The sequence below is a fragment of the Mauremys mutica genome, chromosome 15, assembly GCF_020497125.1.
Source record: "Mauremys mutica isolate MM-2020 ecotype Southern chromosome 15, ASM2049712v1, whole genome shotgun sequence".
NCBI lineage: Eukaryota > Metazoa > Chordata > Testudines > Geoemydidae > Mauremys > Mauremys mutica.
In genome coordinates this window covers 30233293-30303719 of record NC_059086.1, presented here as the reverse complement: position 1 = coordinate 30303719, position 70427 = coordinate 30233293, and the positions used below count along the sequence as shown (strand labels likewise).

General features: G+C 50.5%; 1 protein-coding gene across 3 annotated transcripts; it reads left to right on the top strand.

The window, feature by feature from the left end:
* Positions 1-14097: 14097 nt before the first annotated feature.
* Positions 14098-68232, top strand: TRIM28 (tripartite motif containing 28). Of its 3 annotated transcripts, none has more exons than XM_044989334.1 (18): positions 14098-14721; positions 46824-46936; positions 49322-49454; positions 50222-50357; positions 51670-51786; positions 52384-52498; positions 53044-53190; positions 55002-55116; positions 55947-56074; positions 56456-56602; positions 63557-63593; positions 64052-64085; positions 64277-64490; positions 64672-64973; positions 65228-65348; positions 65669-65743; positions 66056-66190; positions 67029-68232. In XM_044989334.1, exons 1-18 carry the CDS (start codon positions 14499-14501, stop codon positions 67248-67250), a joined length of 2514 nt encoding a protein of 837 aa, XP_044845269.1. In that variant the 5' UTR covers positions 14098-14498; the 3' UTR covers positions 67251-68232. The 3 variants fall into 3 exon arrangements, with proteins under 3 accessions (XP_044845269.1, XP_044845268.1, XP_044845270.1); XM_044989333.1 differs by having other exon boundaries at positions 64049-64085; XM_044989335.1 differs by lacking the exon at positions 14098-14721 and adding an exon at positions 36505-36544 and having other exon boundaries at positions 64049-64085.
* The last annotated feature ends 2195 nt before the right edge of the window (positions 68233-70427 follow it).

The following is a 70427-nucleotide window of genomic DNA, read 5'->3' as shown; positions in this document are numbered from 1 at the left end:
GAAAGGCTGCAACAAAAAAAATGGAGAAAAGTTAGCCTCTCTTGCCACAGAGGACAGGACAAGAGGCAGTGGGTTCAAACTAGAGCACAGCAGATTTAGATTAAATCTCAGGAAAAACCTCCCTAACCATAAGAACAGTAGGACAATGGAACAGATGGCCTAGGAAGGTCGTGAAAGCTCCTTCACTGGAGGTTTTCCAAAGGAGGCTGGAGCCATCTGTCTTGGATGCATTAGACCCAACAAATCCTGCTTCTTGGCGGGGGTTAGACTAGATGACCCTTGCGGTCCCTTCTCAGTCCATGGTCCTATGAATCTAAGATGGGGACAATTCCACCCCTAAGCATACTGTGTTCATAACTTCTCACTGAGTTCTGGAGATCTTGGCTGTCCCTGCTCAAAAGCCCCACAGCCCTGGCATGTTTACAGGGGACAGGTAATAAAAGCCACTTTCTCCCCTTATAAAATAGTGTGGGCCTGTCTCCTCTTTATGTCTGCTCCTCCCCGTGGAGTTCAGGGGTCGTCCTGTGAAAGGTGCTTGTTGAAAAGACAAGCCAGGCCCAGCCCTGGCTTTGTGCAAACGCTGGGACGGGGATGGGTGGTGTGCGAACTTGTGTATCCCAGGCTGTGCAGGAGCAGAACTGATCTGGGTGTGATAGCTTATTTCTGCTGGGCCCGGCTCAGCGGAGACCTTCCCCCGCCCCTTGTGACCCCTCTTTTATAGAGCTGAAGCTGCTCTCCTGCTCAAATTTCTGCCGAGAGATGGATCACCCTGGGGCCTGGTGTCCCTCTGTCCCTAGCACTCACGAGACGGAGCCATGTCCCCAAAGCTCGACGCAGCCTTCAGCTCTGGTCTTAGTGTAGACGGGGAATCGGACAGCAGCTCTCCTGAACCCCACGTTCGACAAGGGGCCTGAATCCCAGGGGCTTCACCCTGGGCAGCACCTGGATTACTAGCCTCCACCAGGAATGGCTTTCCGTGTGCCCACCTCACTGCACGCCAGCTGGGCTCAAGCACATCAGGGCCAGGACAGAATTCTCCCAGCTGGGTGTTTCCTGGCCGGCTCCTGCATGAATGCACCCGTCACTTGCTGGATAAACTGAACTCTTGTTACCAGACTGCTGCATAGAGGGAGATGGCTCCACTTGGGGGTTTCTTCCCCACCTCTCTGTGAGCATGGAGGCATGCAGCCCACTCCATGCAGTCCGACTTGCCCCAAACAAGCCGTGCTTCACAGGAGCTGCGCGTTGTGCTCCCAACGGAGGCTCCTCTGTCTGTCTCTTTGGGATGGGGTGTCCACCCCACACAAGGCCGAGCGGGTTAAGTTAGGTCAGTTAACCCTGTAGGCTGCACTGGGGGGAGAGCCAGGGCTCTGTAAAGCCTAATGGAAGATGACAATAGATAATGGGTTACATCAGTGCTGTAACGAGGGCAAGGCGAGTGAGGCACTTGCCTCGAGTGAGGAAGGTGAAGGGCACAGAAAGTCTCTCATTCGGCGGCAATTCAGCGGCAAGTCCTTCCCTCCGAGAGGGACTGAGGGACCTGCCATCAAATTGCCACTGGTTGTTGGGGAGAGGGGAGGAATGTCCAGCTCTTTGGCGGAAATTCAGCAGCGGGTCCCTCAGTCCCTCTCGGACGGAAGGACCTGCCGCCGAATTGCTGCCGAAGAATGGCGGGTTCTGAGAGGAACCCGCCACTGAAGAGCCGGATGTGCCACCCTTGTCCCTTGCCTCAGGCACAAAAATCCCTAGTTATGGCTCTGGGTTGTGCAGGGTGGCCTTTTAGTCCAGGTCTGCGGGTTATCCAGATCCTGGTCAGGGATTCATAGTCGGCAGGATGCTGGAGGGTCTGGCCCAAGCTGCCAGGACAGGAAGCCAGTGACTTTGCAGGTCCGCAGGCAATTAGCCAAGTTCTTCCTCAGCTCTGCCATTTGTCAGGGTGAAGCTGCACTCTTCAAGGCAGCCTTTCTCTGGGCTTTCTTCTGGGTCAGTGAGCTGGTGCCTTTAGCCCCGGCGGGCTCTTTGGGGCAGGCTCTCGAACTACAGGACATGCTCCACTCCGGTGAGATGGGCCTGTGTCCTGAATGGGCACTGTGGGCGTACATGAGCATCCCCTGCCCGGCGACTGTTCCTTCCTAACCAAATTCCAGTTTCTGGCAGTGCTTAGGAAGGGGCTGTCACTCGGGCTAGCCACGGGAGAACATGGCTCCTGCTCACAGCCACCCAGCTGGCCTGGGGACGTCAGAGGTCCAGGTGACAGGACGCAGGCTATCCAGGGCCTCGTGGTACGTGGAGCCACCTGAGGGGAGGCGTCGCAGGTGGTGGGCCTTAAGCACTGCAGGTTTTAACCATGTCTGCTTCTATCTCCATGTCTATACGGAATGCATCAGAGCATGCCCGCGGCTGGGGATGTGGATTTGCAGGCTCAGCATCGAGCACTGGGCTTGCAAGACAGTGTCTATTTCAGCCGGGGGCTTGCAGCTGGGCCTGGGGCAGGGTGTGATTTTGCCTTGGCATTGCAGATGGGGCAGGCACTGGGGGCAGCTCATGCACTGCTTTTGCCCGGGCTGGCGCCCCGAGAGCGCACACTGGGCCGGGTTTTATCCACCTAGCGGGAGAACGACCTGGGGACACACGCCAGGCTCCAGCTGATTTGGAAGGCTGAACTTTATCAAGAGGACGGAGTGCAGCTCTCTGATCTAGGTGCCGCTTTGGTCCTGGAGGATCTCGGTAGGGGGCTGGCCGAACTCCTAGATAGCCCATGCAGGGTGTGTTGGAGGCAGCTGGGCTGATGGCAATTTGGCGGCGGTGGGTCCTTCCGCTCTGGGACCCGCCGCCGAAGTGCCCCGAAGACCCGCGGCGGGGCGGGTCCTTCCACCCCAGGACCTGACGCCAAAGTGCCCCGAAGACCCGCAGTGGGGGGGGGGGTGTCCTTCCGCCCCAGGACCCACCACCGAAGTGCCAGGTCTTCGGTGGCAGGGAAGACCCCAGGCCCCCCGAATCCTCTGGGCGGCCCTGAAATGGGGCAGGACAGTATCACAGAGGTAGAGCCCTGCACGGATACAAAATTTATACTGTGTACAAGTGACTTGCACGGTCCTGGACAGAAGATGCATAGTGCTTCATGGAAGGGACTCCTGTCTGGGAGGGTGAGAGCTGCTTGCACACAGTAGTGCAACCAGGGACAGCTGCTGGTGAGCCCGGAGGGGAGGGTGGTGGTGGTACAGCCATGCTGGAGGAGCTGCCTGCGGGGGCACTGGCATCCTTGTGGCAGATGCCTAGAGCAGGATCTCACTGATTTAGGCTCCAGACCCAAAAAAGGTAACGTAGCTGGGCTTCCCCTTAAGAGATGGGGCATCATGTCTAGCCCCCCTGGAGGCAAATGGGGCAGGGCCACCCGGGGGGGGCAAGTGGGGCAATTTGCCCCAGGCCCCCACAGGGGCCCCCATGACAGTTTTTTGGAGCCCCTGGAGCGGGGTCCTTCACTCGCTCTGGGGGCCCCGGAAAACTCTCACGGGGCCTGAGCCCCCGGAGCATCTTCCGTGGCAATTTGGCGGCGGTGGGTCCTTCCGCTCTGGGACCCGCCGCCGAAGTGCCCCGAAGACCCGCGGCGGGGCGGGTCCTTCTGCCCCAGGACCCGACGCCAAAGTGCCCCGAAGACCCGCAGTGGGGGGGGTCCTTCCGCCCCGGGACCCACCACCGAAGTGCCAGGTCTTCGGCGGCAATTCGCCGGCGGGGGAAGACCCCAGGCCCCCCGAATCCTCTGGGCGGCCCTGAAATGGGGCAGGACAGTATCACAGAGGTAGAGCCCTGCACGGATACAAAATTTATACTGTGTACAAGTGACTTGCACGGTCCTGGACAGAAGATGCATAGTGCTTCATGGAAGGGACTCCTGTCTGGGAGGGTGAGAGCTGCTTGCACACAGTAGTGCAACCAGGGACAGCTGCTGGTGAGCCCGGAGGGGAGGGTGGTGGTGGTACAGCCATGCTGGAGGAGCTGCCTGCGGGGGCACTGGCTCCTGCAAGTGATGGCCTGCTGCCTTTGCAGCTGGAGCTCCCAGTAGAGCCCTGCGGCTCCATGGATATCCGCTTTCTATCTGCAGAGATCTGCATCCGTGGATATCAGTTTTGTATCCATGGAGGGCTCTATCCAGGGGGACTGCTCTGCCAATGCATCTGATAGCAGTGCTGGCTGGGGGTCAAGGCCCGCTCTCACCTCATCCCCTGGAAGGCAGGTGGGCAGAGGTGCCTGGAGAACCTCCCAATGTGATGATTGGCTCCCCCCTGCTGTGGGAGCCCCCCAAGAACAGGCAAAGGATCAGAGGGGTGCGAGTGATTGCATTGGGCTGTCCCGCGACGCGGCCCTGGGATGTCCTTTGAGTAATAAAATCACGGCCTGGTTAAAACCCATCCCATGGGTCCTTGCCTTCTTCCATGCAGTGAGCACAGCCAGTGGCTGAGCTGGGGCAGAGAGTTGCCAGCAGCAGAGAGGTCCTGGGTCACGGGGAGAGCTGCAGGAAGCAGGGTCACTCCAGGGCTCGTGGCCTGTAGCAGGGGGCTCTGTAGAGAACAGAAGACTCCAGGTTGAGGGGAAGAGGGGTTGACACACTGATTTTGTGCCAGGTGGAGGAAATAAAGCTGAAGCCCCGCGAAAAAAGGTACGACCCAACCTCAAGATGAGGTGTCAGACTTGCCTGATCTGAAGGGACAGTCCGCTTACAGCTGCAGCTCAGCGGAGCTGGGTAACAGGCTCAATTCCTGCCACTGACTAAGAGGCTGCCTTTCCCTGTGCCTCAGTTTCCCCATCTGACCCCCGCTTTGGAAAGTGCTTTGGGATCTACCAAGGAAAAGTTCTACCTGGTGTTATTAATAGAGGGAAGATGTTTGACTCCAGTTACTCAAGGACTCAGTCAAAGCAATGCTTCGCGTTTGTATGGGGGTAGGTTGCCTTGCAAACTGGTACAGCACAACAAGGGCTGGGCAGAGTTTGTAGTTTCAATTTGGGGTCGCTGGATGGGGTTCTCACTACATAGCCTGCTGTGTTATAAGCAATCCCGACAGTCCAGGGGCCTAGTGGGATTCTCTTGAACGTTGGCATGCCACAAGAGGCGTCAGGGGAGACTTCTCGGGGCTATCATGAAGTTAGTTGGTCAAGGGCTCCTCAGATCCTGCTACGGAGCTGATTTTAATTTTCAAATTGCTCTAAACCCCAGAGTCTCAGGGAGACTGTCATGAAATCTAGTGGGCTGCCCCGAGGTGTGGGGTAGAGACTAGGGGAGGAGAGCACCCACAGAGAGGAATGGAGCAGTTCACACCCCTCCAAGCTCTTGTGTCAGGCTGTATATGGGGTGTCCAGCTGAAAACTCCACATTGAGCTGAATGGGCCACTTCAGACCTCTGCCTTCCTTTTGTGAAGCAGCGCCCCTCCCCTTATGCTATTTCTGCCTTCCAGATGTGCTGCTCACAGCCCTTTGGTTCTAGCAATGTTGCCTCATGGATAGAGGATCAGCCCAACCTCTGGGCAAGGAGAACCGATGAGGAGGGCACAGATGGTAGCTTAGTGGTGATGAGATATTCCCAGGAACCCTCCTTGCGCCTCCCCCCACTGCCAACCGCTTCCTCCAAAACCAATGGAAATTCACTGCCCCAAAACTTTGTTAATGCAGTTAATTGCTAGCAGCAGGGGCCCTGTGTCCTTCCAGAATGGCGAGTGCACCTCGATTCCTGGGCTTAATATAGGGGTATCTGGGGTCAAGTTTAATGGCCTGTGAGGTGCTGGAGCTCAGACTAGATCATCATATAGTCCCTTCTGGCCTTAAACTCTATGGCCCAGATACTCAGAGGCTGAAATCAATGGAAATTAGCAGCCTACAATACCATTGAGGGTCTGGGGCTGTGAAACCACGGAGTCCAGGACAGGCAGAGCTACAGTAAAACACGTTGAAGGCTAAGAAATGCACAGCTAAGACGTCTGCCGGCCCTGCCCCACAGCCTGATCTCTGCTCTCTTTGAATGGTATTCCAGCCTGCCCTCTACAGACATCACAACTCTCTACCCCCATTCCCGGTGACATGGGAAGCTGTGTGTGTGGGGGATACAGCACATGGGATGTGACACTGGGTGGTCCCCTGAGAGTCCTTTCCAACCTCAGTAACTGATCACACCCACTCCACACCCTGCTTTATATTTACAGTCTGTAGCCAGTTTCCCAGCCCAGCTGGCCTCTGGGGAAGGCTGCAGCAAGCCCCGCCTGCAGCTGCCCTCCTTCTGGCTCCCTACTCTTCCCCCACCCCCTCCCCCAGCACTTCCTTCCTGTTTGCTTACACAATCCTAGCAGCTGGCGATAACCCCCCGCTGTATCTCCCCTCCGTTAACTGGCCTCCTCTGCCAACTGCCTGATGAATGTGGTCCCAGTGAATAGATACTGGTGGAGAAGGTGCTGACTTAGCCCGACAGGAGACGATGTCAGACCATGGTGTCACTAAAATGCAGTGGCTTCTAGAATTGGCTTAGGGAACCCCAGCTGGCTACGCCTGGTCTACACTTGATCCACCTCACCATCAAGTTGACCGATGTTCCTACCTTTACCCTAAAGCTTCCCAGTAGTGCACCCTGGTGTGCTGTCACGGCTGCAGATCCCTGCAGCAAGAATAGAGTGCTGACCAGAGAAGTGTTGCCTAGTGAATAGAGGACCAGACTCAGGAGGCTGGAGTTGTCATCCTGGATCTGCTGCTGTGTGACCTTGGGCGAGTCCAGGAGCGCCGGCAGCCTTTTTGGCGCCCTAGGTGGCGGACGGTCCTGCCCCAAAATGGCACTCCCAATGGAGGCGGCGGAAGGTCCCGCCCCTGAAATACCGCCGACGACCGCGGCGGCCGAACATCTGGCCACCGCGGTCGCCGTCCCCCAAATGTTAGCGCCCTAGGCGACTGCCTATGTTGCCTATTGGTTTGCACTGGCCCTGGGTGAGTCCGATCCCTTCTGTGCGCCTCAGTTTCTCCAGCTGTGCAATGGCGATCATGAGACTGAGCTGCCTCGTGATGCGCTTTGAGATCTACAGATGATGAGAGCTGGGAGTTATTATTTGCAGTGTGTTGCTGTAGCTGTGTCAGTCCCAGGGTACGAGAGAGACAAGGCAGGTGAGGTAATATAATTTTATTGGACCAACTTGTGGGTGAGAGAGACAAGCTTTCAAGCTTACACAGAACTTGTCTTCAAGTCCGGGAAAGGTTCTCAGAGTGTCAGCTTCTCTCCTTCACCCATAGAAGCTGGTCCAACAAAAGGGATTGTTGCATCAGTTTAAATTCACCCTCAGGTTATACCAAAAAACACTTTCCCATGTAGGGCAGGCCTGAATGGGAGCTGAGCCGTTTGGAAAATGAGATCCATGGAGTCTGGTTTTCAACTCCTCAGCACCCTTGAGGCTGGATGCTCCATGAAGTCAACTAGGCATTTTGCTGTTGCTAGCGATTATTACATGGGAGATGCTCAGATGTTACAGTGATGAGTGGGAGGAGATGATGCTAAGGTAAGGAGGTAAACAGATGTGTGTGGGGATGGGGGCATGGATGGAGGGGTGCAGAGGTGGTAGGTAGGTAAGCGGGGATGGGTAAATGGAAGGAGTGGTGTGTGCGGAGAAGGATGTCTGAATGGATGTCTGGTGGATAGATATGTGTGGAAGTGGATGACAGCTAGAAAGATATGCGTGGAGATTGAGAGGGTGGATGGAGGGGATGGAGATAAGAGAGTGGATGAAGCAGGGTGGAGATAGAGGGAGGAAGGGAGGGGGCGGGGGCAGGCAGAGGAAGGGACGGGAACTGGGGATGGATGGACAGGCTGGGGGTGGATATGGGAGGGAATGGACAGAGACTCCGAGATGGATAGTCTAGATTGTTCTGCACTCGGCATTGTGGGCCACTTGCACAAATCTGTCCCCTCGGCAGGTGCTAAGCCCTTTGGAACATTCCAGCCAGGATGTTGGGGGCTGCAGCACGCACATAAAAATGGCCACACTGGGTCAGATCAATGGTCCATCTAGATCAGTATCCTGTTTTCTGACAGTGAACAGTGCCAGGTGCTTCAGAGGGAATTAACAGAACAGGGCATTTATCCAGTGATCCATCCCCTGTTGTCCAGTCCTGGCTTCTGGCCATCAGAACTTTAGGGACACGCAGAACATGGGGTTGTACCCTGTCCATCTTGGCTAATAGCTATTAATGGAGCGCCATGAACCTATCTAATTCTTTTGTGAAGCCCATTGCTCTCCATTATGGTTTTGGCCTTCAAAACATCCCCTGCCAATGAGTCCCACAGGTTGACTGTGCGTTGTGTGAAGAAGTATTTCCTTTTGTTTATTTTAAACCTGCTGTCTATTAATTTCATTGGGTGACCCCTGGTTCTTGTGTTATGTGAAGGAGTAAATAACACTTCCTTATTCACTTTCTCCACACCAGTCATGATTTTATAGACCTCCATCATATGCCCCCTTATTCATCTCTTTTCCAAGATGAAAAGTCCCAGTCTGATTATCAATCTCTCCTTATAAACATGTTGTTCCATACCCCTAATAATCTTTCCTGCCCTTCTCTGTACCTTTTCCAATTCTAATATATCTTTTTTGAGATGGAGCAACCAGATCTTCACTCAGTATTCACAATGTGAGCATACCATAGATTAATATAGTGGCATTATGATATTTTCTGTTATATTATCTATCCCTTTCCTAATGGTTCCTAACATTTTGTTAGCTTTTTTGACTGTCACTGCAGATTGAATGGATGTTTTCAGAGAACTATCCACAATGATTCCAAGATCTCCTTCTTGTCTGGTAACAGCTAATTTAGGCCCCATCATTTTGTATGTATAGTTGGGATTATGTTTTCCAATGTGCCGTGCTTTGCATTTATCAACATTGAATTTCATCGGCTATTTTGTTGCCCAGTCACCCAGATTTGTGAGATCCCTTTGTAACTCTTTGCAGTCTGCTTTGGACTTAGCTGTCTTGACACTAATTCTGTATTATCTGGAAACTTTGCCATCTCACTATTTACCCCTTCCCCCAGATCGTGGATGAATATGTTGAACTGCACTGGTCCCCCCAGTACAGATCCCTGGGGGACTCTGCTATTTACCCCTCTCCCCTGTGAAAAATGACCATTTATTCATACCCTTTGCTTCCTGTCTTTTAACCAGTTACTGATCCATGAAAGGACCTTCCCTCTTATCTCTGTCTGTTTATAATGGCAAATACCACTTCTGATTGCTCCCCTCCCTTCCTCAGAGGAGAGTTTACACAGGCTAGAGAAGACAGGCGGCCAGGGAGGGGTGCAGGAGCAGAGGGATGCCAGGCCAGGGACCCTGGGGCCATGACGCAGTGGAGAGGGAAGGGGGGTTGGGGTGGAGACAGATGAATGCCTTTGTCTGGGATTGCTCCACTTAACTGCGTTAGCATCCAAATGGGCTGTGCCCTTAGCATTTCTCTCAGCTGGATGGGGCCCATTGTTCCCTATAGGGCTGAGATGATCCAACCCCATCCCAGAAGTCAATGGGAGTCTGGGAATCAATGGGGAAACTCCCATTGACTTTAATGAGTTTTGGATGTACTGCGCCTTGAGTTGGCAAGGCCAAGGGCTAGGAAGCCAGGGGAGTCACATACACCAGGAGGCACATGCTTCATAGCTTGTGCAGGCCAAGCTCCTTGCAGTCCCAGTGGCTTCTTGCATCCTTCCATCCTCCACCCACCCCCACACCAGACCTTGGGTGCCACCCCCCCCAGCTCCCGGGATTTCAGGGACTCTCTGCATCCCCCTTACCCCTTGCCAGTAGCTCTGTATGCCCCCCATTCCCACCTTTCTCTCATCACCCCAGGGCTCTATGTGCCGCCTCATTCCTCCCATACCAGGGTCCCCCATTCTCCCCCAATGGCAGGGGCCATGTGTGCCCCCTAGTCCCCACATACCAGCATCCCCCATTGTTCCTACCCATCAGGAGCTCTGTGTGCCCCCCATTTCCCTTATCTGCAGCAGTCTCCCCCATTCTCCCATGGCAGGGGTTGCGTTTGCTCCCTTATTCCCCTCTTCTCCCATACCAGCGTCCCCCATTCTCCCCACCCTCCAATGGCTATGTATGTCCCCCATTTCCCTTGTCTCCCCTACCAGGGTCGCCCATACTTCCCCCATGGCAATAGCTGTGTGTGCCCCTCATTCTCCCATTACCAGGGTCTCCCATTTCTACCTTCCATGCCAGAGCATTAACAACAAAGCACAAGGCCCCTAATCCTGGAGAAATATGCTTAATTTTACGACTCTGTGTGCGTGTGTGAGAGAGAGTGAGCCTGAATTAAGCACGTGCATAAGTGACCCTCACTCTGGATATTTTTCTGAAAGTCCCAGCACCTGGAGTCCTGAGATTAGGTCAGACTCTCAACTTGAATTTTTTTTAGAAAGCAATTTTTTACCCCTTAGAGTTGCTGAGAAAGGCTTAAAAACATGACCCAAAGTGCCCACTAAGGGCTCAGACCAGGAAGCAAATAAAATGAGCCCCAAATGGATTTTTTTTTTTAAATAATGAGTTTAAGCCTGTCCCATGACTTCTTTGAGACCTAACTCCTGATTTTTCAATGTTTGGCATTTGTGACACTACTAGTGTTAGCAGGTGGGACACCTTTATTTGGATGTAACCATCCCCTACAGTATTAAGAGCCTGGATGCTGGCGGTACGTCTACACTGCGATAAAAAACCCTGAGTCCAGGTCAGCTGATTCAGGCTTGCATCTTGGGCTGCAGGGCTATAAAATTGCAATGTAAATGTTCAGAGTGAGGAACCCGTACCTCAGCCCAAGCCCCACTGTCTACAGTTACACAGCAATTTTATAGCCCTGCAGGCCGAGTCAGCTGACCTGGGCCAGCTCTGTGTCTTTTATTGCAGTGATGTACCCTGGGAGTCAGGGAGTGAAACAGGTTAAACTGACTCATCTTTTTACATTGTACAGAAATCAAAGGGCAGAAATTATGTGTGTGTTGGGCGGGGGATCACCAAGATTTAAAAAAACCACATTAGCTTTAATAATTGCAGAGGCTGTAGGGAACCCAGGGACAGAGTTTTGTTTTGAAAAATATGATTGCTCCTAGATTTCAAGGCCAGAGGGGACCATTTCTGATCATCTAGTCTGACTTCCAGTATAGCAAATCAGTGGTGCCCGCATCCAGCACATGCTTTCTGGCTGAGCTAGAGCAGATCTGTTAGAAAGAGACACCCGGTCTGGGTTTAAAGACGCCAAGTGATGGAGACCCCATCTCTCAAGGGACAGGGATGCTCACCCCCTCGTGAGACGTTTCTGTGGTTAATGACACTCACTGTTAGAAACCCAAGCATTATTTCTTGTCTCAGTTTATCTAGCTTTCTCTTCCAGTTGTTGGATCTTGTTAAACTTTTGTGAAGCGCTCGAAATCTCCGGGGTAGACCGTATTGCCAATCCAAAATGTTCAAAAATCATGAGTCAGACTCATGAGATTGGCTTTAAAATCATGAGATTATGTACAAATAATAAATATTGATGTTCTTTTAATTTGCCTTCTGCTTTTTGAGTCTTTAGGGTGCACTGGGGGTCACATTTTGAAGCTTCCTCCACAACCATGAGGGCTAGAAACTTCGTTTTTCTTTAAGAAGGAAAGCTGAAATCATCACATATCCACTTGACTCCAGGAAAACAATTATTATCATGAGACTCATGACAAAATCATGAGAGTTGGCAATACTGGTAGGTACTTATAGGCCATGATCAAATCACCCTCACCTGGTACCCTTCCCTAAAGTTAGTTAAAAAGATCAAATATCTTTAATCTCTTACAGTGAGACAGGTTTTAAAGACCTAGAATTGTTCTTGTGGCTTTCTTTGAATGATCACCGATGCTTCACAGCCGCCCTTTCATTATTTGCTACAGACTAGGGACCGAATGGCTGGGCAGCAGTTCTGCAGAAAAGAACTTAGGGGTTACAGTGGACGAGAAGCTAGATATGAGTCAACAGTGTGCCCTTGTTGCCAAGAAGGCTAACAGCATTTTGGGCTGTATAAGTAGGGGCATTGCCAGCAGATTGAGAGACATGATCATTGCCCCTCTATTTGACATTGGTGAGGCCTCATCTGGAGTACTGTGTCCAGTTTTGGGCCCCAAACTACAAGAAGGATGTGGAAAAATTGGAGAGTCCAGTGGAGGGCAACAAAAATGATTAGGGAGCTGGAGCACATGACTTATGAGGAGAGGCTGAGGGAACTGGGATTGTTTAGTCTGCAGAAGAGAAGAATGAGGGGGGATTTGATAGCTGCTTTCAACTACCTGAAAGGGGGTTCCAAAGAGGATGGATCTAGACTGTTCTCAGTGGTAGCAGATGACAGAACAAGGCGTAATGGTCTCAGGTTGCAGTGGGGGAGGTTTAGGTTGGATATTAGGAAAAACTTTTTCACTAGGAGGGTGGTGAAGCACTGGAATGGGTTACCTAGGAAGGTGGTGGAATCTCCTTCCTTAGAGGTTTTTAAGATCAGGCTTGACAAAGCCCTGGCTGGAATGATTTAGTTGGGGATTGGTCCTGCTTTGAGCAGGGGGTTGGACTACAAGACCTTCTGAGGTCCCTTCCAACCCTGATATTCTATGAGTCTATGAAACCAAAGTTCTGGTTTTGGGGAGAGTGTTGAATTCAAGGGGGGTCTAAACTTTGGTCTGGGTGAATCTGGAGTGAATCCGGAGTGACTCCACTGAGCTCAACAGGGCCAGACCCTGCTCTGGGTCAAACCAAAGTGAAACTGTTGCCGGCACACAGTGCCCGAGGATGGCAACGGTTGGGTCCGTTGACCGGTGTGCTTCACAACCAATAGAACACACCAGGGTGGAGAAGTAAATGAACTTTATTTGTGATCACAAATAGACGCCTGGAGCCAAGCAAGACTCAAATCAAGCGCGCCAAACAAACAGCTTACCTAACTATTTATACTAGAACTGAAACTGTTACCTGTTACAACATTATCTGTCACTCACACTGTCCCCGTCAGAGGCTGTCTGCCTAGTAACCATCCAGTTTCCTGCCCAGGGCCAAGTTTGCCTAGTAACAGTAGGAGTAGGAGTAGCCCCACCCAACAAGGGCAACTTGGGGGTCAAACATGGAGTCTGGAGGAGAGCTGGTACACTATGGCTCAGAGCAAGAGGGCTTCATCGGCTCTCATGGCCTCCCATCCTCTCGAGTTACCTGGTATATGCCAAGTGCGTCCCCAACAAAACCATAGTGACTGCACTGAGCTCAGTGGGGTGGGACTCTGTGTTGGGTCAGACTGGAGTGATTCCAGAGTGACTACATTGACCTCAGCGGGCAGGACCCTGCGCTGGGTCAGTCTGGAGTGAATCAGGAGTGACTTCACTGAGCTCAGCAGATTCATTAGAGTCACTCTGGAGTCACTCCGGATCGACTCATTATTTGTCTTCACCTGGAGGGAACTGGGTTTTGATTTCTGTTACAGCCAGCCAGCAAAGGAGACGTCAAGGTTTTGGGGGGGGGGCCCTCCCGGAGGAGAAAGGAGCAGGGCAGCGGGAATTTAGGAGGAGGTAATTGGCTTCATCTCCTGCCAGTCATTGAGTAGCTGCTAAGGTAATTCATGAGCTGATTGGTTCTTTCTCCTGTCCGTCCCATGATTCCTCCCGCCTCCTCTCGAAGCTTGGAAACCTACAGGGCCTGCCCTATGTAAATCAAATAAATTCCCGCCCCGGGGAAGGCTTCGGTGGGTGATTGGCATCCAGATCAGTCAATCACTGACTGTTGCCGTTAGCATGCGGGGGGGCGGAACCTTATTAACGGATCATTCTCAAGCGCCTTTCATGCTCTACCTAGGCGGGCAGGCCCCGCTGAAAACGGATTCGCTCCCATCTCCTACCAGTCTATACCTATCCCGCCTCCATCAGGCAAACGAGGGAGCGGATTGGCCTGTCTTCCTGTCATTTCCACGCCTCCCCGCCCCGCCGGCGATCCGAGTCCCGCGATTGGTGCAACCCCCAGTCGATCGTCCTTTATCCCGCCCTACGCAGAAACATAAGGTGACGTCCTCCGCTCCCCTCGCCTCCCAAACGCGGGTGGATTGGTCGGTTTGTTTGACCCTGATCGTCCCAGAACCGCCCACGGGGATTCTTTGAGCGCTGATTGGCTCGGCTGCTGTAGCCTTTTTCACCCTCCCCCGTAGGAGGAGCGACGGCGAAGGTCGCGCAGCCGGTGGGGGCCTTCTCCCTCTCGCAGCGTGCGTGTGCGCGCGCAGCTCCCCTTGTCTCTCAGGCTTTGTGCAGCGGGGCCCCGAACGCTCCATCGCCGTTAGCAGCAGCGGCGCGCGCGCGGCCCCCCCCGGCGAACGTTCCGGCCTCAGCGGCGCGCGCGGCCCTCCCGGGGAGCGTCACAGCAGCGGCGCGCGGGCCCCGCGTGCGGCTGGAGCCGGGAGAAGCGGGAAGCGGGAAAGGGGGAGCGGCCGCCATGTCGGGCTCGGCGGCCTCGGCCGAGGCGGGCGGCCCCGGCGGGGAGAAGCGGCCCGAGGCGCTGGAGCTGCTGGAGAAGTGCGGCGTGTGCCGCGAGCGGCTGCGGGCCGAGCGGGAGCCCCGCCTGCTGCCCTGCCTCCACTCCGTCTGCCGGGAGTGCCTGCGGGCCGAGCCGGCCCCCGCCGCCGACGGGGAGGCCGCCAACAACAAAGAGGGACAAGGTGAGCGGGGCGGGGGCGTTTATGGGATGCCTTGGTCACTGGGGGGAGGGGGGCCGGTCCGGGGGAGCGATCATGGGGGGGGCTGGGAGCGGGCATGGGGGGGCTGTGCCATGGCGGGAGGGGTGCCGGGTTGGCGGGAGCGGGCATGGGGGGGGTTGTGCCATGGGGAAGTCTCTGCCGTGGGGGGAGGGCTGTGCCTGGCGCGGGCATGGGGGGAGGGGTGCCGGGGCGGGCTGTGCAATGGTGGGAGGGGCGCAGGGCGAGGCAGGAGGGGCGCCAGGCCCGCGGGGGTAGGCGAAGTGGGGAGCGGTGCAGTGGAGAGCAAAACCAGTTTTGTACACGAGGTGGCCAGGCTGGATGTGTGTTGCGGGTGGGGGCGCTGCTTATCTATAGGGAGGGGGAGGGGCTGTGCATTGGGGTCAAGGCCTAGGCTGTGTGGAGCCCATGCAAGAGGGGGTGGGAGTGCGGGAGGCCAGGCTGGTGGGGAGTGTGAATGGAGGAGTGGAGTGAGGGCAGAAGACTGTGTAGTGAGTGGGAGGCCTGCCAGAGGGGCCCTGCCTGTGGCAGCCCCACCCGGCCACTCTCATTTTCCTCCCCAGGACAGTGTCTTACCTCAAACCACTGCTTGAACAGACCCCCAGAACACATGCCCCCCTCATTCTCTCCCCAGCCTTGCCTCCAAAGTGCCCTCAGTGCCCCTATGCTGACCACAGCCAGCCCCCATGGTGCCTTAGAACAGCACCCCCAGCCTGTCCCCTCGGTGCTACAGAGGAGTGCCTCTGAACCTTTTTACCTCAGTGACCCCACACTGACTCCCAGTCCCCCTCAGTGCCCTTGAACTGTGGCCCTGTCCCCCAAATCACCCCCTCAGTGCCTCCAAACTGGCCCTCAGCTCCACCACCCCTACCCTATGCCTGTTTGAGCTGCTTCCACTGTTGCTTCTGGACTTCCTAGCCCTGTTTCCCCCCACCATGCCCCACTTGTGTCCCTTATCCCAGTACTTACAGGATTCAGACTAGACACAGTGTGGGGCAAGGACATGGGGGATGGTCAGTGTGAAGTGGCTGGGCCTTGGCATTTGGGCGCAGGGGCCCTCAGGTAAGTGCTGGGTGAAAAAAGTAGAGCACCACAGGGGCTCACACTTGTCTGCTCTTGGGGAGGGAGCCAGGGCTTACCCTTCCCCTTGTGCTCTGAGAACTTCTTCCAGCAGCACACAGTGACTCAAGTAGATTTCCATGAAGGAGGGAGATGGTTTCCAAAATGCCAAAAAGATTTAGAAGCTCAAACCCCATAGGTTTTCAGGCCTAGTCTACACTGGGAAGGGTTGGCTAGTATAGCTATACAGTAGAACCTCAGTTATAAACACCTGGGGAATGGAGGTTGTTCCTAACTCTGAACCAAACCGTTATGGTTCTTTCAAAAGCTTACACCTGAACATTGACTTAATACAGCTTTGAAACTTTACTGTGCAGAAGAAAAATGCTGACTTTAGCCATGTTAATTTAAGTGAAACAAGCACAAACAGTTTCCTTACCTTGTCAAATCTTTGTAAAAACTTCATTTTTGGGGGGAAGTTTACATTTAGCACAGTACTGTACTGTATTTGCTTTTTTGTCTCTGCTGCTGCCTCCTGATTGCATACTTCTGGTTCCAAACGAGGTGTGTGGTTGACCGGTGTTTGAGACTCTGAGGTTCTATTGTACTGGCAAACCCTCCTAATATAGATGTAATTGATACCCATTATAACTATAACTGCACCAGGGGTTTTGGCAGTACAGAAATCATACCCCCTAACCAACATTACTATACTGGTAAAGGCTTCTAGTGTGAACGTGGCCTCAGTGGGATTGGAGATTGCACCCAAAAATGTGCTAGCCACTCTACTGGAAATAGTGGAAAGGAAAAGTTCTACATCTTTTCTTTTAATCTGTTCTCCAAGGAGATTGCCTGTAAATATGAGAAGAGGTGATTTAGGCCTGATATATGCACATGTTTTGTATCAGGGTGACTTGGGGTGGCGGATATTCTGAAATAACACTGGCATGATTCCCTGGTCTGGTTCCAGTTATACAAGGATAATGGTGCCTTATCCTGCCACAGTGTATTCATTTTCATGAATGGGAATAAGCTGTGCTGGTATAAAGCATCTTCACGCTGGGTATAACTGCATCCACATCATGGGGGATTATATTGCTTTGTAGTGGCATGATGTCATGGTTACGTCTCTGGCCCCTTTTTGGCCTCTGAGTGCACCTGTTGTATTAATTTGGACAGAATAAATGGACCCAGAGTGTTAAAGGTGTTAAAATGATCATATATCTGTCCAACAGTAGGCATGGTTTGGGGTTTTGTGTACAAAGACCCTGGCACTGCTTATTCCTATGGCAAACACTCCATTAAATGCTTTTTAAGCAGGAGGAGGAAAAACTACTAAAGCATTTGAAATGTAAAGTATTAAGTCTGTACTAACAAAATTCCTTGTTCCCTTAAGCTGTAGAGTTTTTATAATGAAAACCCTCTGTTTGACCATCTTTTAGATGGTATTAAAGATGGTAACTGTCCTTAGGGGCAATTGTTTGCTAGGTTGGAGCTGTTGGTAAAGTCTGATCCTGCTTCCTTTAATACAAGATAAACACATGGGAAAGGGGAGAGAAGAACAGCGAAGATAGAAAATGCAGCTTCTCTTTGGGGCTGACTTTTATTTGCAACCTCACTGCTGGAACACAGGCCCACTCTGCTGTCTGATCAGCCGCTTTGAGAACAGGCGAACTTGTATCAGCATCGTGCTAGTTAGTTGGGATATGGCATTGCTTTTGGCTGCCTCTGTGGTCACAGGCCTACAGCAGTGTTGCAAAATATGTAACCTTGGCTAAGCCAGACTTACTAAACAGAAGGCAGAAGGAAAGAGGAAAAAATAAGGTGCGGAAGGAAAAGGACACATGAGTGGGAAGAGGGACAGCAATAACCACAGTCTTGCAACTCAAATGGTGCTTGGGTTGAAATAGTTGAAGGTTGGGATGTCATTTTGGTCACGCTGTGGCCTGGTGAGGACATTGAAGCTCCAACGGTATCAGAGTGGATCCTGGGGCCCAGGAGACAGTGTGGGAGTAGCAGCTGTGATGGTAAAGTTTGCCCCTTGCATTCCATCGCTCTCAGCTAGCTAGCTGACTTCTCCCTCCCCAAAGTCTTTTTTTAGGGATCCCAAAATGGAGTGTTGGAAGTAATATCCTATCTTCTCTGTTTTGTCACTAGTTAGGCCTGAGTTCCAACATGCCAATTTTAGTCTGATTTCCAGTCCATACTAGCAGCAAAGAATCCTGTGGCACCTTATAGACTAACAGACGTTTTGCAGCATGAGCTTTCGTGGGTGAATACCCACTTCTTCAGATGCAAGATGTTTATCAAAGGTGATCTTTAACACAGTCCTTAGTCTACTGCTGTAACTCATCTCCCTTTAGTTCCTTTTCCCATCAACATTTGTTGTAAGTTTATAAACTGTTCCAATCAGCTATTTCTACGTTCCACAGTCAGGCTCACACTTGGGGGTAGATCTGAGACCCCGATTATTACAACACCCCCTTTCAGGTTACTTGTCTTGGGATGGAATTTTGCAATGCTCCCCTCCTGGATTGGTTCCTGGCTGCAGTAACCCTGTGTGTCTACCATTCTTACCCTTAGTAGGATTCAGTTATTTTATTGGTACATTAAGTAGTCCAGGCTCAATTCGTTTATTGATCAGAGATCAGCACAATACAGAAAGGCCAGGACATTATCAACAAACCTGGAAGACAGTCATATAAGCATTCATGCAGTGTTGTAATCGTGTTGGTCCCTGGATACTGGAGAGACAAAGTGAGCTTTTCTCTGTCCCCAACAGAAGCTGGTCCAATAAAAGATTGAGCTGTCACACAAGAGTATAAACTCAAAAGTTTCTCTCTCAACAGAAGTTGGTCCAATAAAAGATATTACCTCACCTATCTTGTCTCTCATATAAGTGTTCAGTCTGTCCCAAAATGTGAGCACAAAATCTGTGTGTGTGTGTCATATTGGTAGAACACTCCATCCAGAGTACCCAAGGTTCCAGTTCTTACCAGTTTTTCTTTTAACATAGTATACCAGGAGCCAGCAAAGCTTAAGTGGCCTTTTTAAAGCCAGTTTTGTAGGTTGGCTGGAGGCAAAATCATCAGTGCTAATTGTTTTGGCATTGTCCCTTAACAACTCTGAAACATTTGCTGAGAGGTGGCTTATCTTGAGCATTTCTTTTCTGCTTGTTTTTCCAGACAGACTCCTGTTGAGTTAAACTAATGTAGTCATTCAGAAAGTGTCCCATAACCAGTCTAGCATACACTGTACATAAATAATTACAGAGCAGCTCCATGTCCGTCAAATAGCTAAAGCAGCACCACTCTTGTGTGCAGATGAAGCCTTGATCTTAAATATCCCTAGGCACCCATTTTTGACCATAGATTAGCCTCCAAAGTCTGTATTTGGGTACCTAAGGCTGAGGTTTTCAGAAGCAAAATAGTGATTTAGATGTTTTAAAATCTTGAGTGCCTAACTTGATGACACATTTCTGAAGGTGCATGGTTTCCAGAAGGTGGGTGAGGGCTTTCTAAAAAAATAGGCCTCCTTTAAAGTGTCCAAAGGAGCTCACAGGCATCATGAATCAGCTAGTTGCTTTTGAAAATGCAGGCTTTAAGTGGCCTTTCAAAAGTACAAATCAGATTCTTTTACTGAATCATTTTGGGGTCATTTACCCATTTCCTCCCTCCGTTTAACACAAGTGAGCTGTGCATATGCACGTGCCAGTACTCTTCATATCGGGATGCTGAGTGGAGTACTAATAGTTCTTATCCTCTTCTGTCTGTTTTTAGTTGGTTTTCTTTGCAAGTTTCAAGTCCTTACCCAGACATTGAGTGTTTACTGTTAACAGGCTATGGATGGAGTCCTTTGAAGGGGAATTGATTTGTGGGTATTGTAGCAACCCCCCCAAGCTGTTAGTCAAAACCAACAATATTAGGGCTTCTTTCTCTGTACTGTATAAAGGATGATGCTATCTTAACTCTCCCTTATATTTGATGGCATGTATCCTTGATTGGCGCTTGGGTGGTGAGTAGATGTAAAATATTAACCTGTTAACCAATAAGTATTAGTCTTACTGTTAATATATTGCAGTTAATGTTTATAAAAGATTGGTGGCAGCCCCGACCAGGACCCCCGTCATGTTAACGATTAAATGGTTAACCAATATAATTTTAATAGTTGAAACGGGTTCTTTTTTAAACTCTATTTACAGCCCAATGGTGAGTAGGTGTTGTCAAAGGACATATGCTGAATAGCAAGTGGAGTTTCCAACTATGCATTCATTCAACAAAAGGCCATCTTAGGCACTTGTGCAAAGGCAAGATGTTCATTTAGTTGAGGGGGGGGGCGCTAGTGCTTCTTAGAAATAGCTGGTGTCAGTTCTGCAACCGGTGTTGACTGATTCATGCCTAAACGACCCATTCATGTCTGGTACAGCTTTTTTTGTATAGGGAAAGCTTCATTGGTGCAACTTTCACCCTGCCTGTAGTATTCACGTGCTGCTGTGCAGACCAGGTAAGCTACTGGTAGTGTCCCATTGGCATGGTTTGAAGCATTTGTGTACTGCTCTGGCAAGATTTCCCTTTGAAATGTGGTGAACAAGATGCAAATGCGAATTGTTTACTGGTGCTTCCTGCACAAGTTACAAGGCTTCAACATGGGATCTCCTGCACAAAGGTAAACACTAACTTAAAGTGGCTGTAAAGGAAGGATTGCTTGGAGGGGAAGAAGCAGCTGTGTAATGTAATGGTGAGCTATCTGAGTCCTCCATTCTCTACTGAAGGCAGGTGGAGATAGTGTGACCAGATGTCCCAATTTTATAGGGACAGTCCTGATATTTGGGGCTTTGTCTTATATTATAGGTGCTTATAACCCCCCACCCCGTCCCAATTTTTCATCCTTACTATCTGTTCACCCTAGGTGAGGGGGATGATGGGCCAGTCTTTCTTGCTGCACAGAGAACATGCTTTATGTGGAGAAAAGTCTCAAGGTTAATACTGACAGGGTGTCAGTCTGAGCAGGGCATGTTCAGGGATGTCCTGTAATAGTCAAGGGTTGGTCCATATTTCTTCCATCCAGTGGTCAGATGGAGTAGCAGTCTCCTTCCTAAGAAGAGGCCAGTAGGGTGTAATCATATCAAGTCTAACCCAAGATTTAAGCCAGTTATGGTGAAAATCCAAACCTTGGGCTAACAAGAAAGAATAGGGGGAGGGATAACTCAGTGGTTCGAGCATTGGCCTGCTAAACCCAGGGTTGTGAGTTCAGTCCTTGAGGGGGCCATTTAGGGATCTGGGGCAAAAATCTGTCTAGGGATTGGCCCTGCTTTGAGCAGTTGGACTAGATGACCTTCTGAGGTCCCTTCCAACCCTGATATTCTATGAATAGCGATCATTTTTAGGAAGTGGGTGAGTGAAGGGCAGGCTTACAGTTTTGCTTTGTTTCGGAGGTCATAGCTATGAGTAGCAAAAGAAGCTTGGAGAAAGGAGATAAGGTAACAGGATATTGCTTTGGTTCACAGGGAAATTGTGCAGACTCAGGGAGTCTCTCTACTCCTGGCAGCTCTCTGAAGCTGTACTGCTACTGAAATACTGTCTGTTTCTGATTACATTCCCTGCAGTTGTCCAGGATGTTACCATGTTTTTTTGAAACTTTTAAACATGGTTAAAGCTATCTGAGGTGAGAGTTTTTTGGTGCGACTTCAAATTTGCCAAAAGGAAATGCTTTTTGGTGGGGTGAAGATCATGTTGAAATCCTGAGGGAGATAAGGCAGAAAGAATGGCTTGAGGAGAAGTTAGAGAAATGTGGCTTTAGTGCATGGAGTGGCTTTTGCAACATAAACTGTAGAACACTGGGTGAGAGTGAAGGTTGAAGGGGAGGAGGGATGGTGGCATATGGGCACATGGAGTTAAATACAGTGGCACCATATTTTGAAGCTGATATATGCCAAGAAAACTGGGATGGCTGTTCTCTGTTGATTATTAAAATACCCTTGAATGCATTTAAAAAAACCAACCCTACAAATTCTGATATCTTGTCTACTTTTGTCTCACTATTTAGACCCAGTAAAGCCCTGATCTCTTTCCAGTTGTTCAAGGCCTGCACCAGTATAACTAAAGCAGTTTTCAGACTTCTGTACTAGTGACCTTTCACACAACAAGCCTCTGAGTGTGACTCCTCACATATAAATTAAAAACTTTAAAAAAATATTTAACACTATTATAAATGCTGGAGGCAAAGCAGGGTTTGAGGTGGAGAATGAGAGCTTGTTCCCCCGATGTAATAACCTCATGAGCCCCTGAGGGGTCACAACCCCCAGTTTGAGAACCCCTGAACTAAAGGCAAGTTTAAATCAATTTAGTTAAACCTATGTAACTACGTGGACACTTAAATCTATTCAAACATGGTTTAGCTTGTTTTGGTAAACTACAGCCACACAATCAATACAGTTATTGTCACAGCAGGTGGCACTGTTTTAACCGAGTCAGGATTTAAACCTGTTCAGCCATAACCAATAGGACTTCTGTGCCCTTAAACTTCCCAACTTTTAGTTTTTTGCCTTTTTAATGTAAACAATAAGCAAATGGTTCACAGAAACTCTCAGCTCAGGGCTGAGGGAGCGCCATATCAGACCGTATTCCTGATGCCCAACATTTTTTCAAAATGTAAATTTTTTAATGTTTTGAAACCATATTCTTGCAGCTAGATAGAAGTAGCCTGTTTTGTCTGCCCCCTTTCCTTGAGGTGCTGAGCATCTTCAGCTTTCTGCTTCAGGGGGAGGTATGGTCTCTTGCATTTCAGATTTCTTGTTTTAGGAGCCTCACTTGAGGAAACCATGAGTGGAGAAGTGTGGCTATTTCTAACAAAACAAGTAGGCTAAACACTCAAAATAAAACACCACATCTTGAGGCCTTTGTGCATCATAAAACCATTTGTGGGGGGTGGGGGGCTTGTGGAGGATGGGGATTTGAGAGGGTCTGGCAGAGCAAAGGGAGTAGTGGTAAACTGTTATTGGGTTACAATTACTTTTATGTACAGTGCCCTGCTATCTTTGTTCCCTGTGAGGGGATATGTGTAGCGCTCAACTGGACAAGAAAAACAGAATTTGACCAAGTCCCAGTGACTTGATTGTGCTCACATTCAGCAGTTTCTGGCAGTGCTGCATGTGCTTCTTGGGTACAGATAAGAGGGATTCAAGCATATTTTCGTTATACAAAGGAGATTAATAGACCGCCTCTCCTGGGCTGTGATGCAATTCCTCCAAGGTCCCCAAACCAACCCTTCTGATATCCTGTGGCCTCCCTGCCTTTATGGAGGAGAGGCCGGCTTTATTTCTCACTTGGGAGCAGATGTCTCTGTTTTTGGAGATGTAGAGGGGAGGAGATAGTGGCTGATTGATGTACCTGGCAGAGTGGAATGGGCTAAGATAAGAGGAAGAATTAACAATCCTCTTTTGAGAGTTTAGCAACCTTGTCCACCCTCCCTCAAAAGGGAGCTTTAGATTGAAACTGTCAGCGTCCCACTCTGAGCTGGAAAATTGCTAGAGATTGTAAAGCTTGATTCCAGCAGGGGCTCTGGCTAGTGAGCAGTCCCTGAGACTCCACCAGTAGTTTTTGTGTTTACAAGTCCATAAAGTGTGAACTCTTTTGCTCAGCACAAGAACCTCCCATGAATCTGAGAGCTGCTCCTTATGCAGTTTGGGCCTTTTGGTCTTGAGAGTAGGTAATTTATAGACACAGGTTTCCACAGAGTAAAAAGATCAAGCCTGGGGGTGGGCATTGGCATTCCACTCCCAAGTATTTCCTGGGAAACCTACTCAACAGTATAGTCTTTTCTTAAGACTCCTTGAAACAATCTATGAAGCTCAACACTTTCCAATGGCTTACATTAATCATGTCTCCTAGACCATTTGCATACAGTCCCACAATAACACACAAACATCTGCGTTAATGCAGTGGGCTCCTAAATTACTTAGCCCTGATCTACACTACAGAATTACTTCAGTGAATTTGCCTTTGAGTGGTGCAGTTGTATTGACATAAGTGCTTCTCCGACTGATAGCTACTGCTTCTGACAAAGATGTGTTAACTAAGCCAACAGGAGAGCTCTCTCTCATTGGCTTAGGGCAGTGATACTCGGACTGCATCTCATGGCAAGTAGCTCTTTACTGTGTCTCCTGCAGCTCTTTGCAGCACATTAAAACACTAATTATTAACCAATCAGGATGCTTTAGCTGTTAATCAGTTAAGTTAATTTATTTACTGAGAATAATATCTAAATAAAAACTAAATATTTCCTGTCATGCTGTTTAAATAATGATCATTACTATAGTAAACGAAACTGAATTCACACTACTGGGACTCTTGGGTAATATTGATGGCTAATTTGACTCCTGAACCACTGACATCTGAGTATCACTGGCTTAGAGCATCTTCATTAAAGCATTTCAGCAACTGTGTTGATGCAGTTTTTTAAGTATAGATGTGCCCTTAAACTGAATTCAGTAACGTATGTCCAGGAAATTACCATACTTCTCTCACAACTATCCTAATGTGAATGCAGTTATATCCGCATAAAGGCACAGTATTCTGGTATAACTACACATTTAAGGAAAGAGAATAAGCTCTACAGGGGGTAAGGCACTCTTATACAGATACACCTGTATCCACACTAAGGGCTATACAGACTTAACTGGTAGGAAAATCACACCCAAACAGTTAAGCTGAGTGAAAATTGTGTAGACAAGGCCTTAGTTAAAACAATGCAAATCCCTAATTTGCCTGGCTTTCCATTGGTTTAGCCCTGAGTTGAGAGAAATCAATGCAAGCCAAGTTTAAATTGATTATTTTGGTCCCATTTTCATTGGTTTAATTAGATGGGTTTAACTTTGGATACAAAATAGATAAGGACTCTGAGCCCCCCTGTTGACTTTTTTTTGGTGACTCTGGAATCACACTTGGTTGTTAAAAATGCTTCTTGTTCCCTTTGTTGCGGTTTGACAGTTCCACACAAATGGGAAACTCTGAAAGCTGCTACACAGTGATGTCATGCGCAAAGTCTACACACTGGGAAGAATAGGGAAGTATTGCATTTTTCCAACTTTCCAGTCCTGGTAAATAAAATGTTGTAACAACAAGTAGTGAAAAAATGTTGAGAGTCAGGTGATCAAGTTGTAGAGGAAATCCCCTGACTTGTATTTTGTGGCAGGTAGGGGAGGAGGGAAGGACAAAGGTTCCCTGCATGAAGTGGAACATGGAAGGGCTAGACTTGGTGGAAAGTCCTTTAGTCCAGTTTTGTGACATGTAAACCTCTCTCCCTCAAGTCTGTAGCAGCTGTGGAATAAGTTTTAAAGATCTTGTATGTTGGCATGTAATTGCTTGTCTGGCTGCAAGCGTCCGTGTGTATTCTGGTCACTCCTAGATCCAGAATTAGGATTGTGACTTGCTTTGTAACCGTGTAGATTAGCTGTTCTGGTGACTACCCTAGAGCAGCATTTGGGGGGCACTGGCTGTGTTGTATCCCATGCGTGTAGGGGAAGAAAATGCAGTTGTACTGAGCTAGGAAAGGAGCAATATGTCTCCGCAAGCTCTACTGCCCTGGGGGACAGTATCTGTGTTGTAGAGCTTGTTTTGGTGTCCTCATGCACTGCTGCTGTAGATCCTGAACTGTGATGTGATATGAGACAAGATAGGTGTGCTAAGGGAAGCTACCCCGTATATGGGCAGTGTCAAACTCGGAACACCATCATCCAGAAATTACCTGTGATGTCCTACCATGACGACAAACCTTTGCACCTTTGAAGTATTATGGGATATGGGTGAATTGCCATTAGAAAACCAGGTTTTTTTTTCAGTTCCTGGTGGGGGAAATTCTAAACACTGATCTAGATGTAGAGCCTTGCGCAGATACAAAAATGCATATCCGCATCCAATCCACATTTGCAGGGCTGTACACTGGGGCTGGGCTGAGGCTCCGAGGCACACTCTTCTGCCCCTCCCCCCCACCGGGCACCTGGTCAGGTGGATGGTCTGCTGCGGCTCCCTAGCTGGGCTCCACTCTGGCCTGGGGAGGGTGGTGGGGGGGGAAACCTGTGGAGCTGCCCAGGGGCATCTCAGGATCCCTGCCCAGGACAGGTAGAGAGTCCCCCACAGCTGCCTGCCTGGCTTACTGTGACTGGGGACCCCCCGCCCACTGGAACCCAGGTCAGGGAGCTGCACTGTCAGCTGTGGGGAGACTGAGTCCCTCCACCTGCCCTAGATGGGGGCGGGGGAGCAGCCTCAGGCCTGTGTCTCTGCCCCCCAGGCTCCCCACACAGGTCAGGTGGGAAGGACCCAGGCTCCCCACCGCTGCCAGTGCTGATCTCCGTGACCCAGCTCCAGCTAGGGGTGGTTTTTAGAGCCACAACCCAGCCACAGTAAGAGCTGGGCAGTCAGCTGTGGGGAGTTGCGCTGGACCCTCCACTTGCCCTGGATGGGGGGCTGGAGCAGCTCCCTGCCCAGTGGTCCCTGCCCTCCAGGTCCCCCACCCATTCTAGGTGGAGGGTCTGCAGTGTGATTCCTCACAACTGCCCTCCCGTCTCTTACAGTCAGTCCTGCACAGATACAAAATTTGTATCTACATCTGCGCTATCCACAAGATGTGGATATCCACGGATATAGAGCAGATATCTGTAGATTTGCAGGGTTCTGTAGATCTATTTTTTTAAATTAGTGTTGCAGTGGTACAGTTTGTCTTCAGACTATCTGTGTGTAAAGTTGTCCTTGGTGCTGAGGTGCAAAGCAGACTTAGAACAGTTTTAAGTTGTTAGAGCATGAATAGGCAAAGGGTTTCTTTTAAAAAATGTCAGGCATCTCTCTCCACATTTCCTCCTGCCCATCCTAACAGGTTTTTTTTTAAAAAAAAAAAAAAGCTTACATTGTGGCTATGTATAACCTTTAATGAGGAATGTGCACTTTGCTGAGTTTGGGAAGAAAATCTAGGCATTAGTCTAGTTTGGAAACTCGGTATGATCATAGGAAGTGCTGGATTGGATCAGATCCATGGTCCATTTTGTCAAGTTCTTGTCTCTGAACAGTGGTTGGCAGAAGATGTTTCAGAGGAAGGTGTGAAACCTCCTAATCCCTGATAGTTAGAGATGAGCTTAAACCTTGAAGCATGAGGCTTAATAGCTCTACACAAACATGTTAAATAGTCTAACTTGGTATTCTTCATTCTTGCCTAAGTTTTTGGCCTCAATGAGAGCTCTAGGATTCTGCATTGCGCCTACCAATGGTGTCTAGTCTCGCTTTCCTGTAGCTGCTGCTGCACTATATATGTGGAAGGTTCCTGATTGGAAGTAGTTAAAAATTACTTGTATAGGCCCAGTGCGTTTGGCACTGGAGAGAGGTCATTGGCCCCCATGCATGTGGTCACCCAGAGACACTATAATAGAGGTCTTCCGTTGTCATTGAACAGGCTTTCCAGATGCATGGGCTCTGCAATTTTATACTAAAAAACAGGGCCGGCTCCAGACCCCAGCACGCCAAGTGCGTGCTTGGGGCGGCATGCTGCAGGAGGGCGGCAGGTGGCTCCGGCGGACCTCCCGTAGGCGTGCCTGCAGGAGGTCCAGTGGAGCCGCGGGGCCGGCGACCACCAGAGCGTGCTTGGGGCGGCGCAATTCCTAGAGCTGCCCCTGCTAAAAAAAATCATAGTAAATATCTGCTTATTACAGTAGTGCAGTCTCAGCTTTGTACCTATATTATCTTCCACTGAAATAGATACATGTGATATGATCTCAGCAGTGTGTGCAATCGGATTCCTCCCTTAAATACTTAGGCAAAAATGTTAAACTTGCAAACTTACTGTTGCCTTAAGGGCAGAAGGCCTGAAAATTCCAACTTTCATGTTTGGACAGACAAGTCGAGTGAGATAATATCTCTTGGATCAACTTCTGCTGGTGAAAGATGTTTTTGAGCTTACACAGAATTCAAGTCTGGGAAAGGTACTCAAAAGGTATGTCTACACTGCAGTTGGCATGTGCCAGCTGACTTGGTTGAAGGGGCTGTTTGTGGTGTAGATATTCAGGCTTTGCCTGGAGCCAGGCTCTAGGACCTGGCGAGGTAGGCAAGTCCCAGAGCTCTTGAGCCCAAACATCTACACTGCAATTAAAGAGCCCCATAGCCCGGGTCAGCTGGCACTAGCCAGCTGTGGGTGTCTAATAGCAGTGTAAACATACTGTGGTAAGGCACCTGTTTTCTCTTGCCAGACTTATTGTTTCCCCCTCTGGCAATGACGGGCCTGGGGTAATCAGCCCCACTCAGGCAGGGTTTGCCTTCCCCCTTCTGTACTTCCTTGGTCATATTTTCAGGGTAGGCCTGAGGGTCGGTCGAAGGAGTGATTCTCCACCAAATAAAAAGGAAACAGTATCATAAAAGCAGGGAGGTACCTTTTGCTCCTGCCCTCACTGGAGCAAGTTGTCATCTGGTTGGTTGTCCTGGAGTGTCAGTCCTTCCCCTAGCAGGCACTCAGGTTTGGCTGTTGCCCTTATGGGAAGGAATAGTCTCTCAGCCTGCAACAGCCTATTTCCCTGCTGCCACTAGCCTGGCAGCAGCTTGTCCTGTCCTTAGTCTGTCATTTGCTCTCCCCAGGGGAGGGGTTTTTAAAGGCCTCAGGCAGCCCTTAATTGGATTCAGGTGTGTAACCTCTTCTCAGCTTGTAGGAAAAAGGGCCTTTAACATTCTAGGGCTAATATATTGGCCTTCCAGGACCACCTTGCAGCTACCCCGCCTGATTTTGTGTCACATCCCCACTTCCTGTTCAACCCCGTGGGGTTGGGCTACTTGGGTTGAAAAACAGTGCACCCTTGACAGGCCATCAGCGTTGCTATACCTGGTCCCTGACCTGTTGCACTCTGAAGTGGAAGTGTTGTAATGACAGGAACCATCTTGTTACCCTTGTATTTCTTTTTGTTTGGTGCATCTGTTTCAGGGGGACATGATCAGTGATGAGGGCAAACCTCTGTCTGAGAAGGTTGTAACAGAGGGTTTCCATGGCCCACTTTACCGGAAGGCATTCTTTCTCTACCACAACGTACTTTTGTTCTTTATGGGCAAGAGTTTCCTACTAAGGAACAGGATTGGGTGTTCTTCCTCTCCTACCATTTGAGAAAGCACAGCTCCCAACCTCGGAGGCATCGGTTTGCAGTGTATAAACTCCTTCTCAATGTCTGGGGCTACTAGCACTGGGTTACTGTAGAGGGTGGTCCTCAGGTCTGTAAAAGCTGCTTCAGCTGCACCAGTGCATTTCACTGTTTGGGTCCTGGGCTTTTATCAGATCCATCAACGACTATGCTCTGGTAGTAAAGTAGGGAATGAATGGCCTATAGTACCCAACTGTTCCCAGGTATGCTCTGAGCTGTTCCTTCCAGATCGGTTGGGGCCAACTTTATATCACCTCTAACTTGTTCAGTTGGGGCTTCGCTATGCCCCTCCCCATGATGTACCTGATGTATTTGGCTTCTGCTAGTCCTATTGCACATTTGGAGGGATTCAAGTGAGTCTTGCCTTCCTTAGGGTATCCAATACTGCTTCCACCTTTTCTAGATGCATCCCCCAGTCTGGGCTATGGATGATGACATCATCCAGGTAAGCAGCTGCATACTTGCCATGTGGATGCAACAGGTGTTCCATGAGCTGCTGGAAGGTTGCGGGAGCCCCATGTAATCCAAAAGGGAGGAGGACCATGTACTGGTACAATCCTTCTGGTGTAGAAAATGCAGTCTTCTCTTCGGCTTCCTTGGCCAGAGGGATTTGCCAATAATCTTTGGTCAGGTTAAGGGTGGACAAAAAACTGGCTTTTCCCAATTGGTCGATTAGTTTGTCTGTACGAGGTATGGGGTAAGCATCGAACTGGGACACCTTGTTTAATTTTCAGAAGTCATTGCAGAACCTCATGCTGCCATCTGGTTCAGGTATGAGGATGATTGTACTGGACTATTGACTATGGGACTCCTCAACCACTCCTAGCTCTAGCATTCTCCTAATTTTAGTCCTGATCTCCTCTTTTTGTCTCTGGGATCTGGTAGGGCTTAATGTTCACCTTTACTCCAGGATATGTGATGATATAATCAACTTCTGTGATCCTGCTTGGCTTCTCTGGGAACACATCGGGGTTCCGTTCATATTGATAACGTCTACTCGTTCAGGGGTCAATTCAGGGAATATTCCCACCTGTCCCTGATGTTTGTTTTTCTTGCGGTGGCATCTCCAGGGTGAACAGATGAAACAGGTTCATGGCTGTCCTCTCAAATGGGATGTTGGTAATTGGCAAAGGTACTATTGGGGCCCTTAAGTGTGGTCGGGGCCATGTAACTGGCACTTTGGGCAGGAGGCACAATATTGTCAATCCTCCATAGGATTTAATGGAGGGTCTTATCTATCCCTAACTGTACTCCAAACAAATGACTGATCTAGGTCCAACGCTGCCCTCTGGTGCCTTCGCAGTACCAAGAGTTGCTCCACTTCTTGCTCTTCCATTTGAGCTACTCTATATAACAGGTCCCTTTTTATCATGGAGTATAGCCCTAGGCCTTCGGTTTTCCCCTCCACCGGGACTCCATTCACCTCAATGACCTCCTTCCTAATACTATCATATAGCAGGTCATTGGCCTGATCTTGCCCAAAATTCTCAAATGAAGATCCAATATGCCCAAACTCAAAGGGGCCTACTTTTGTTTCCCTCTCAGGGTTGGTCTCTGGAAGGTTCCCTCTGGGTTGGGTACAGCTTCTGGCTCATCAACCCTCTGCATTATTCCCCTGCCAGCTGGACACGATTTCTTCCCTACAAGTGCAGCATTTTGGTTCTGGGCCAGAATCCTGGTACCTAACCTCTTGTCTGCCCTCCTTTCTCACCTAGGCCTGGTCTACACTGGGAGGGGGGAAGAGGTCAATGTAAGAGATGCAACTACAGCTACGGGAATAGCATATCTGAAGTAGCCGTATCTTCTTTCAATTTACCTCCTATCCTCATGGCGCGGGATTGATGGCCGCAGCTCCCCCGTCAACTCCGCTCTCGCTGTTCGTCCTGGGCTAATTCACAGAAGACCAGGAGAGGGCTAGTTCCTGGGGTCATTGTATCAGTAATCCCAGGGTTACTACCCTCCTCTGACTCATCTCTGGGGAGTAGGCCTTCAAACCCTGTGAAGTCTTGTCTTATAAGGACCAGTTATTGGAGTTTGGAACCACCCCTGCTGTCACCCTTGTGGTATTACTCTCCTGGACCTCAATTTGTAAAGGGATGGTCGGATAATAGATAGCACCATGTATAGGTTATTCTGGGGTGCTACAGCTGGTCTCACCCCACTAGTTTCCTTGAGACCAGCGTGACAGCACTTCCAGAGTCCACTAATGCAATGGTCTATGTCATTTATCTTAACTGCCACGTGTATCTATGTGGGGCCATCGTGACTCCCACAAGTTTTATCAAGCCCCGAAGATCTTCATGATCCCGTAGGTTCCACTGCATGGGTTCCTCCACATTAGGGCTCTGGGCAGCTGTATGCCCTACTTCCCCACAAGCATAACATCTGTATCCTGCTCAAAGGAAAACCCCACACAACATCTCCAGAAGACCAACCTGGGAGCTTAAATTCATAACTTTTAGACAATCATGAACTCAGACTCTGGATTTGTGGCTCAGTACAACAATCTATAACCCACTAATCCAGTGGCTCTCAACCCTTCCAGACTACAGTACCCCTTTCAGGAGTCTGATTAGTCTTGTGGACACCCAGGTTTCATTCCCTGAAAAACTATTTGCTTACAATATCAGAAATAAAAATAAGTGTCATAGCACACTTACTGAAAAATGGGTGACTTTAAATATTGTACTTGCATGTCAGTGTATAGTATATAGAGACATATAAACAAGATGTGAAATTTTAGTTTGTGCTGACGTCACTAGTGCATTTTATGTAGCCTGTTATAAAACTACGCATGTATCTAGATGAGTTGATGTACCCCCGGGGGTACACGTTCTCTTGGTTGAGAACCACTAACGCTCCCTTTGCCCTACAACTGCAAGGGTGTAACAGTCCGTTCACCTTTGTGTTTAGCTGCGGCACTCCAAGTACCATTCCCAAACCTGAAGAAGAGCTCTGTGTAAGGCCTAAAGCTTCTCTCACCATCAGAGGTTCATCCAATAAAAGATGTTACCTCCCACCTTTTCTCTCTAATTTCATGGGACCCAACATTACAAACAACTGTTGTCAAGATGCTGAAAATCTGCCCTTTTCACTTTGATGTCTGCTCGACTCTGCAAACACCATAAATGCAGCTCTAAAAAACGTCATTTATAGAGTCTTGCCCGGGAACTATTTTTTGACCCTGTTCCTATCCCACCCTGCAATACCTGCTCCTACATTTTTCTTGCATTTTTATCCTGCTCCCACCCTCAAACTTTAGATCCCACAACAGATTTCCCTGCGCTACTGAAAAACAAAGGTTGGTTAGTATATTTTATACATAAGGAATTCAGGCACAATTTTTACTACTAAAAATAAAACATCTTGTTTAAACTGTCATAAATAAATAACAGTTTCTGGTAGGCTTTTCTTGATAAACTGAGAGATTTGTTTTCCCACAAGTACTGCAGTCTGGGTTTTTTTGGTCCATCCAATCTGTACCACAAAGTGAGTTTTACCTGCTTCTGCTATTATGGCAGCTGGTCCTGTGGGACCTGCAGGATCCCAGTCCCGCTGTATTGCTCTATGCCGGGGTGGGCGAACTTTTTGGCCCAAGGGCCACAATGGGGAATAGAAATTGTATGAGAGCCATGAATGGTCACAAAGTTAGGGTGGGGAGGGGTGTGTGGGCTCTGGGGTGGGGCTTGGAATGAGTGTAGGAGGGTGCTCTGGCCTAGGACTAAGGGGTTTGGAGGGTGGGGTGCAGGCTCTGAGATGGGGCTGGGAATGAGAGGCTTGGGGTGCAGGAGGGTGTTCTGGGCTGGGATCGAGGGGTTTGGAGAGTGGGAGGAGGAGCAGGGCTGGAGCAGGGGGCTGGGGCGTGGGGAGAGGCTCAGGGGGTGCAGGCTCCGAGCAGCGCTTGCCTCAAGCAGCTCCCTGAAGCAGTGGCATGTTTGTTCTCCTGCTCTGCTCTTCTGTGGACGGGTGGCCAGGCAGATCTGCATGCTGCCTCATCCGCAGGCACTGCCCATGCAACTCACATTGGAGCATGTAGGAGCCGGAGCGGGCCCATGCCACGGCTTCCCGGAGCGGCGTGGTCTGGACCTGACCCTGTGCCCCATCTGAAGCGCCAGAGCAGGGCTGAGCCGTGTGGTCCGGCCCCCGACCCAGTGTCCCAGCCAGGGCGGGGGCCAGCTTAAAATGGCTCACAGGCGGTAGTTTGCCTACCATAAGTTCTATGCACTTATGATAACTGTTGCAACTGATGGGTGATCCTTAAATTCAAAATTAAATTACTTTATCAAAATGTTCACCTCTAAAATCACACGGACATAGATTGTTGTGATTTTTGTTTATATGTAGCTATGAAATGCCTGCATGCAGTTATGATCACCAGTCGTATTGAACAAAATTATTGGTTGCAGTTGGATTTTAGGATGAAATCTGGACTGAACAGCTGTGTCCCCATAGTTCTCCAACCTGCGGTGTCTTTTTTTTACACTGCTCTGCTGCGAGAGTAACAACTCTTGGTGGCTCTCATAACCTCCAGCATGTAAAGGATTCCCAGCTGTACTTTGAGTGCTGTGGCCAGTCACTCTTGAATTACACTGCAGAGCAACACCAGCAAATTCCCAGTCCCAGGCTTTCCCCAGTAATGTGTATCTTGTACTGCCCAGCCCTCTCCTGGAGGACACAAGCTCATATAAAGTCTGTCATTTTCTTAATATAAAATGATATGCACAAATCTTGTTATCCCAAATGGAGTTTCCCAAACACTTCAGTCCAAGCACACTGGTTTAGATAAAACAATTAAACAAGTTTTAACTACAGAAAATAGATTTAGTGATTACAAGTAATGAAGTATAAAAGTCAGAATTAGCTGCATTTTACCTTTTATTTCTTTGTAACCAACATCTAACTTATCAAGCTAAGTGACTTCAAAGCAAAAGTTTCTCACCACATGTTTTAGCAGTCTTACTGGATGAATTCCTTTCTGCCAGGATCCCTCCCTGGTCCAGTAATACTTTTTTGTGGTTCAGGTGTCGCCTGAGTGCTATGAGTAGAGATGAAGGGAGAGCTCTTTTGGTGTCTGTTCCCTTTTCTTATAGTTTTTTCTTTAAAAATCATTTGCAGCTGAGGTTCCGGAGACAGCAAGTCTTGGGGGGATGGGACCCTCCACTGTTTCTTTGCCAAAATGTAGGTTTCTTGTTCATGCCCTTTTTTCTGCCAATGAATGACTGCTTAACCAGGTGATAATCCATGTGATTTTGTTGACACTTATCTGAGGCATTAGTTTGCTTTTTGTCTCTGAGGAACTGGTTTGTGCCTGTTGGAACTTAAAACATCTCAGCAATGTCATACAGTGGAATTTTATTTTAACTTTACAATGTTGCCACACCATCAGGACAATCAGCAAATTGAGTTTTTCAAATTATCTCACAAGACATCCTTTGTACAAAATTTCAGTCTTGTAACATGGGTGACTTAGGTTTAGGTGCCAAATGAGTCACATGGAGCAGGGCACAGCTAGATTTTGAGTGTGGGTGCAAAAAGGCAGTGTCAAGGCCAGAAAGGAAGGACCACTGTCATTTAGGGCAAGTCTACACTTAAAACACTGCATCAGGTGCTGTAGTGCTTAAGTGAATATGCTCCTGTGCTATTGGGGGAGAGCTCCTTAATGACACCCCCCCCCCCCATGTCTACATGGGGTTAAGGATGGTATAACTATGCAAGTCAGGTGTGGCATTTTCACACCCGAGTGACATACTGACACAGGTCTGTAGTACAGAATTGGCCTTAGCCTGATCTCTTGCATAACGGGACGGAGAACCTCTCCATGGTTTTGAGCCCAGTAACCGGTGATTGGCTAGATCAGGGGTAGGCAACCTATGGCACGCGTGCCGAAGGCGGCACACGAGCTGATTTTCAGTGGCACTCACGCTGCCCAGGTCCTGACCACCAGTCCAGGGGGCTCTGCATTTTAAGTTTAAATGAAGCTTCTTAAATGTTTTAAAAACCTTATTTACTTTTAAATACAATAGTTTAGTTATATATATTAGACTTATAGAAAGAGACCTTCTAAAAACATTAAAATGTGTTACTGGCACGCAAAACCTTAAATTAGTGAGTAAATGAAGACTTTGCACACCACTTCTGAAAGGTTGCTGACCCCTGGGCTAGATTGAATCTCTTAGAACTTGTGTATGCTAGGAAGTGTGTGTGTGCTGTGACAAAGCTCTGTCCTTGTCTCCATGGGTCTTGTGTTTCCTGATGGATTTCAGTAGCCTCAGAAGCTCACTGTGACCCTCTACTTAACCCTTTTCTCTCTAGAGACAAGGGTCACAGTCTACTGAGCCATTTTCATCATAAGCCAGCGACGGAAGTGAGGAGAAGCTCCCCTCCCTTGCACAGTCTCTGTCTCCCTGATTAATCAGGGGGCAAAAGGGAGGGGGGAGAGAGAGCCCAGGCCTGCCCTCTAATCCAGGCTCCAGCCTAGGGACCTTAATAGTATCAGCTACGGTAGCTGACCTTTTAGGAACAGGATATGTACAATTCCCTGGGCTACTTCCCCACAGCAGCCCCCACTTCCTCAAGCTCCACTTCACCCTTACCTCAGGGCCTCCTTCCCTTGTGCCTGATATGGTGTGTTCAGCTCAGTCTCTCCAATAGCGCAACTTCTCACAGCTCCTGACATGTATGTCCACCTGACTAACTGAGAGGCTTTTAACTAGTTTCAGCCAGCCCCTGATCGGCTTCAGGTGTCCTAATCAACCTAGCATCCTCCCTGCCTTCTGGAAAGCTCTTCATTGGCCCCAGGTGTCTTAATTGACACCTGGAGTAGCTGCCATTTACTTATCCTGGTACCAGGATTTGTTTAACCTGGGGCTAATATATCTATCTCCCACTACTTTTCTATAGCCCTCTGGCCTTGCCCTGCCACAGTGCATTTACTTGATTGAAAATCCCGTTTAATATCAGTGTGGGCACAGTTACCTTTGCATCTATTTTGGATGGTTAAATTATAGCCTGGATCAGTTGATACTCAGACCTCAGTGGTTCAGGAGCCAAATTAGCATTACGCAAAAGAGCCACGTCGTGTGAATTCATTGTTTCATTTACATTATTACTATTTTTATCACAGTGGTTAATAATTAAATCAGTGTTTTAATATTGTGCTGCAAAGAATTGCAGGAGACACATTAAAGAGCTGCTTGTGAGCCTCAGTCTGAGTATCACTGGCCTAGGTCCTTCCCTAAGATCGTAGCCTGAATTAAAGGACTACTTAGGGCATGCCTATACTCAGGGAAAGTTAAGTGTGCTGCAGGATGGGGTAAAGAACTGCCGAGTCATGTGACTCCCTGAGGTCAGCAGATGAGCATGTTAGCAGCCAGCTGATGTCTGCTTAGCTGCTGCCTGAGGAATAAGGTAGGGGGTTGCTGGTGAAGTTAAATAAGTTGAATGAGCGGCACCAACACCTGCAGTTGATTAATCTGTATAAATGAGTTTGCAGATGAGGTTCATCCCTCCAGCTCCAGACAGCCAAACTGAACACCGCATGCATGCATGGCTCTTTCTCGGTTTGGTGTGGGTTGCCCCAGGTTTCCTACTGCGACTTAAATATAAGGGCTTGTTGCATTGGGTTTTTTTGCACTGTTGTAGCTGCACTAGTGGAAACCTTTCATTTAGACATGGTGCATCAGTGTAAAAGGCTTGCACCCATGCAGCTTACTGTGGCTTGAGTCACTAGTTGCACTGGTGCTGCACATGTACATGGGGGAGAAGGGGGCTTGTTCCAATGCAGTTGAACCAATGCCCTGAGATGTACTCTGCTGTTACTTGGATGCATTTCCTCGGGGGAAGGTCTGTAAGCTAAATGCTTCATGGATTTTCAGCCTGGCTTAATTTACCTTTTTTCAGGTTGGAGCGGGTAATAGATGCTCATCTGGCTGCCTACAGGGATGGAAATAGTTTTGTGGTGTTGAAACTGGAAGAGTCTGGGCACATATTGAGTTCTTGCTGAGAGGTGGGAGGCTGTTTTAAGGTGCTTTCTGCACTAAAGATCTGTTAAATGCACTGACTGTAGCACTCAAACACAGCTTCTGGCTGGCTTTTGTGACTGCTTCCTTGTGTTGAGTTTTGGAATGAATTTGTATCCTTGGGGTAAATAGGCCAGCCTAAGGCCTTATCTTCATTCACAGTTCTACCGGTTAGACTAAAGGGGGTGATTCTAAACCAATTTAGTTAAACTGGCACAAAGCACTGTAGGCACTCTTATTCGGATTTAAACCTTTTTATATTGACTTAGCTTCAAGATCTACTTAAACTAACTCAATACAGGCCTGGTTGAAATCGGGTTAAGTGTCTACACCATGCTCTGCACTGGGTGAGTAAGTCTGTTTAAAACCACCACTGTCATCAAACTGATGCAGCACTGACTATAGATGAGGCTTAAGGCCTGAGGAGGGGAGTGCATTTCAAGCCAGCTCTTTCCCATTTGCTGCTGGGCCTCAAGACCTCCTCAGGAGGTCATCTAATCCAACCCCCTGCTCAAAGCAGGACCAATCCCCAACTAAATCCCCCAAATGGCCCCCTCAAGGATTGAACTCACAACCCTGGGTTTAGCAGGCCAATGCTCAAACCACTGAGCTATCCTTCCCCTGCAGTGAGGGGGACTTCCAGATACAAGCAGAGTCTGGAGTTCTGATTCAATGCAGGGGGCTGAAATGGCAGCCTGGTGCCTGGCTTAGCCATGCCATTGAACAGCCTGGCTAATGGGCTAGAACAGGATTCTCTTCTGAGGGGGATTTAGGAGAGACAAGTCTTTTGGAGGAAAAGTCCAGTCACCTGGACACCTGAAGCTGAGTGTATCCTGTAACTTGTGTGTATATATATTTTTATAACTTGTATATTTTTGGTGGCTCTCCCCAGGAGTTTTGCTGATAGCGCCTAAGCTGCATGGTGTAGTTTGGGGGGAAGGGCTGGGGGAGAGAGCGCAGAGGTAACTGCCATTTTAAGTACAACCATAAACCTTTCTCCCCCTATCCCTCTTCTCCATGGAAAGCATCCACTCTTCTGTCTGAACCTAGAGCAGGAATTCTGGCAGAGTTGTAAGTGTGAAGGGATCTGTCTTCAGTAGCCCTAGCTAGCTTTCCCCATTCTTCTAGTCCAGCCTGCACTCACAAATCTGTTAGCTCGCTGAGCCACCTGCTAGCCTGGGCGGCCATCCATGTAACTCAGTTGCTGTGGCTGAGCAGCATTCCTGCATGGCTGCATGCAGGAAACTTGCCATACCACTGGAAACTGGCCATTCCACATACCCTCCCCGCGGTCTCTTCTGTTAAACCCTCCCTGTCTACAGTAATTCCAAAGTCGGCAACTTGATGTGTTTAATTCCCAATCCCACTTTCCCAGTAAGACAATCTGTCTGGCTCCTTCAGGATCTAGGTTATTGTAACACTTCTGTTCAGTTGCTGTGCTTCTTCCTTGCAAGTCTAAAATGCGGGATGGGGAGGAAGGGAAAGGGCAGTACAGCATCTACTGTTCAAGCTTGACTGGCTACTGTTGGACACTGATCAGGGTGAGAGCAGTGTTTGGCATGTCAGTGTCTGGGAAGTTCAGGGTAACTCCTCCCTACAGTGCAGAGCACTTCTTACATGGCGGCTGGCTGAGTGCCACAGTCCACGTGCTCCCTTTCCGTCCTGGCTCTGTATTGTCTGCCGGTAACCACGCTCCCTTTGCATTGAGAAGCTGTGTGGCAGGCAGTTCTGCTGTGACACCATGTATTTCCTCTGGGGCGCCTTGGTCAGGCTGCAGCTGATCTTGGGATCATAGGGAGCTGTTGATACGCACCCAGGCCACATCTTACACTGCTGTAAACAGGAAGGGCAACACCTGTTAGCTGTCCCTGTAAAATCACAGTGGAGAGACAGCACTGTAGCGCTTAATGCCCCTGCCTGTTGCTAAACTTGCGGTGTTACTAATAGCACATAGGAGCCCGTCATGGACGAGGGCCCCACTGTGCTGTGCACTGTACAAACCTAGAACAAGGAGTCCCTGTCCCAAAGAGCTGGTACAGTGTTGTCAGCTAGCTGCAGCGCTTGTCTCCACTAGGACTATGCAGTGAGATGGCTAATGGGAATTAATTATCCTGCTGTAAACACACCTTTTTATGGCAGTGAAGACATAGCCACAGATGCAGATGAACAGGCTGTAGGCTGATTGCAAGTTGATTACACCCCAGAGGAGATGCAAGTGAAAGTGTAGCAATGTGGGGAAGCTGGGGTGAAGATGAGTCAGCGGCCTGGAGAATGCTGGCAAGGCAGACGCTGGCCTAGATCCTAATGGTGGAAGGTTTAATTCTGAGTGGGGGATTTCCAGTGAGCCCCTGGCTTGTCCTAAAGGGGTAAGATGTAAACCCTTCACACATGTCAATAACGTGCTGCCACTGGTAATTAGTACCGAGAGTCAATGTTGGGATATTGAAAGTCTTTTTCCTGAGTGTCTGGCTGGAGAGTCTTGCCCGCATGCTCGGGGTTCAGCTGATCGCCATATTTGGGGTCAGGAAGGAATTTTCCTCCAGGGTAGATTGGCAGTGGCCCTGGAGGTTTTTCGTCTTCCTCCGCAGCATGGGGCAGGGGTCGCTTGCTGGAGGATTACCTGCTACTTGAAGTCTTTAAACCAGGATTTGGGGACTTCAACAGCTGAGTCAAGGGAGAGAATTATTTCAAGAGTGGGTGGGTCAGCTTTTGTGGCCTGCATTTTGCGGCAGGTCAGACTAGATGATCATAATGGTCCCTTCTGATCTTAAGTTCTATGATGCTATGTCAATGCCAAAGCTGACCTGTGAGTGGGACACCAATATCCATATTTTGCAGAGGGGTAGTTGTGGCAGGGTCTCCTGACTCCCAATTCTTGAACCCCAGTGCTTCCCCCACCCTTATCACCACACTGACCAGAGGGCAAGAATGTGACCTTCACTGAGGTGCTGGCTATGTCTCAGTCTGGTCTGGGCCAGAGCCACAGGTGTTGCTTAGCAGTGGGAGTTGCAATGAGGCATGCCTCTGGTTACCTTGATCACCTACTTGTCAGTTCCATTGTACTCCCAGGGTAGTGCCCTTAAACAAGCAAATGCCTTGGGGCCCGTTTTGTCAAGATCTTAACATCTGCCTTTGGGCTTGCAGCAGGGAATGCTCCTTAAACAGTGATAATGCTTCTGCTGGTGGGCGTGTTGCAGAGGAAACAACACAAATTCCTAGGGCACTAGTGATGCTGGGGCTTCCTGCCTGCATGGCAGTCTTTTTTTCTAATGGAGAACTGGATTTGTTCAAATACTTGAGCTTTCAAGTCTATTTTAATGCTAAAACCTGTCTGCTACCTTGTATTGAAGGAAGTGATTTATTTTCTTCCCCTGTTTTGTAAGGGTGGTTCAAGTTTCTGCTTGTTCTTTTATTCCCAGTGCCTTTAGTGTCTGAACTAAAATAACTTTCTCCTCCTGTAACTAATGCGTGAGGATGCTTAGCATATGTGTGTCTCAGTGAAATCTGTTCGTTAAGGGATATGATGGATTCTGTCCCTTGAAACTAGAAGTCTTAATAGTAAAAGCCTCTGATTCAACCATGTGAATGAGCTCAGTTTAGTGAACACTGGGAGAAATACATTGTTACACAAAGGGTCAGACTAGATGATCCATTTTAGCCTTGAGACCTGTGAAGGCAGACGAGGTTCCTCTCATAGTGCCTTTGCACCTCCCAAACATTTAAGAATTTTTCAGACTGGGCCATCTTAATTAACTAAAAAACCCCAAAGCCCCATACTCTTATACATCAAGGAAACAAGAGGGCACAAATCCATCTGGTCATCTCTTCTACGGATCACATCTTAATATAGCGAAAGTGGCTCTTAATTTCACTCTTTTTAAAAAAAGAACGTAGAGATCTTTGGATGAAAGACAAGATGCGAGGCGCTGGTGCTGAAGAAGTGGAACTGCTCTGTAATTTATGATGACCCTGGTACTTGCATGGTTTAGTTTAATGCAGGAATTGTCAGTGTAAACAAGCAGGAAGGGAAGAATTGCGCTAGATAAACCACTTCTCAGGAAACACTTGATGTCAAGCCTGGGAAATCCAAAAGACTGCAGCAGTTTGAAAAAGCAACACTGGAGAGGGAGGGAAGTTTGAGGAGACTAGACTGGCAAATAGAACCTCACTGGAGTGACTGAAGAGATTAGGCCTGCCTAGCTCAGGATGGCAGGATTAATAGGGCTTGGGGTAAGATGTTGTTTTTGTTTTGTTTTTGTTTGTTTTTGTCTTGCTCTGAAGTTCCTGCTATTAAAATGAACAGTTGGTATGTTTCTTCACAGGATGCTGCTGTTCCCTGTGTCCAGAATGGAAGTAGTACAGATGTCCAAGCCCTGTTGGACATGTGATAAAGTATGGTTGATGTATAGGATGTGGTGGCCTAGGGGACTGAGTGATAGAATTGTGTAATCCCACTCAGAGGAGATAAAGGCATTAGGCCAGAAGGATCTGCTCTAGGAATTATTTTGGGGAATTTCTATGTCTGGTGCCATACAGGGGGTCAGACTAGATCACAATGGTTCTCTGACTGGTTCCCCCTCTGTTGTACCACTGAGCCCTCTGACCCACCTTCTCAGACTGTGCTGCTGTGACAAGTTACAAAGCCCTCCAGCTTGCACTTTCACCATCATTCACACAGTTAGGGGCACCCCCAGCTGCAGTCCCATGCAGGCTTTCTAACCACCAGCTTAGGGCCCCAGAGCAGCACTATCCTGCCTTGGTCAAATCTGGCCAGTGTATTGGGTCTAACATCTGGTCTGCCTCTCCCTCAATGTGAAGAGGACCATAGATACCTTAGTCAAACCACAATGGGTTGTCTTAAAACAAAATAAGTTAATTAACTACAAAAGGATAGATTTTAAGTGGTTAAGTGATAGCAAACAGATCAAAGCACATTACTTAAGTTGTGTTTATTTACTGAAAGTGAGCTTAACCAACTGGATAGGTAAGATATGAATTAATTCAACCTGAGTAATAAACAGGCTAGCAGATTCTTAAGACACAAAGCTGCCTTGGCTTTGCAGCTTGGGTTTCCCAGGTTTTCATACACAGGCTAGAAATCCTAGTCTGGAATCATCACTTCTCTGTTCCGTTTTTATTCCTCTGGTGTGGTGTTGCAGGGAGAGTGAGGTCCCCTCATGATGTCATTTCCCCCCTTTTATATCTTCCCACTTGCTGGAGAGCTCTTGCTGTGACCTGGGTCATACAGTTCCAGTTCCCATTGTGTAGTGCTGTCTGAGAGTTTCTGTTGTACGCAGTTCCAAGGGTAATCCTTGTGCTTGTGTGCATTTCCTCAATAAGCCATTAACATTGTTTGGCCTTTTTACTGTTGTACCTGAAAGGCTGCTTGTGGGCGTTTTCATCCTACATGTTTCAGTAACACGCATGTAGCCAAACTTCATATGACAATAGCACATACAATCCAACAAGAGATTAATGTCTAGCAGATCAAGACTTTTAGAATACTTCAAGGCATGCTTTGTACAAAACATCCTAATTACATGACAGTGGGGAATATCAGGGCGCTGGGTGTCTCAGGTTCCTTCTGGCCTTGGAATCTATGAATGAAAAAGGGTAGGGTGCAGCTAGCCTTGCAACCGGTACTGGCTGCTGATTCTCGTAACTGTTGTTGGACCAACTTCTGTTGGTGAGAGAAACTTATGAGCTTACACAGCTCTTCTTCAGTAAACTCCAAAGCTTGTCTCTCACCCACAGAAGTTGGTACAATAGAAGATGCTCTGCACCCGCCTTCTCTTAACATCCTGGGACCCACATGGCTACAACAACATAGCATCAAACTTGGTTAGTGGCTAAACACTCGTGTAGCATTGTACAAGTTTTAGGATTCAGATTTTAAAAAGCAGTTGAATTCCTCTTATGCCATTATCTTCAACAAGTTAATGAGTTTGTTTGCTTTGCGCACACTGACCCCATGCGATCCTAAGCTCTAATGATCTGGGGGAAACTCAATGGTAGGGGCAGCTCCTTGTATGAGCAGGGGATAAAACTTCAACTGGTTCTGACATACGTGAAAAATCGAACTAAAATCATGGAAAAGCTGAATGGCACTCGCTTTGGTTCCATGCTCAGCAATCTAAGACAAATCGAATGCTGTGTTTCAGAATGGGAGTTGGGCATGTTATCACTGACTTCAAAATGGGATGCTGACAAATTTATTGCCAAATTGCTTTGTCAGAAGTCTTGTGTATAGACTTTCTGCTCTAATTTAATACTTAGTTCAAAGTGTCTTGAAATGGGAACTTCAGGTCCATAGTGGGGGAGATGTTTCAGCTTTAACACCTGCCCACACTTTTGAATGTAGCTTTGTAAGGAAAAGGAAGCTTTTTTTGGGTTGCCCTACTTCATAGAATCATAGAATTCAAGATCAGAAGGGACCATTATGATCATCTAGTCTGACCTCCTGCAAGATGCAGGCCACATAAGCCGATCCACCCACTCCTGAACTAATTCTCTCCCTTGACTCTGCTGTTGAATGCTCCAAATCATGATTTAAAGACTTCAAGTAGCAGATAGTCCACCTCTACTTACAAAGGACCCTGTACAAATTGCCGCATTGGGTCTGTTTCTGGCCTGCTATGATTATCGTGGGACAAGGTGATGACCAGAGCAGTCAAAGCACCAGAAGTGAAGGGTTTGTCTTGTTCCTGGTTGGCATTACTGCTGTTGTATAGTTCTCAGCAGCAATCATTCCCTTCAGAATGTAGAGACTGAATTGAAGGCTGCCTTCCCACCTGAATTTCTTTGGAGCTGTGTCTCCATGGCTGCTGCATCCACAGCTCATGCCCAGGTGGCTACAGCATCATTTGTTTTGCTGAGCTGCACAGGTCTCCTGGAAGTTGCCCATCCCACCCAGGATGTGCCAAGCTGAAATTTATCCTTCTGCTGTGGTAGCTAGATAAAATGGGGAAAGGATTAGCCAGGTTACCTTATTATATATTCCAATTGCTGTGTCTGGGTTACACAGCACCTGTAGCCTTCACAGTTTGAACATAAATGTACTGAGGAATTCTGCCTCTCGGCATCTCTTTATTTGGTGGCTCTTCCTCAGTGTCCTTTCCCATCGGGCACTTTCCTAGATGAACTAGGAACTGAGTGTTCTGGATGGGTACTTCCCAAGGCATAGGATTCATGCCAGATACTGAGTTGATTGTGGCAGACGAGCTGTTCCTTCTGCATCCAGTTTAGCCACCCACGCCAGGTTGGCTATGCAGCAGAGCCAAGCAGGATAATGCGCAAGCTGGAAAATAGTTGTAATGGACGTGCCACTGCTGTTGGGTAGTTCTCACCACTCCTTTCTCCTTAATCTTGGCACTGCCTTCCTGTCATATCCCCGAAGGAGGAAAGTTATGCTGCTCAGTGGAGGAGCTCCCGTTATAGGACAAGGTGTGATGTTGAGAGGTTGAGGCCAGGTGCCTTTTAACACATGCTAAGCCTGCACCAACTGAAGTGTGTAGACTCTAGAATAGACTCTTCAGGCATGTTAACACCTCCTTCTAGCTAACATGTTCTAATGTTCACCTGTAAATCCTGCTGTGGATGGGCTTCAAAAGGCATGCTGAGGTATGCGTAGGAAGCTTTGGAGCCTTTACCGGGCAAAGTAGCAGAATGGCTGATTGTGGGGTTGTCTGTGTAGCAGGTTGGGTTTGGTTGTGGACAAGGCCGGCTCCAGGCACCAGCATTCCAAGCTGGTGCTTGGGGCGGCAATCTGCAAGGGGCGGCAGTCTGTGGTGTTTTGCCCCCAAGCGGCGCACCGAATTGCCGCCGCGGACGGTGGGGGCAGTCCATGTGCCCTTAGGGCGGCGCGTGTGTTTCCGTGATGATGGCAATTCAGCGGCAGCTTCTATGTTTAGCTGTCCTCAGCGGCTTCTGCTAAACACAGAAGCTGCTGCCAAATTACTGCCGCCACAGAAACGCGTGTGCCGCCCTAAGGGCACACGGACTGCCCCCGCTGTCTGCGGCGGCAATTCGGCGCGCTGCTTGAGGCGGCAAAAACTGTAGAGCTGGCTCTGGTTGTGGAGTGGCCCATAGTAGATCCAGGCACAGGAGCATTTTGGCTGGCTGCCTGTTCCCATGGAAACCTGCCTGGGCCACTTGGCTTGCTATGTGGATGTGGTCAATGGAGAGGGCTGAGATTAGAATCTTGCAGATGACTAACTTAACTATGCTCTAAATACTTTGTTTGGCAGTGGGGTCTGGCCAGGTGCCCCATTGCAGCGTGGTGGAGGTGTTGAGAGCTGGTTTTTCAGCCCACACGTGAAAGATGCAGGATTTCCTAGCTAAAAGGGATTAGAACCTGCTTAGACTGGAAACCTGTAGAGTTTGAGAGTTTATCTATTAGCTGTATTGTGAAATCTTTTTGCATAAATCTGGGAGTATGGTTTGGCTAACGTGTTCCTGCTTGTTTTCCGTTACATTAAAAATCTTTGTACCATAAACATTCCAATAAGCAGGTCAACGCTGTTCATAACTCACTATAGGTGCTTAGATGCTGTGACGATGGGTGCTGTGGAAAACAGTGCCATAGTGTAGACACAAGTTTTTTGTGCCTCTGCAGATTTAAAAACGTGCTTACCTCCAGGCATCTAAATTGCTGATTAGCATGAGTACAAAGTATTAATGTTGTGGAAACTTACTTGTAATTATATTGCTGTAACCTGTTTTTGTACATGCAGAATATATCAGATGTATATTCTGGTGAGGTTTGCCAAATGTATTGTGCACTAAATAGATGTCTCTGGTCTACTAATATTTGGAGTGTTTTCTGCAGCGATAGATAAGGGCTGTGGAATTTAAGGAAGGGGAATATAAATATGAGCAACAGTGAGCATAACAGCTGCAAGACTGTTTCCCAGACTGGTAATGTAGTCAGCTTTCTGTGCTGATTTATCTTCAGTTAATAAACTGAGCCTGGTTATCGACATCAACTTGATAAAGGAACTGAGCCCTCAATACAGAAGCACCTTGATGTTCCATGAGCCCAAACTCCAGGCAGAACCAAAAGTACCATGCCAGTTACTCACGAGTAACCCTATATAACCTCTCCATTTTAATGGCTGCTCCCCCGTGGAGAGGTGGGGACTCGTGTGGGGTCGTCTTGCTCACTGGGGGCAAATTCTGCTGAGTTCTGGGCACTTGAAAGGAGGCTGGGCTGCCTCTACCTGTCACATTGTGCTCCCCCTGCAGTCTTCTGCTCAGGTGCTGTGGGCACAGAGACTGTGCCCTCTGACATGACAGTTGGGAGACTCTTTTGGGGGGAGGGAAATGGCTCCATCTCCACGTATTCTGGCTGTAAGATGTGTACAGTCTCTGACTGGTGTTTGGCGAGTATGGAGGCCCCTAATGTTGCTGCGCTTTTAGGCTGGAGGAACCTAACTGGGGGGGGGAGGGGGAGGAGAGCCTAGTGACTATTATGCTCATGGAGCATGAGCAGCTGCAGAAGATTTTCAGTGCACGATTGAGACCCTACCAGGAAGCCCTTACATCCCACATCCAGGCCTGCTATTGCCATTCAGAGATGGTGCTAAGTTTTGGTATCTAGCCCTGGTCTACTGTACAGACATGTATTGGTACATAACTAGGTCGCTCAAGGGTGTGGATTTTCAGGGGTGACTCAGTTATATCAACCAAACTCCCAGTGTAGACAGCGCTATGTTGACAGGAGGGCCTCTCTCCCCTCCACACCAGGAGTGGCACCCCTAGGATTAGCTACATATCTGCTGCTGCTTCCTGGGTGCGTGATGCTTTCTTCTGCTCCCCTTACCTTGCAGTGGTGGACTGCCCTGTGTGCAAACACCAGTGTTACCTCAAGGACATTGTGGAGAACTACTTCCTGAGAGACTGCGGAACGGAGGCAGCCGCAGACAGCAGGGATGCCAACCAGGTAGGGGTGCAACCTTCCTACCCCTTCCTCCCCAGAAGGGCTCTGACTGACCCCCCCCCAGCAGAATACAGTTCTGCTCCCCACCCTCTTATTCCCAACTTGCCATGCAGACCAGGCTGTGGTGGGGGTAGCTCGCAGTCCTTCTGGCCATAATTCAGCTCAGTTCTCCTGGTAAAAGGAAGGGGTGCAGAGCACCTGGCCGCCCTTCCTTTCCTGACACTGTGTTCCATGCTGCTCCTGGCTGCTGGAGTCGGAAGGGGCTATCTCATCGGGGATGTTGAGGTATCCCCAGTGTATGCCCTGCCCAGGGCAGGCAGTGCACTCATGGGTGCTTTGTCAGGCCACTTTCGGAGGTGGCAGTTTGTTACAGTAGCACCTATAGGCTCGGCTGTGCTGGGTGCTATGCAGACACAGTAAAGACACGAGCTCGGCCCTCAGCGTTTAATTATAAATAGACCAGACAGGGGTAAGGAGGGGACAGGAGAGGACTCTTGATGTGTCACAGCAGAACTTGACTGTGAGCAGAGCCCTTGGTCCTGGCCTTGATTCTTTGATGCTCTCTCCCTCTGAGATGACCCATGATCACTGTTACCTGTCTAGCTGCCCCAGGTCCCCTTTCTGAGAGCACCCCCTCGGATGTCCAGCCTCAGGACTTATCTCCCTGACTTTCCCACTCCTAGACCGTCTCCCTGTGTACCATCTGTGCTTACCCAGCAGATCCAAACAGACCAGTGCCTGTGGTTCTTCAGTTTGCGCAGCAAATAGTGACCCGATGTAAACAGTTGCTTTTGAACAAAGTACAACAGTGGGAACACGGCAAAGCATAAGAGAGGCTGTTTAAGTGCATGTCTTAAATAAAAGCTCAGGCCAGGCCTGTCTTACCCTGACCTCTGCTCTCTGAGCGCCTGTCTGCCCCTGTCATTGAGGGCCTGTCTTTTTATCCAGCGGAAGCTCCTCAGGTCAAGGAAACCAGAACTTCAAAGTAAATAGCCTAGGCGTTACCTAGAGCTGTTGTCAGGCCATTACCCGGGGTTTTCAGAACTCAAAACTGTGGTAACTTAATTGGTTTTCTCCAGGCGGTGTCAGGATTAAATTGATGGGGACACAGCTCCTCTGTCTGCTGAATGATTGGCACAAAAGAGTGCTTTCATCCAAAGCTGTCTTTCTGTGTCTCAGGCACTCACGCATATGCCATAGCACTAGTTTTAGAGCACACCAAGTAGTTTACCCAAAGTCTGAGATAGTTTTGAGTGATCAGTAGCCAGGGTTCTGGGGGCCCTCCTTCCATCCAGCTTAGGGTTGCCAGTTTTGGCTGGACATATTCCTGGAGGTTTCATTACCGGACGTAATCTTTAATTCTTAGACTCCAGGACAATCCTAAAGGGTTGGCAAGTCTAGTCCAGCTGCTACGGAGAAGATGTCAGTCAGTGCTCAAAGAAAAGCTCCTTCGAACTGCTTCAAAGTATGTTCTCTTGGTGAACCTTATATAGCTGCTAACTTAAACAAAGCACAAACCTAATGGGTCACCATAGTAACCCCTAGGGGTCACCAATTCTTCTAGCTTCAGTAAATTGCTCATTATCCCTTATCAGCAAAGCATTTCTTCTAATCATAACAATAAAAATTGTCAGGGACACTCAGAACTGAGGTTGGTTATTCCTTCCGTTTTCATAGTCCATTAACTCTTGTCGCATCCTCCCATTCTGATGAGCAAAACTGCAAACATGCAGCTGTTTGGCCTTGCCTCCGAGTTCTACCTATGTGATGTATTTGCTTTTCAACAAAAGCCATGCAAAATGTCTGCAGTTAGGTCAAGTTCAGTTCTGTCATTACAAGGGCTGCCTGCTTGAATGAAGCCCTTGTGTTCATACAGTCATCCCCTTAAGCTATGTCTATGCTACAAATGTCCACATCCCCGAGTGATGTAAGTTATACCAACGGAAGGGCCAGTGTAGACAGTACTATCTCAGCCCTTTGCAGATGGGAGAGCGCTCTCCTGTCAGCTTACAGCATCTTCACCAGAAGCAGCAGTGGCACAGCTGCATTGGTGCAGCTTTGCCTCTATAAATGATGTAGTGTAGAAAGGTTTGGTGCTAGCCTTTACTATAACTTATTCTCTGCCTTAAGACTACTGCACATCTGCAGCCCATCTCCTTCCATTCAGTCTGAGTTGGAGGACTTCGGAGCTGTGCTCCCAGGGTCATCACCTCTGTGCAATACCACAGGTGCCTATAACTGCACTGGGAGCCAGGGACGCAGAACACCCTTGGAAACGAGCCCCAGTGTCTATCCTTGCCCTGTGCCTAGGCTTGTCTCGCTAAGGTTGTGGTGTAATTTGTGGGGCTGGTGTGCTCCTTGGTGCTCACCCTTTCTCCTGTCCCCCAGTGCTGCACCAGCTGTGATGACAATGCTCCTGCTACCAGCTACTGTGTGGAGTGCTCAGAGCCGCTGTGTGAGACCTGTGTGGAAGCCCACCAGAGGGTGAAGTATACCAAGGACCACACGGTCAGATCCACAGGTCAGTGCCCTGCCACCCTGCCCCACTCATGGCAGGGGAATGCTGAGGTAGCCTGGTACTGCCTGCCCCTTGAAGAGGGGATTGGGGTCATGGAGTGTAACTACTTCTCCTTGCCCACCCAGAGTGCTGCATTTGAGCGTCTACACGAGAGTGCTGGTTTAAACCAGTTTGAAATGGATTTGGCTAAATCATTGCAAACCCTTGTTTATGCTATCTATGTTTTGTTCAACTTAACCTGTTCTTGGGTGATACAGTCCATTCTTCAGGTGGAATGAGAGCGTCTTCTCTGGGATTGTACTGCTTTAACTGAATCAGTTTGAATTATCCCCTTTGGGCAGTGTGCAACTTCCTCATGTAGACAAGGTTCCAGAAACAGAAAGCTAGGTTCCCACTGGTGAGGGAGAGGACTTTAGTGTGATAAGACTCCAGTGCCCACCCCCTGACAGCATGGGCTCTGCTGCCCATGGCCAGCATTGGAAGCCTTGAAGAGTGGATCTGGGAAACAGGAGAGATCTGGACATGCAGGCTGTAGTTGGGCATGTTGCACGTGATGGCTGAGCAGGCTTCCCCTTCAGCTCCCCCTGGATCCACTCCAATGCACAGATCTGCCATTATCCCTCAGTCCCCCCCATCACCCCCTCCCACTGTCCTGCTCTGCTAGTGCCCCTCACTCCCAACCTGCAGTCTGCTCTAGGCTGGCTGCTGTGGTTGGGGTGCCCCTGGGGCCCTGGCTCGAGGAGAAGGGTAATGTTCGCCTTCTGTTCTAGGCCCGTCGAAGTCAAAGGAGGGTGACCGCACAGTCTACTGCTCCGTGCACAAGCATGAGCCCCTGGTGCTGTTCTGTGATACCTGTGACACTCTGACCTGTCGGGACTGCCAGCTCAACGCCCACAAGGATCACCAGTAAGCATGCACGCCCGCTAGCTGTACTCTGCCATGAGCGACTAGGCCGCTCTCCGCTACCCCTTCCCCATCCACTCTGGAGCAGGGTTGCACTGCCCCTACCTCTGCCTGGGATACTAATGGTGTGGCTGGCCTGGGCCAGGCTCTCTCCCCAGCTGGGCTGGAGATGTGGGCACCCACTGCCAGTCTGTGCCGTGCTTTCTTCCAGATAGGACGGCTGTAGCAGACCTCTCTACCAGCCTGTGCATCCTTTCTCCTGGATGGCATGGCTGTGCCAGACCTCTCTGCTAGGCACTGCTGACCTCCACCACGTTTCCTGGCTGCTGGTGGGGCTGAGGCAGCTAGACCAGCCTTTTGTGCTGTGGGTAGGTTGGGTCCTGGTGTTCCTTGACCTGTTCTCTCCTGGGCCCCTGTGATGGTTCTCAGAGTAGCTAGAACAGTCATTTTACACCCCTGCCTCATCTCTGTTACCACCAGCCTGTCAGCCACACAAGCAATCTCCTCTGGGCTGTACCCACTGGCACTTAGTGCAGTAGGGGTACCCCGGCTTGTGTGATTCAACAACGCAGGATCAGTGCCTTACATAGTTCTGCAGCCCTGAGATGTTTCTAGTGAAAACAAATTTATTATCAGCATCAGGAGATAGTGAGGAAATGAAAACACACGGTTACACACCCAGCAAAATACAAACACACTTCCTGGAGCATTGGCTTAATAGGCTAACTTCCTGTCTTAAAGTTCAGACGTCCCTTCCAGCCGAGGTGGGCTGGGTGTCCGTTTTCATGACAGTGAACACAGTGCCCGCTTACTTCCTGTGGGAAGACAAGATTTGGGGGTCGGGGTGTGTGTGTGGTTGTCTTCTGTTTCTCAAATGTAGTCCAGCAAACCTTTGACGTGTATCTCAAGATGAGGTTCTCTTCCCCTGCTGTTTTCTTCCCTGTTGACTGCCTATGTAAGCGTGCCTGTGTTTTTTAGTTTATAGTGCTTAATTTACTTGCTGGTCAAAAGACAGCCAATTAAGGTCCCTTTTCTAGCAGGAAACCTGCTTCTCTGCTGTTGCTGTGATACAGAATCTAAGAACATATTTTTAAGTGTGTATGTACATTTCACAACATTAATAACCAGTGTGGCCCTGGCTTTCCTTTGAGACTTCCTGTGGTATACTTAAGCGAGCCAAAATGTGCACACCAGAACCAGGAGACTGTTGCAACCCCCTGGCCAGTTGGCATTGAGGGGTTCATGGGACACAACCCCTGCACCTATTCTCTGCCCGGCCAGCTCTGAGCATCGCTCTCCACTTCCATCCCCACAGATACCAGTTCTTGGAGGATGCTGTCAGGAATCAGCGCAAGATGCTGGCCGCACTGGTGAAGCGCCTGGGGGACAAGCATGCCAACCTGCAGAAATCCACCAAGGAAGTGCGCACCTCGTATGTAGCCCTACTGAGCGTCCCGACCTTGGGGAGGGGTCCCTGCCCATGCTGCTGAGCCCCAAGGAAGGATTTCTCCCACTCCCAAGATGCGCAGGGAAACCCTTTCTTGTGACGGGGGGGAGGGGATTGAGAGATCTTTGCTTTGAGTGCTGGTCCCTGTGTGTATGCCTGTGCCTAGGACCAGAGTATCTTTGCCAGCAATGTCCATGCCTGTGTCGCCAAACAGACTCTTGTTGGCTTCCTGCATTCCCTGTGAGCCAAAGAGGGGGTCCTAACTGGCGAGCATGGTCGGTCAAGACAGAGGCCTCCAGGGCTGCTGTTAGCTGGGGAGGAAGTAGTTGGGATTGGCAGAAGGGTGCCCCCTTCCAGAGGGCAGTTTGGGTCCAGGCTTGTCAGAGGCACTCCTGTCTTAGCAGCAGCTGCATGGGAGCACATCTGTCCCTAACCAGCCAAAGGGATGGGACGGGGAGCTGTGCTACTGCAGAACCTCTCCCAGCCTCGCGCCTTGGCTGGCTGAGATGCAGAAAGCCCTGGGGAGGGCAGCGGGTGTGGGTGCATGGTATACTCAGCGTGTGGCTCTGGCTGGCTACTCAGGATCCGGCAGGTGACGGATGTGCAGAAGCGGGTGCAGGTGGATGTGAAGATGGCCATCCTGCAGATCATGAAGGAGCTCAATAAGCGGGGCAAGGTGCTGGTCAATGATGCACAGGTGAGTGCACATTGTGAAAGGCCCTCCCAGCCCACCTGTGGAGCAGACCCCTGACTCGCCCTCCTGCTGCCCTGGCAGGGGCCTTGAACACAAATGTGCAAGGAGTTCCTCTGAGCACATGTGGATCTTAGCACTGAAACCTGCTCTCTCCCTACTCCTAGGGAGTAAGGGAGCTGTCCCCCTTGGCTCCCCTGACCATTGGCGTGGATCAACAGGATCTCTGCTCCATCTCAGCTTTTAAACAGTCCTTTGGAGGAACCCTTCCATTGTACCAGCCTCCAAGGGGTCTAACTCGCCCTCCGGCCCACCCCATGAGCTGTGCCCAGCGCATCCAGCTGAGAAGTTTCCAAGCAGGAGTCTGTCCTGCATCGGCACCAATCCCTACTTGGTTCACAACCGTGCATATCATTAAAATATTAGGCAGTTCTCATTTGTCCACACAGTCTGCACTGCAGCCTGGGGCACGTGGCAGCATCCTGCTTTGGGGGAGGGGGCAGGTCTCTGTGCTGTTGCTGATGGGGTGCCGGCACCTGGCTGTGTTGCAGAAAGTGACTGAGGGGCAGCAGGAGAAGCTGGAGCGCCAGCACTGGGCCATGACCAAGCTGCAGCGCCATCAGGAGCACATCCTGCGTTTTGCCTCCTGGGCCCTGGAGAGTGACAACAACACTGCCCTGCTGCTTTCCAAGAAACTGGTGAGTGACTAGACGGGCAGGGGGATGGGGTGCAGCACAGTGGGGCCCATCTAGTGCCAGGTCCCAGACCTTGATCTCTGGCTCAGCTGTACTCGCTGCAGGGTGCTGTCCAGGCTCGGTTCTGGTGGAGATCATCTCTCCACTTGGCTTTCTGAAAAGGATGAGGCTCCTGCAGGTGTCGGGCAACATGTCATGGCTCAGGCAACTGCACCTGCATTCCTCCTCCATGGTCCAGCAAGGATGCCCACTCCAGGCTCCACAGCTGTCCGCTGTTTTGGGCGGAGACCCACGTCTCTTCCTCTTGCTTGGGGTATTGCCAGGCTGTGCCATTCCCTGACTACACTGTAAATCCCCCAGGCAAGTTAATGCCCTAAGCAAGCCAACCCCTGCACTTTATCCTCAGTGTGGTTGTCCCTGGTTAGTTACCACTCAGCACTTATTCCTAAGGTGAAAGCATTGTAGAAAACACGAAAGCAATACAAAAACATGCATGCATGCTGATAAGCTTAGTAGAGATCACCCAGGAAGGGTTCTCACTGGTGATCAGTCCTTCATACCTCAGCAAAGGGTTTTTTCTGGGATTACAAGTTCATAACTGCTTCTGCTGAGAACAGACACCCTTTTGAATAATTCGCAGTCCTTTATACAGCTGTGGTCTTTGACCTTGAGATTCCATGAGCAGACAATCAGTAGACTTGCACTTTCCTCAGGGCATAGCTAGATAAGTTGTCAGGGTGATTAAGCACTGGAATAAATTGCCTAGGGAGGTTGTAGAATCTCCCATCATTGGAGATTTTTAAGAGCAAGTTAGACAAACCCATATCACGGATGGTCTAGATAATATTTAGTCCTGCCATGAGTGCAGGGGACTGGACTAGATGACCTCTCGCCCCTTCCAGCCCTGTGATTCTAAGTTCATGTAGGTCCATCAATGACAATTAGCCAAGATGGTCAGGGATGCAACCCCATGCACTGGGTGTCCCTAGCCTCTGATTGCCAGAAACTGGGACTGGATGATAGTAGATGCACTCGTTAGTTGCCTGTTCTGTTCATTCTGAAGCACCTGGCATTGACCACTGGCAGAAGGCAGGCTACTGGGCTAGATGGACCATTGGTCTGACCCACTCTGGCCCTTATGTTCAGACGGCTGGGTATTTGCATAACTGCAGGAGTGGGATTTACATTGAGCCCCTTGAAGCTCATGACTAAGGCTAAGATTGTGTCTCAGAGGTCATGGAAGGCATGGGACTTATAGAAACCTCGGACATTTTCTGCTTTGGCCACTGGGGCAGTGGCTCTGGACCTCCGAGCTGCTGTGGGAGGGTGGGTGCAGGCTGGGGGTGGCTGTTTTAGGTGCTTCTGTTTAAATGCACCCTGGCCTGCTAGTCTTCTGTCAGCTCTTGGATTGAGTGGGTAACCCTCTCCCAAGCACAGAGCTGATAGCTGAGCAGTTCTGAGCCAGGTCAGACCAAGCATTGTTGTGGGGGTGGGGCTGGCATTAATTATCCTTGTTGACTCCTCCTATGGGAGGAAACATCTGATGAAGTGGGTATTCACCCACAAAAGCTTATGCGCCAATACTTCTGTTAGTCTATAAGGTGCCACAGGACTCTGTTGCTTTTTACAGATCCAGACTAACATGGCTAGCTTGGAAGCTTCCCTGTTTCCATAGCATTGGTTCTCATTGGTGAACCAACCTGTGACAATTGGGGGGAGGCTGAGACCAGCATATTCTCCCCCACCCCTGAGCTTCAGCAGCATCGTTACCCTGGCTGTGACCATCTGTTCCCCTCCTTCTCCCCCCACCCCAGATCTACTTCCAGCTGCATCGTGCCCTCAAGATGATCGTAGACCCCGTGGAGCCCCAGGGAGATATGAAGTTCCAGTGGGATCTTAATGCCTGGACCAAGAGTGCGGAGACCTTCGGTGAGCCGTGGGGCTGTGGGTATCTGGGAGACTCACTGGCTTTGAGAAGGTGCGGGCAAGTGTGGTGGAGGGAAGGGGATTGCAGAGAGCCCAGACTGCGTTGGCCTCTGTATTCCTCTTTCCCCCCCCCCCGCCCCCCAAAAGAGTTGTGCTGTCTGTGCTGGGAGCCCAGTGCTCTGGCTGTCCCTCCTCCCCGGGGGCTGGGTCTTGGCTGTTGAGTAGCTTGTGGCAGGACAGCAGGGGACCACTGTGTACGCAGGTCCCCAGCCCATACCATAATGTCAGAACCAGGGATGGTGCAGATGGGGGGTGGGTGGGGCGCCACTGCACCTGGAGAGCCTGACATCAGGGTTCAACCAACACCCAGGTACTACCCCTGCCCCGTTGGGGACAGCTGAATGGATCCCGTGTGGAGGGGAGTCAGGCAGAGCAGCTCTTGACCACACTCCTTGTAGCTGGGCTGTGGGGCCCAGTCCTGCAGCTGCTTTCTGATCATTGGGCTCCACCTGAAATCTTCACTCCCCCCCAGCAGGGCCAGCCAAGGGTGGGGAGTGCTGTGGTGCGATGTGGGCATTAAACCGCTGTGCCACAGGAGCAGATCCCAAATGGCCAGCCTGCCTCAGCAGCTCCTTGTGCTATTTGTATTTCCAGGAGCTGTCATGGGACACACCCTGCTTGTTGTAGCTTAGACATGTGCATCTGGGAGCCGGGACTGGGTACACAAAGGGCTGTGGAAACCCAGAGGTGGACTTAACTCAGGCCTTGGTGCCCTGTTCCTTTATCGGGCGCTTCTGTTTAAATGCACCCTAACATGCCCATCCTCTCCCCAGGAACAATAATCTCAGAGCGGAGCAGCGCCCTGCAAGCCACGGCCCCCAACGCGCAGATCCAGCGTGCCAATGCCACTGGCCCGGCGGCGGCAGGAGGAGGGGTGAAACAGGTCTCCGGCACTCCCCAGGTACTGGCTCCTCTTACGAATGTCCCTCTCATGGTCCCGAACCGGCCCGAGGCTGCTGTCTCCCAGAGCCAGCCTCCGCCTCTGCAGCCGCCAGTGCAGCCTGCCCGGATCCTCACGGCCCCCATGGTTAAGAGTGGTGCCGGCAGCACCTACATACAGCCCATGCAGCTCCAGTTGGTGCAGCCCCGCGGCCTCCTACAGATGAACGGCCAGCTGGTACTCCTGCCCCAGGTCAATGGGACTCAGGTGGGTGCCACGCTCCAGCAGCTACCTGGCAGATGGTGGGGGAGCCTCTCTCCAATGGTAGCGGCAGTGGGGTGGCCCATGCACCAGGCTCCACCCTTCCCATGGGATAACGGGCACTTCTCCCTCTCTCTGCAGGGCGTGCAGCAAGTCTCAGTGCAATCCACCATCATCAGCAAGGGACAGCTGGCCCCAGGAGCCCTACTGCAGCCCATCGTCTCTCCCAACAGCCAGGCAGACTGCTTCATCAGTGAGGGTAGCACCCCGGCATCCTCCGCTGTGCAGGTGAGCAGACAGGCCCTCCAAGGTTCTTGGACGGTGTCTAGACAGTAAAGTAAACCCCGCAGCTGGCCCATGCCAGTCAGCTTGGGCTGTTTCATTGCTGTGTAGACTTCCAGGTTTGGGCTGGAGCCTGGATTCTAGGACCTTCTGGGTTGGGAGGGTCCCAGAGCTCAGGCTCTGTCCCAAGCCTGCACATGACACTGCAATGAAACAGCCCTGTGAGGCCAAGTCCGCTGGCCCTGGCCAGCTGTGGGGTTTTCTTGTCTGTGTAGACAGATCTACCCAGAGGGTCCCCCTTTGGTGTCCTTTCCCTGGTCCATTGGAGACTCACAGAATTCCTGGATCCTCCATTCCCAAAGGCACAGTACACCGCAGCTTCGAAGGCTTAACACACAGCAACTAAACTTGTGTTTAGAGAAAGCAAGTACCAGTTCATTTGAATCACTTGTGTTAAATGCTAGAGAACTGTGGGAATTGAAGGGTTACATATGCAGTAAAAATCACAACACACATTCTAGGGCCTAAACTTAACAAGATGAAGTTTTAGGCAGGAGGGGGTCTCTGACTCAAGTTCTTCTCCCAGCGTTTAACAGCTTGGTGCTGTGATCTTTGTTTTCCCAGAAGCTGGCAGTGGGCTTGCTTACTTCCTGGGTGTAGGATGCAAAGTGAGTCTTGCAGTACAAAAATCCATTGTCATCCCTTGCAAACAGGGTAACCCCAGCTGCTTGTATTTTCCTATCTAAAATCTCCCCCCAAGTTTGCAATTAATTAACATTTTGCTCAGACGGTAAATAAGCGTTCATTGTGAAGTGTGCAACAAACAGTTAACAGTGTAGGCAGATGGAGACAAACATTTTCAGCTTTTTTTATCAACTTCTGGTGACAGGCCCCCACTGAGACCATAATTTTACTCCTGGGGAAAATCTGCACCAAAAAATAAAATTCTGCACACAATCTTTGAAAAGTCTGCAGAATTCTGCATATTTGTCAAAATAAAACAGTATAATCATGCCAGTTGCAATTATTTTGGTAACTTGTTTCAAAATATCTGTGAGCAAGTATGTCTAATTATACAGAGAAAAAAAGATTCGGTAAATGTTTTTTTGATAAATAGATTCCTTACTAGGCATATTAATACTGAACTTTGTGTAATTAATTTAAATTACAATACAGAAGTATTTATTCTTCAAGCAGTGTCCCTGTGGGTGCTCCACTTCAGGTGTTTGTGCACCCCTGCGCTTCTAGTCAGAGACTTGTAGGGGACTATTCCCACTCCTTCTTCTTTGTGAACAGCCTCTCTGACATGCCTGGTTCTCCAGGTTTTAAATGCTGTCTCAGCTGTAGATTGTCAATACCAGTCTCAGACAGTCACTCAGTGTGTCTGTGTTTGGGAGAGACCCACATTGCCCAGTAGTGCCACCACTGCAGAAAGCTGACAGCAAGAACTAGAAAAGCTAGGGATCTCCAGTTAAAAACGTACGATGCTGGAGAAATCCCTTTGACCTGTGTCTGATCCTGAGCACAGGACCCCTCCCCACCAACTCTCACCCACGGTGGCATTGGACATGGGATCCTCTTCCAAAACAGCTAAGGACCCAATCCCGCAGAAAGCCACAAAAAAGCGGTTTCACTCCTTGCCTCAGCAAGACTCGCCTCAGAAAAGGCAATCTCCGTCCACCAAATGTGGGTACCATCAGCACCCAGCGCCATGGAGCAGCACGGGGGTGCCACCTGCTGCACCAATACATTTCATCAAGTCTACGGCACTGGCAGCAATCACAATGATTTCTAATCAAATCCTGCCTCCTCCGTTGACGCCAAGCTTTGCCTGTGCGGCAGCAGTTTGTTAGCCAGGCAGACCTTTTCACATCATGTCCACTCCAGGAGCGCCTCTCTTCAGTATTGACGGTACCCCCAGAAGCTCTTGAAGAGGAAGCAGAAGCAATTGAAGAGCCACCACAGGGTGGCACCATCCCATCCACCCACACCTCTTCGTCTCTGGATGAAATACTAATGCCGCCTCCTCCGACATCAGGCGATGACTTTAAATCCTTCCAGGAATTATGTAAATGAGTGGCTGACTCCCTCAACGTTTCCTTGGCAGAGCTGCTGGAGATGCAGCATAAGCTGACAGATTCTCCATACATCTTCTGCCAAGATTGCGCTACCCATCAATGCTGCCATCATGGACCCAGCCAAAACTGTCTGGCAGACGCCAGCTACAGCTCCACCTTCTTGTAAAAGATCAGACAAGAAGTACTATGTCCCAGCTAAGGGAGACAAGTTTTTATTCACTCCCACTCCCCCCACTCCTAATTCATTGGTGGTGGAGGCAGTTAATCAAAGGGGAGAGCAATGTCTGACTAGGTTATGATAAAGATTGGAAGTGCCTAGACCTCTTTGGCAGAAAGGCCTATTCCTCAACGACCCTCCAGTTTCTCATAACAAACTATTCTGCATTACTGGCAAAGTACACACAATATTTTTGCACAATGGCAACTTTTATTGAACATCTTCCAACAGGTGAAGAACAATATAAAGCTCGCATAACAAAAGGCTCCCTCATTGCCAGAATGGCCTTACAGGCTTCCTTAGAGTCCACTGACATGGTGGCCGACTCCATCGCCACCTCCATAGTCATGCGGAGGGCATCCTGGCTCCACCTTTCAGGCTTCCCCAAGGAAGTTGACGCAACAGAAGAGGACTTGCCTTTCAAAGGTCAAAAACAGTTCGCAGAAGGCGCAGATACAACCTTACACACACTCAAGAATTCCTTTGACACATTGAAAACCCTAGGAATATATGCCCCTGTGAACAGAAAGAAACAGGGCAGATTTTATACCCAATGCTTCTGCACTGCCCTGTATGCCCAACCTCAGACAACATGACCAGCACCACAACCAGCATCAAACAAGACGCTGCCAAGCCTCAAAGCAGTCAGCAATGTCTCAGCCATCCACTTCCAGACAAGCATTTTGAAGTATTGGTCGAGGGCACGAGAGCCCCACATACTCCACTGTCAAAGTCCCTTATAACCTCCTGCCCATTTGGGAACTACCCAACACCCTTCTATCCAGTCTGGGCAACCATTACATCAGACAAGTAGGTTCTGGAAATTATATGCAAGGGCTATTCTATCCCTTTTCCTCTATCCCGCCTACCCACCCCCTTCCCCGTCCCTCATCAGGGATCCATCTCATGAGCACTTGTTAAAGCAGGAAGTAAACCACCTCCTGCAACTAGGTGCTGTAGATCCCGTACTTACCAAGTACAGGGGGAGCAGGTTTTATTCTCACCCAGAAGAAAACAGGCGGATGGAGGCCCATGTTGGACTTGCACAAGCTAAACTATTTGTCAGAACACAGCACTTCAAGATAACCCTAGCAACCATAATTCCAGCATTGAAGAAGGGAGATGGGCAGTCGGCCGTCGACCTACAAGATGCCTATTTTCACGTCACTATTCATCCAGTGCCCAGAAGGTTCTTTCAATTCACGCTTGGGAACCTCCACTACCAGTACAGAGTGCTCCCATTCGCACGCCAACAGCAGGGAAGCGTTCCTCCACACACTGGATGTTCGTAGCGCGCTTGCGTTCTACATTCAAAAAATCATCTCAATTTATATCCATAACAGAACATTCCCAAGGTCAAACCATTTCCAGACAGCGACTGTTGAAATGGATCTCTGACTGTATCAGATTATCCTATCAAAAACATGATCTGGAACCTCCTTACGGACTTCGCCGGCGCTCTACCAGAGCTATATCCACATGAGTAGCTTTTCTCAGCCGTACCATCATTGACGTTTGTAAAGCAGCTACCTGGGCATCAGTCCATACGTTTACCGAACATGATGCTTTAGAGCAACATTCAGCTGCTGACGCTCGCTTTGGCATTCAGGAACTCCTTTCCAGAGAGGGGCACTACTCTCCGGTCACCTATAGTGGAGCACTCCCAGGGACACTCCTCGAAGAGAAGGCAGTAACTGAGGTTCTTTGAGATGGTTGTTCCTGTGGGTGCTCCACTACCCCTCTCCTCCCCTGTGCTTTGGGGTTTCTCTTTGATCCTCTCGGGTAGAGAAGGAATTGGGGGGCGGTTGGCTGCGCCCGCTGGGTAGCCGCTCAGTGATGTGAGATGGCTGCTGTGTGTGCATGGCCAACTAGGGCACTGCTACTACAAATCTCAGACTAGAAGTGTGGGGGTGCACAAACAGCTAAAGTGGAGCACCCACAGGGACAGCCATCTCGAAGAACCTGAGTTACTGCACAAGGTGAGTAACCTCTTCCTGCACCTGTGAGAAGCAGTGTAAGGGCTTGGGGGAGTCAGGAGTAACAGAGGAGCTGAGAGAGGGAAGGAGCCTAGGAGCGAACCTGGAAGGTGTTGGGTGTGGGTGGGAGGCTTTTCTTTGGGGACGAGGGGGGGATTGTTAGGGTATTGGGAGGCCTCCCTCAGGCAGTCCCTGGTTGACCCCAAGCCTTTCCCATTGTCAGGCACCTCTGCCCCTGTCCCCATACCCCTCATCCTCATAGGTCTCTGCAGCTCCTGTCCCCAGGCTCCATGCTGTTATCCCACTAGCTCCTGAGACCATGCTCCAGTCTGTCGTCCCCGTCCCCCCCCACTAGCCATTCTGAACCCCAGTCTGTGACACCTCCAAGCAGCTCTGTGTTCCCCACTCTGTCCTAAACTGGCTCCATGGACAGGGTGCTGTGATGAACTTCTCCTGGGGAATTCTGCGGCACTGGGCATAGAATTTCGTATTTTCCCGCCTAAAATTTTTTACCTAAGTGCTGCAGTTCTGCCTTTTGCCCATCAGAGGCCGCTGTAGTGCTAAGCAGCTGGCTGTTCTGGTGCCACATCGGCCTCTGGTGGGCAAAAGGCAGAACTGCAGCACTTAGGCAAAAAATTTTAGGCGGGAAAATACAAATTCTGCACATCCTCCGATGTGCAGAATTTCCCCCAGGGTCCAGGGAGTAGTAATTTTCAGTCTACAGACAACCCTTATCTGTACACACACACGCATATCATGACAATTAAAATGAGACAAGATGGTAGAGGTAATCTTTGTCCAGTAAACTACGCTTCTTGTAAGCTTGTCCGTCTCTAACAGAAGTTTGTCCAGTCAAAGATATGACCTCACCCAGCTTGAGTCTCAGATATCCTGGGACACCAACACTGCTATAGCAGCACTGCATATGACAAGTTGAGCAGTGGGAGTCAGGCTTACAGTATTAACCTGACATGACTCAGGCAAGCTAGTGTATAGGTACCAGATCCAGGAGATTCCTGTAACTTGTCTACTCCTTGTAGGGTGCTGAGGATGGGTATATGCCAGTACCCAGGGTTGTGGGGCCCCTCAGCACTGCTTGCCGAGAGCATGAGGGAATTTTGTCCGTGATTGCTATGGGTCTGTCTCACTCATGCCCATCATCCCAATCAGGGTATGGGACACAAACAACAGATATCCATAGTCCTCTATCGTGGGCCATTCGCTCTAGCTGGTTCCAGGTATAGCCCATTTTTTTGCTATCAGCCTGAAGGTCGCATCGCCAGGTGTTTCTTGGACGGCCTCTTTTTTCCACTTGCCGTGGGGGTTCCACCGCAGTGCCTGTCTGGTGCCTGTCCAGCCCCACCTTCTCCTTCTGATTTCTTCCTCTGCTGGGAGTTGACGGCAACAGTCGTCTCTGTCCAGCTTGCATCCATGTTGTCCCGCTAATGCCTAGTAGGGTCAGGTTGTTGCTCCTCATCTCTGCTGCAACCTGCGCCGTCTTTCCTGACTCGTACATGGTCCTCACGTTCCATGTGCCGATGGTAATCCTCCTGGTTGCAAGAAGGGTAATCGGCTTTGTGGCTTCCTCGCAGCTTTCACCACCCAGCATCATGCGTCTTCGAGTTGAAGACCCTTCTTTTTCCAGGCTAAAAGTCTGCTATCTCTATTGTTGGCGTTTCTGTAGCAAGTTGATTTTTTTACGGGGTGGAGTTGCTAGCCCCACGCCCAACCCTCCTCCTTTACCCAGACTTGGGACAGGCAGATGGCCCCAAAGGACCTCTGTGGTGGAGGTGATTGCTATGGGTCATCCCCCCTGAAACCACTAGCCTTTGGCAATCTACTGCTGTCCAGACAGATAGCGATGGGCTCACACCAGTCCCCAGACACTGGGCAAGTTCAGCCCCTTATCCACTGAACACTCATCAAATCACCAGGCCTGCTAGTACCATCCACCAGCTTGTAGGATGCAGCTCTCAGGGCCAGCCCTTCGCTTACCACCACGGCATGTAGGCCAGGTCTACACTACATACCTGTATCAGTATAACTACATCACTCGGGTGTGAAAAATGCACACAACTGAGTGATATGGTTATACCAACCTAACCCTTCCATGTAGACAGGGCGCTGTGAAAGGGCTTCTCCTGCTGAGGTAGCTACCCGCCTCTTGGGGAAGTGTCTTCTCGGCCTCCCAGAGATCACAACCTTTTGATGTTTGCCTGCAGACAGGGGAAACCCGGGCAGCTGCTTCCTTCCTGTTTAGTTTCTCTTTGAAATTCTCACAAGCCTTCACTTGCATCCAGTCCAGACTGTTGTGAAATACACAATACTTAATTTACGTTTAAACAGACAGCTAGATACGCTACTTAACTGAGATAACCTGTTTGTCAGTTTTTGCTGCTGGCTGATACCTCAGTACAGACTTCAGGAATATATTTTCAGCAGGCATTCATAGCACTTGTGCATTCGTTCACTGAGATCGAGCATCAGTGCTGACACCAGTTTTCATTTGAGGCCTCAGATGCATGTACCAGAATCACGCCACTCCTCTGCACCCCTTTGTCAGTTGGCATTAAGAGGTTCTTGGGTAGAGGCGGGCCGGCAACTGGGAATGGGGGGGATTGGGGTCTCCCAGGGTGGGGGGATCTGGTTGAGTTCTCCTTGACGTGTCCTCCTTTTCATTCCTTTGCAGCCCATGGACACCCAGGAGGAAGGCATTGGAGACCTGGGTAAGACTGTGGGGAGCCTGGTGGGGAGCAGAGTATCACCCTGTCCTTGGAGCTCCTGGCTGGCCCCAGAGCGAGGTGTTGGGGCTTGTCAGAGGGTGGCATGGCACCGTATGGGAGTAGCTCCCCCACAGGCAGGTGCCTGTCCTGTTGCCCCTCCAGCGGCCCACGTCCTCCGCAGGGATGTAGTTAGTGTCTCATCAGGGCTGAGCATTGATGCCCCACTGCGATTAATTGAGGAGACCCACTAGCCATCATTCCCTGTAGACTCAGGCAGGCTGCTGGAAGGCTGCCTTCCCGCCCATGCCAGGGCTAGAAACAGGCTGCCTCTTCTGGCCCCTTTGGGATTTCCCGTGGCAGCATGGCTGGAGATGGGGGAGGTGGGGACAACCAGGCTTGGTGGGGGGGAAGAGGGGGGAGAAGGCTGCCTGACTCGTGTCTGGCTTCTCTATCCCCAGCAGACAGCACTGAGGCCCACGTGTCAGGAATGAAGAGGTAAGTCAGCTGAATCCTTGCCCTGGTGTCTGGGGAAGGAGTGGGGTCCTTGCCATGGTGTGGGGCTGTATTTGTCAGCCTGCTGCATGCTGTCTGTCTCCCTTCCTCCTGTGGATCCTCTGTTGCTGTGACCTCCTCCACCTGGGTGTGGGGCAGGAGTCATGCCTTGAGCCCCCTGTGCTGCATTGCAGGCCCAGGCCCTCGGACGGCAATGTCATGCGCAAGGTGCCGCGGGTGAGCCTGGAGCGGCTGGACCTGGACCTGACGGCCGACAGCCAGCCGCCTGTCTTCAAGGTCTTCCCCGGCAACAGTAACGAGGACTACAACCTGATCGTCATTGAGCGTGGGGCCCAGCAGGCTGCCGCCCAGCCCCCCAGCACCATCTTGCCCGGAGCCATAGTCAAGGTTGGTGCTGCTTTAGGGTACCTGGTTGGCCTGCTCTAAGGGGCCAGTGTGGGGCTATGTCCTGGTGGATGGTGCTGGGGTCCTGGCCATGTGGAAACCAGCCCCGGGGGTGTCCCTGTCCCACTGGGAGTGCGTTGCTGGGCTGCTGGGAGCCAACACTAACCCTGTGCTGTCCCCCCAGGAGGAGCAGATGGAGGCAGCAATCGACTATCCGGCAGAGGATTCCAGAGACACCAAGCCCGTTGTCCTGCCCCAGGACGTCCTGGCCACCGAGGGCTCTGTGTCCCACCTCATCTCCCCCAGTGGCAGCATCGGCTCCAGTCTGGACGTGACGCCAGGCCAGAGCCAGGAGGGGGCAATGGAGGCGGCCAATGCTGCCCACTGCAGAGTGTGCCGGAAGGCAGGCTCTGTTGTGATGTGTAACCAGTGTGAGCAGTGCTACCATTTGGACTGCCACCTCCCAGTGCTGCAGGAGATCCCCAGGTACCTATCCCCTTCCCCAGCCCTGGGGTCCAACGGTTGGGGAAGGGAGGGGCTGGCGGTGGTTCTGTCCCCAGCTCTGGGAAGGGAGGGGGGTCTGGTGGGGTGCTGGGAGCCAGGACTCCGGGGTTCTATCCCCAGCTGTACTATTGATGTACTGAGAGAGCAGATGTCCTCTCGGAACTGGAGTCCCCTGCTGTCTGGCTGGGAGTGTGGGGGCGATGCTCACTCCTCTCATTTGCCCCCCCCCCCCCCAGTCAGGAGTGGAAGTGCCTGCTGTGCCAGGAACTGCCAGCGCCCGGTGAGGAGGACGGCACCAACATCTCCGCCTCCGAAGATGACGAGGGCCCCAATAAACTCTCCCCCTTGGAGCAGAGGGTTCGTATGTCGGGCTGAGGGCCAAGTGACGGATCTGTTTGGAGAGCAAGTGTCTCTCTGCCTCGGCGCACCAGGCAGGGGGTGGGCGTATGGGCAGAGTGCTCATCCTCTGCTCTCTGGGCTGGCCAGCCCAGTGCTGTCGGTGGGGGGCATGTGACTGGGCCTGGCCTGGTGCTTCAGGGCCTGGCCTTGCTCTTGTGTGATTCCGTGGAGCCACAGCCAGGGTTGGGGTGCGGGGGGGGTCTGGCCTGGCCCTGAGTGGGAGGGGAGTTTGTGGGGTCCCTGCTCCTAACCCTGCTGTGTCCCCCTTGGCCTGGCAGAAGTGTGAGCGTGTCCTGCTGGAGCTGCTGTGCCATGAGCCGTGCCGGCCTCTCCACCGACTTTCGACCGCCACGGTGAGTTGGGGAGGGGGGCTGTGCTTGATTCGCTGGGGGGTACTTGATGCTGTGGGGGTGTGTGTGCTCACTTCATGGGGCATGTGGGGGGTGCTAAAGGTGGGGGGGCTACCCTTGATGCATGGGTTGTGGAGAGCCCCAAGCATGAGGCAGTCTCACTAGTACTTGAGTGCTGGGACCCTGTTCTGGGGAGAAGGTTTCTGGCATGTGGGTTGCCGGGGAGTGGGGCCATAAGAGACAGAGTGGGGCTCAGGGAGGGCATGGGCCTCTCTGGCCAGTGGGGCCAGGCCTGACGCCTGTCATTTCCCCCAGGAGGGTCAGGACACTATCGACCTGACCCTGATCCGAGCCAGGCTGCAGGAGAAGCTCTCTCCGCCCTACGGCTCCTCCGAGGAGTTTGCCCAGGATGTCTGGCGGATGATCAAGCAATTCAATAAGCTGACGGAGGTGAGAGGTGACCTGGGACCCTCATTCCCCTGGTGGCAGTGGGGAGAGAGGCATGATCCTTCTGGGGCTGGGGCAGGCAGGGGTATATCCTGATGGTAATGAATTGGCCAGGGCGGGTATAGGGTGCACCCCAGGGGTGACCAGAGCTGAGGCACCTCGCTACTGCCTGAATGAGGCTCAGCTCCCCAACTCCACAGTCCACCCCAGCCCTCTTCTCTCTGCCTACGTGGGCTCTGCTGACTCTCTTCAGGCCTGTTCTCAGATCTGCTGCTGGCACCTTTTCCCCGACACGGCCTCCCTTCCTGCTGTTTTGTTTCTTCCTGTAACTTTCTCTATCTCCATCGGCTTTCAGCCCAGATGGTAGCTGGGCCTCAGCTGTGAAGCACGTGGCCAGCCGTTGGGTGGGGGAGAAGCAGCATCTACCTGAGAGGAGCATGTTCACCCCCTTCTGGTGGTCTGCCTTCACCCCCAAACTTTGAGCGCACAGTTTCCACCATAGACACAACTCCCTACATACAACTTGCTGTGACTAGCGGCCAGCAGACTGCTGGGGCTACTGCCTCCTGCTAGAGACCCCCACCCTTGGGTGAATGGTGTATGTGCCCCAGGGGGTCCTGTCAAACGGTGCTCTCCGCTAGTTAGCGCTAGCAAGTTCCTGGGTGTCAGTAGAGGAGTGTCCTGGTTCTGTCCTAGCAGGGGTGGGGAGACTCTGGCTGCTCTGGGAGCAGGCCATGGTCCGTTTTGGATGATGTGGGGCTATATCCCAGATTTGGAGATAATGGTGGGTGTCTCCGGCTGTGGTTCCTGACCCCGGCCTCTCTGTGCTCCCCTTCGCCAGGACAAGGAGGATGTCCAGTCCATCATCGGGCTGCAGCGCTTCTTCGAGGCCAAGTGGAGTGCGTCCTTCGGCGACCGGAAGTTCTCCTCGGCGCTGGTGGAGCCCATCCCCCTAGATGAGCAGCGCAGCGAGAGTGGCAGCAGCTTCACCCACCGCAGCTCCCCTGCCGGCTCCCTGGGCGAGGCCCCCGCTGCCTCGGCGGGCACTGGGGAGGAGGAGTGAGGGGCTGGCCTGCATCAACCGGCGCAGCTGCCCGGCGTCCCACAGGCAATGACCAAAAGCGCCTGGGACTCGCCTCTTGCCCCGGGTCGCGTGGTGGCAGCGGGACATCCTGCCCCCCACTCGAGTTGAAATTTTGTTGATGGGGAGCCCTCTCCTCCCCATGCCCGTTCCTTTGCCATGAAGTCTTCACACACGGTTTGCATTGAGGGTCACACACACCCCTCCCCCTCCGGTGCTGCTCTCTGCCTTGACTGCAAGTGGGCGGCGCGCACACAGGCTCCCCCCATCTTTCCTCTGGGATTTCAGTGCAGGGTGGGTGGGGGGCGCTGTCTGCAGGCAGGGTCAGGCCAAGGGGTCGTGGCTGGGTTTAGTGGAGCGCTAGGTATTGGGCCCTCGTCCCTTTCCGCGCTGGGGACCTAGCCCAGCGCCTGGGCTGACCTGCCCTGATGGTGGGGTCCTGGGCTGAATGCTGCTCTCTGCTGCCATGCGCATGGGATCTTGGGGTGATTGTGGGGGCAGGTGGGTCAGTGAGGAAAAAGGCTGGCGGGGTTGGTTCCCAACAGCTTGTCCTGCTGGGAAGCTCCCTGGGTTTGCCCCCATGTTCATCTCAACATCCCTGGCACAAGTGCTCCCCTTCGAAGCTGTTCCAAGCCACTGTCAGCTGTAGCTGCGTCCCTTCTCTCCCCTCCCCCTGCTTGCGGTGCTGGTGCGCTCCCTCCCTCGCCCACGCCAGGGGAAGCTGCGGTTCAGTGATTTTGTAACTGACGCCCGAGGCAGGGCCATTCCGACTCCTGTACCTGTCCTGGCAGGGCAGCCGCTTTCTAGCCTGGTTCTTTGTCTCTCTCCAGCGTGCAAGGGGATCCCAGGCTGGGCTTCGCTTGTATATTTTAGATGGCTTCTTTCATGTCCCCGATAACTGTTTGCGACCTGTGCGATGGAAACTTGTTTCTCTGAGAACGGAATAAATCTTGGGTTTTATGTACTGCTCTGCCTGGTGCCTCGTCCTTCCTGGGGCCAGGCCAGCCCCCGCAGGGGGGTGGGGAGGGAGCCTCATCCAGCCCTCCTCTGCCCCCAGCTCTGGCTGTGGCTCCACTTCTGGTCCTTGGGCCTGCAACCGTGGCTCTGCTCCCAGTCCCACCCGTGTCGCAGCTCTGCTCCTGGCCTCCACTGTGGCAGTGGCTCCTAACAATGGCTGGGGGGAGGGGGTCACAGTCAGGATTAAGGGGGACTGCTGATCTAGTGGGTAGAATGCTGAGGTCTCCTTGACCTGCTGGTGTCCAGCCCCCTGCCTCAGTTTCCCCATCTGTGCAGTGAGGACCTTGGTGAAGTGGTCAGAAATTGGCTGCAAAGAACTAGTAATTGTTTGGTGCGCTGGAGCCTGCTCTGGGGCTGGAGTTGAGGCACCCAAATACCGTTTTTAAACCCACTCCTCCTCTAACCCCCAGTTGTGCAGCAGCTGAAACTGGTCCACAGTGTTCTGTTGAAGCCCAGAACTTCAGTCACCTCGGAACAGAAATGTAGTGGAAAATGCCAACCGATGTACAACTCCCATTTGGCTCTATGGGGCAAGCGTCCCAGGCTCCCTAGTGGGTTTACATCTACCATCAAGCACCTCAGTCCCTCTCTGAGGCCTGGTCTACACTAAGGGGAGGGGGTCGAACTAAGGTACGCAAGTTCGAACTACTCACCTGTCCAGACGCCGCGGGATCGAAGTCCGCGGCTCCAAGGTCGACTCCGCCACCGCCGTTCGCGGTGGTGGAGTTCCAGAGTCGACTGGAGCGCGTGGGGAGTTCGAACTATTGCGTCTTGATTAGACGCGATAGTTCAAACTCTGAGAAGTCGAACTCTCTGCGTCGACCCGTGTGGTAAGAATAGACATACCCTGAGGGGCATTGGAGACTGGGGCATCATGGGAGTTATAGTCCAGTCTTCTGCTGAAACAATTTGCTTAAAAAAAAAAATCCATGGGAAAGTTAGACACTGATAGAAATGGAGGAGAGGATTTTTTAATTTTGCAGCCAGCTCTACCACAACATGGTGTGAAGGGCTGAAATCCCTCCTAAGCAGGGTTGGCGTGCTCTAGTCCAAGTGTTTCAAACCCCTGGACTGCTGTGGGACAGACACCCTCTTCTCCCCCCCACCCACCGCCAAAAAAAAATTCTGTAGTGGGGGAAAGAGTGAACTGACTTAAGACCGGGCTGGCGTAGAAATAGGTAACTGGGGGATTTTAGTTTTAGGAGTTACAGGTGGGAGAAAGGACAAACTTGTAGACAGGATTTGAAGAGGATGTAAACCGGCTCCTCCTAGGAGCCTGGTCCCCTGAATTTGTATGATCCCCTCGGGGAATTTCCAAGTAGCCTCTGTTCCCATCTCCCTGGCATAGTTCTGGGTCTTGGGGCATGAGAGATCCTGCCTTGGCCCCAATTTCCCCTCCACCACCTTCCCCCTCAGAGCAGCTGTCCCTGCTTTACCTGCATCTACCCCTACCAGCTGCATGATACTCAGGGGTCAGGGTGGCTGATGGCACAACAAAGCGTGTGAATGTCTAGCTCCAACCTGTGCAGATTTAATGGTGATTTCCTACAGCTGCCGCAGGTGGGCAAATGGATGCCCCCTGCTGCTGATGGGAAAGGCAGGGCCCCATACTCAGGCTTTGGGCCAGAACTTCAAATTGGGCTTTGGTGCTGTACTCAGCTGTACTGCAGTCCCCGCTTCTTGCTGCTGTCTGTATAGCAAAGAGCTGGAGCCTGCTCCAGAGAGCTTCAAAGGGGGCGTGTATCTCAGCTGCTCTTGTCACCCCCACTCTTTTCACCAGACCGTGGGGTCTCTCCCTCCTGGCCAGAGTGTTTCTAGGCTGCAGTTACCTGCCTCCAGTGTGAATTCCCCAGTGCCTGCACTTTGCTTTCTCCTCAGAGGCTGTAAACAAGGTTAGCTACCCCGCAGCTCTTTCTAAGCAAATATATTTATTCTTAAGGTGAAAGCATTGCACAGAAAACCTTTTAAACCAAAGGACAGCCAGACCTCTTACCAGAGATCAGCAAGGGCTCTGTGTGGGGGGGGGGGTCAGTCCACCAACCCAGTGGTGAGCTGCAGCCGGTTCACACCGGTTCAGGTGAACCGGTTGTTAAATTTAGACACCCTATTAGAACCGGTTGTCCTGCCTGGGACAACTTGTTC

Excerpts from the sequence above, each read along its gene's own strand:
- TRIM28 (XM_044989333.1), top strand. The coding sequence starts at position 14,499 with ATGTCGGGCTCGGCGGCCTCGGCCGAGGCGGGCGGCCCCGGCGGGGAG. Across the intron at positions 51,787-52,383 it reads ACCAAGGAAGTGCGCACCTC|GATCCGGCAGGTGACGGATG; the intron begins GTATGTAGCCCT and ends CTGGCTACTCAG. Across the intron at positions 64,086-64,276 it reads CACGTGTCAGGAATGAAGAG|GCCCAGGCCCTCGGACGGCA; the intron begins GTAAGTCAGCTG and ends GCTGCATTGCAG.